This window comes from Eptatretus burgeri, chromosome 5 (assembly GCF_056783735.1).
Source record: "Eptatretus burgeri isolate ZD-2024b chromosome 5, Ebu_testis_v1, whole genome shotgun sequence".
Classification (NCBI taxonomy): Eukaryota; Metazoa; Chordata; class Myxini; order Myxiniformes; family Myxinidae; genus Eptatretus; species Eptatretus burgeri.
Window position 1 is genome coordinate 35,448,230 of NC_140965.1, and position 62,500 is coordinate 35,510,729.

Genomic DNA, 62,500 nt, shown 5'->3' on the forward strand with positions numbered 1-62,500 from the left:
AGGGACTGTCTTGGTTATTGTTTTTTTATTGTTTGTACACGATTTCATCCAGGAATAAAACGTCAAAACACCGGAAAAGAAATGATGCCATGATAAGAACACCCCTTTTCCCCTCCAATCACCACCCTCCCCTCGCAACAAACCAGTCAGATCAATGATCTTAGCATTTTCCTCTTCACGATTCCAAAAATAAATATAAAAATAAATACAACAACCCTTTTCCATGTTATGAACCATGCGTGCATTTGTACGAGTTCCACCCATTGGTTGGACAGTTCGCCTGACTCCACCAACAATTTCTATACTGCAGCCACCAATTGAGGAAACCTTTAGCAGTACCCCTTATAATGACCCTTAAGAATGCTTTTAAACTGTAGAATTAACCTGTTTTACCAATTTAGTATATACCCTTTGGAACACATTAGAAATATAAAATTTACCATTAAGAACACTATAATTTTACCCTTAGAATTCTTTCGAATTACCTTTTTCAATTTACCCTGCCGAACTTTTGAAATTACCCTTTCAAACTCCTTAGAAATTACCCTTCAGTACCCTGTATAACTTGAGAATTTACCCTTAAGAGCAATTTAGAATAACCCTTTAGAACCATTTGGAAGTTTCCAATACCCTTGAGAACCCTTTAGAATTATCATGTAGACCTTTCAAACTTAAGAAATGACTATAATCTTTTGGAATTTTAAAATTTACCGTTTAGACGCCTTCAGCATTTACACTTTAGAATCGTTTAGAACTTTAGCATTTATCCTTTAGAACCCCTAATAATTACCCTTTAGGATTTACCCTTTAGAACAACAGAGTTTACCCTTTGGAACTTTAGAATTACCCTTTAGCATTTAGCCTTTATAAATCCCCAGCATCTACACTTTAGAATCCTCTCTTTCTCAAGGAACGCTTTTATGGTCATGGATATGCAGGTCTTTGATATTTATTTCCAACTATTTTATTTTCTCTTAAAATTGTGAGTTTACCAGGTGACAGTGAGGGGGGGGGGAAAGATGGTGTCTCTGAGGCTTTTTTGAGAATTATCAGAATGTCATGTGTACGTTTACTCAGGAAAGTGTGTGTGTGTGTGTGTGTGTGTGTGTGTGTGTGTGTGTGTGTGTGTGTGTGTGTGTGTGTGTGTGTGTGTGTGTGTGTGTGTGTGTGTGTGTGTGTGTGAGTTTTGGTATGGGGTGACACAATCACCTTGTGGGTAATCTTCTGTTGCTCTTGAAACCTAAAGAGAAAGAAACGACATTGGTCGATCAACTTGGACATGGTCTTGCCATGTTAAACTGCTTACCAGCTTGTTGGGTTCATCCACTCTCCACCAAGTACACTGCATCATTGAGGCTCCAAACATAAACAATGCTTGTACTTGAACGGCACTCACTGGAGTGCATACCTCCACCAGGCTTAACAGTTTATGTTTGTATCCCACTAAGAGTCTGGATCTGCATCCACATCTTAACGAAAATCAAATCGACTTGTTCTTGTCACCTTCCCAACTCATCTATGCCCCTCGTTTTGTCATAACTCGTCCACAACATTTTGAGATATCATGATATATGTAGTTTTTGGCACTTATGTTCAACTTCAGAAATTAGGTGTAGTTTGACCTTTTGGCCAATGGTGTCCTCAAAATTAATTGGTGGTTAAATTCAGTGACCTGAGATGTAAATCCTGTTAAAATTTCAAGTCAATTGGATGAAAATTAAAGAATTTAGAAATCTCTCCCAAATTGTTGGCCTTTGGCTGATGTTAACCATATGGTCTTTTTTTTTGCCAAGTATTTTTTTTGTTCTTGCTGAGTAACAAACAAACAAACTAACCCAACCAATCAACATATTTGGCAAAATTTATTTCGCAATGTAGCAAACAGTCAGACAGACAAACATGTGAAACGAGAACAGTACTCGGAAGAGAGCATACCTCTGCCAGGCTGAACTGTTTACGTTTTGTGTACCTCTGATCAGCCAGATCGGTATCTGGATCTTCAGCAAAATTTATTTGGCTTGATCTTGTCATCTACTCAACTCATCCACCAAGTTTAATACGAATCTGTCCACAACTTTTTGAAATTGCTCTGTCTCTTTTCTCTTTTCATATTTTACAGACACCCAACTTCTCCACTAATTTCCATCCAAATCCATCTATAACTTTGAAATATTGTGAAATGCACAATATCATATTTTTCTCTATCTCGAAATGGTGAAGAATAACTTTTAAAATTCCAGTATCTGGATGTAGATCTTCACCAAAATCTAATACAAATTTTAGTGTCAAACACTCAACCTGTCCACCAAATTTCATCTGAATCCATCCATAACTTTTTTAAGATATCCTGATCACAGACAGACAAACAGACACTGGTGAAAACATAATGATTGGAAACAAGGCTGAACATTTTGTGTTGTATCCCACTCATAGGCTGTATCGGGAATCCAGACCTTAACCAAAATCTATTCGCCTTGGTCACCTGCCCAAGTCATCCATCAAGTTTTGTCATAAAATGTTGGTAACTTTTTGAGATATCTTGCTATTAATTGTTTTTGGCCTGATCTCTCAATGTTGAAGAATCACTAAATAATTTTATTTTAAAAACTCTCGTATCCAGATTTGGATCTTTCCAAAAATTGAAACAATTTGTCATTGGGAAACAACAGTATGGGTTGCATGGTGTTCATGCTGCCACTGCCCGGGGGCCATGGCCACATGCGCTGTATGCCCGTGCATTAATCCGCCACTCCTGGGAGGCAACAGCATGAATAGCAACAGTGTGAGAAGGCATTTTGTATGAACATTTGGAATAACCTGTTTTTTATGTCAGAGTGTGGGTGTGACTTATGGTTGGGATCAAAATAGCTGAGATTTGAAGGAAGACCACAAACTACTCAAGTCTTTGAGAGACTGTCCAGGTACATATGTGTATATATATATATATATACATATATATATGTACATATGTATATGTGCTTCAAGATATAAATACGAGGTGAATGCACCCGGCATTGCCCAGGTTCTTTTTGAATGACTTTATTCTTCTGCACATAGGTCTGACACGAGCCCAGTATCAGTTCCCTATTGGATCATGGCAGTCACAGCCGAAGGGGGTTGGTGATGGGGAAACACCCCCACTCCCCCCTCCCCACCCAGGCCGAGAGGCTCGCCACCTTGCCTATAACCATCCCGGGGCCCGTCCCGACATTTTTTGTTTCCGGTGTTTCCTCCTATCTTTCACCATTGAGGAGATAATCGCGTGCAGCCAAACAAACAAACAAAAACTTCAAAAAAAAAAAAATATATATATATATATATATATATATATATATATATATATATATATATATATATATATATATATATATATATATATATATATATATCTTCTTCTTTCAGCTGCTCCCGTTAGGGTTCGCCACAGCGGATCATCCGTTATGATCCGCATAATGATTTGGCACAGACTTTATGCTGGATGCCCTTCCTGTCGTAACCCTGGTCACCTCTTATGACACAGGGAATATATATATATATATATATATATATATATATATATATATATATATATATATATATATTTATATTTATATATATATATATATATATATATATATATATATATATATATATATATAGATATATTTATATATATATATATTGTTATAGCTGTGGAAACTCGCATTACACCATAAAGGGCCCTCAGGTGAGATATCTCGATAGGTACATGTGTAGTTAGCCCAAACCCCTTGTATAGAGGGAATTTATGTGATCCATTCAGGCTGCGACGCTTTGAGTTAGTCGTTTTTCTTTCTCTATCTTTTATTTCAAACAAACAGCATCTCAACAACCACGCCATCCCCACCACAGTGCCAACCACACTACAGCAACGCCACACCACCACCTTCGCCTTTACCTTCACAACTTCATCGCTTCTACTGCCATTCCCGCCCCACCTGTGAACACTGAACGTCGGGCTGTCTCTGGCCCGTTCGGCGATTGGTGCCGAACGCACCGAGCCGCGAGCGCGAATGGCGGCCTTTCCGAGGGTAAAATTCGGATCAGGAATGCTTCACGCCCACTTCTCCTCCGTCCAATGGGCAAGCGCGAGGCGGCTTGGCCCCGCCTCCAGGCGCGTGGAGGTGAATTCCGTCTCGGTCCATCTCTGCAAATTTTAGGATCAGGGGAGGTTCACGCCCATTTTTGCCTGACCAATGCCTGACCAATGGGGGGGGCAGTGTGAGCCCGCCTTCAATCGCGTCCTGATCCGGGAATTTGCATATCGGCGCCTCTTGAGCACTATAAAGGTGCGAGCGGAAGGCGACTCGTGGGCTGGAGTTGAGAGACGAGGAGAGTGTGTCGTCGAGGAGTTGCTTTTGGAGACAAGGAGCATCTCGTTGATGTAGTTGAGTCGAGTGCGCGTGGTGGAGCTGCGGGCGGCTCGTCGGGGCAGGGGAGCTCGGGTCCGAGGCCAGGAGGACGGCAGTCGGCGACGACGCTGCGGTGTGGGGGATCGCTCATCTCGTTGCGGGACCCAATTCAGCCAGCCACTCCCCGCACCCAGGGCATCAACAATTTCCCCTTCCCCCGCACTGATATAGTGCAAAAGGGGGCCCCGTTCCTCCCCCACCCCAAACGTGGTGCCAACAAGCATGCCAGGGGCCCGGAGTCGGGGCACAGCGGCATGGACACTTTGCGGCTTGCCTGCCTAGGCATCACGAGGACGCAGGAAAGACCTCCCCGGTCTCATGGACCTAGCCGCTCCTCTAGGTCCCGCACACATTTGGCCTACGGGCCTGTCTGCCTCCTTGTCTGTGAGGGTGACTTCTTTCTTTTGCTTTTGTGTAAATGTGTGTTGGCGCCATCTGTGAAGTAAAACTGTGTAAGTGTTGCCATGTGTACGCATTCGTCAGTTGCATTACATTTGCTTTTTGTGTATGGCTGTATATACGTGCTTTCCGTGTGTCGCGTAAAAAAGTGCTTGCATGTTGAACTGTGCCCGTTTCGCTTCATCTCCTTCCTTTTAATTGACTCTCCATCCTGCTTTACGTATGGGGTTCGTAGTGGGTGCAACATCCCGGTAATTAATCTGAACCGTCCAGGTCGACGATGACACCGCTTGGTTATCCCGATAGTACGGAACGGGCCGCCCAAGCGGCTCGTGTCCGGAGTCGACCTGTGGCGAGGTACGATCGCCCGGTTTACCATCCGCGTGGGTACTTAGGTAGGTCGAGTTTGGCAAACAACCCTATCCTACGCGGGTGGCCGATTGGCACGATTGTGGTGAGGTCAAAAGGCCCACCCATGACTATCTCCCGGCGTTGGTCCGAGAGGGTCACGACAGAATTGTCCGTCCGGTGGGCGATGTGCCGCGATTCGAGTTACGTGGCCGATCGCACGCCGGCGGGCGTGAATTCGCAACAATATATATCTATAATATATATGTATATATATGTACATATATATGTATATATGTATATATATGTACATATATATATATATATATATATATATATATATATATATATATATATATATATATATATATGTGTGTACATGTACATATATGTATATATGTATATGTAAATATTGTTGCAGTTCTCGGAACCGCATACATACAACGGATAGGTGTCCCAAGACAGTTATTCCATTATTATACGTGTCGATAGTCCCTTTGCTTTTGTTTAGCGGGACAACAAGCGAATGCGTTGCGATGATCTCATAGCTAGGTCTGCTTAAATTATTTTCACCTTCATTTCGTCCCCACTCTTCTTTTCGTCTGATTATTCCTGAAGTAAATCAGCGCGTAAGGCACTGCAGTGAGGGATCTGCTGCACAGAGATCCTCGTTCCCAGGTGAGCCCGAAACCCGGCATGTGCGGCGAGTCATGTGTGCTTGGCAGTGCGGGGTTGTCGACTCAAGCTTCCGATGGTCTGGGGAGGATTGCCGGTTGCATTGAAAAGGCATGCGAATGGGTACCTCGTGGGAGGCTGCATGAATGGTGTTTATCAAGGCACAGGAAACACAGCCAGCACGACGCCCATACTGCAGAAAACATGTACGGAAGCTGATAAAGACGACTTCACGCCATGTTGGGTGGGATACGAGTGTGCGGAGTAGAAATGGCTTGTTTCATTTTCAACCTCAATATCCGATATATTCGTGTTCGCCCCGCGCACACGCTAGTGGTGTCGTGTGAACGCGAGCGCTGGCCACGTGCGTAATGGCAGAACCGCACGCTCTGTATGGAATGTGCTCGAAAGCAGACACGTACGCTACTCGTGATACGTGCATGGATTTATCCATGGCGATGTCCCTTCGGTCCTCGCTGGCAGCAGTGGATTTTCCACGGATGGTGAACGTCTTCTCGTCTCTATGGCCAGCGAAGCTGCGATCGAGCCGAGGAATGTACAGTGCCGGCCACGTTGGTGCGTGCTGAGTGAGCACGTTGATAGACGCTGGTCGAACACCCGATTGGGCATGCGGGACCCTCGACCGGTCGCCCGGGCACGGCCCGGGGGTTTTTGCAGGACAATTCGCATGCCAATTTCGGTGTGGGCGATTCATGTCATCTCGTGGGGTCAGAGCGAAATATGTCCGCTGTTTGAGATGGCCTTGCCGTAAACGAAGTGAGGCGGTTTCTGGCCAAAGTTGACAGGCCATGTGAGGGGTCAAGGCCAATCGGAGCGCCCGATTCAGGTGATGACATTTCGATTCGGCATGGCCCCTCCCCCAGAGCTGCAAGTGCTATAAAGGTCAGAGCCGTCCCTCCACCTTTCTCTATTGCCTCTGCTCTTGCCGCTCTGGCCTCTTTCTCTTTATCCGCCTCTCCTCACCTCGTCGACACTGCCCCGACCCACCTCCTGCTGCCCGGACTCCGCATCCTCGTCTCCGCCCACATAATGTCGACCCCACCCACCTACCTGGTCCCACCTACCACTCCACCCTCGCACTCTGAACTCCGCCCCTTCTTGACTCAAGCTCCTCCTTTCGCGAACACCATATCTACATATGCGGCTGAAGCAAGAGACAATGCGCCCACTGTCGGGTGCCGCACCATGGAGCATTCCCCCCCTCCTCTGAAACGTATTGGTGGTGCGTCCTGCTATCGGGCGCAAAGGTACCGAGATCATAGCCTCAACTCCCCTCCCTTCCTGGTTGCAAAACTCCCTCTTCATCGGGTTTTGTGTGTGTGTGTGTGTGTGTGTGTGTGTGTGTGTGTGTGTGTGTGTGTGTGTGTGTGTGTGTGTGTGTGTGTGTGTGTGTGTGTGTGCGTGCGTGCGTGCGTGCGCGCGAGAGTTTCGGTGCGGGAGTGACGCAATCACCCTGTGGGTAATGTGCTGTTAATGTTGAAACAAAAGAGAGAGAAAGGACATTGGTAGATCAACATGGGCATGGTCTTGTCATGTTCACGTGCTTACCAGCATGTTGTGTTCTTCCACTCCCCACCAAGTACACTGCATCAATGAGGTTCCAAGCATAAACCATGCTTGTACTTGAACGGCACTTGTGTGAGTGAAAACCTCCACCAGGCTTAACAGTTTATGTTTGTATCCCACTAATAGGCCGGATCTGCATCCGCATCTTAACAAAAATCTAATCGACTTGTTCCTGTCACCTACCCAACTCATCCATGCACCTAATTTTGTTCATAACTCATCCACAACCTTTTGAGACATCATGATAGATATAGCTTTTGGCACTTTCTCTTAATTTTAGAAATTAGGTGCAAGTTGATCTTTTGGCCAATGTTGACCTCGACAATAACTGGGTAGTTGAATTCAGTGACCTGAAATATATATCCACTTTAAATTTCAAGTCAATTGGATAAAAATCTAAGATTTTAGAAATCTCATCGAAGTTGTTGACCTTTTGGTCATTTTTTTTTGCCAAGTATTTTTTATTTCTTGCTAAGTAACAAACAAACAAACTAACCCAACCGATCAAAATACTTGGCAAAATTTATTTTGCGATGGAAGAAACAGACAGACAGACAGACAGACAAACATTTTAAACGAGAACAGCACTCAGTTGAACAGTAGAAGTAGTAGAACAGTAGCATACCTCTGCCAGGTGGAACTGTTTATGTTTTGTATCCCTCTGATCAGCCAGATCGGGATCTGGATCTTCACCAAAATTTATTTGGCTTGATTTTGTCATCTACCCACCTCATCCAACAAGTTTCATTTGAATCTGTCCACAAATTTTTTAAATTGCTCTGTCTCTTTTCTCTTTTCATATTTTGCAGATACCCAACCTCTCCACTAAGTTCCATCTGAACCCATCTATAACTTGTTTGAATATTGTGTGATGCACTATGTCATTTTTGGCCCTATCTCAAAATGGTGAAGAATAACTTTTAAAACGCCAGTGTCCAGATCTGGATCTTCACCAAAATCGAACCAATTTGTCCGTCAAACGCACAACCTTTCCACCAAATTTCATCTGAATCCGTCCAACCTTTTCATTATATCCAGCTCGCAGACAAACAGACAAACAGACGCTGGTGAAAACATAACAATTGGAAATGTAAGATAAATAAAAATTATATTCATGTATTCTCAATTTTGTTTACGTTTGTTTTTAACAGTATATAATAAGGTGTTACTTTTGTACTGGAATCAAATTGACTCTCAGTAAAATCTCATTTTGCAGTCTTTTGATCTCCATAGTGATGTAGATGACATACAACCAAGATAAAATGGTATCTTACTAAATCTTATGTGCTTTATCTCATTGAAATATATATCCAAATTAGTATTTCCAATGTTTAAATGAAACTGCTCTGCTCCCTAAGAGAAGGATGCTTTGCTGCTGGCACCTATTGTCTGGTGGTAATTCAATAACTCCTGAAAGGCGATTTCAAATAGACGCCTTGTTGTCCAAGGACAATTATTTGAATATCGTATATAAAATGTCCAAGGACAACATAAAACAGAATGTCGTATTTTGAGAATCTGGTTACTCAATGGTTAACAGTTGGTAAGATCAAAACGAAAGGCTTGTGTCTCCATTCACTCGGCCTCTTCATATTTTGTCTTAACTTTGTTGTCACCCTCTTCTTCTCACGGCCAGCCTCGTATTCCCAAACTGCAATCATGATCTGAGCGTGTGTATCACCCCTTCCCTCCCAAAGTGGCCATGTCTGCAGTTCCCCTTCTCATGCTTGCCGGCTTCCCTTCCCAATTTACCCTTGCCAGGTGTTTTGCTCCCCCATCTCTTTTGCTGTCCAGAATAGTATAAAAACAATTGCTCTGTGCATTTTGAGCAAAAAGAGGATCGTGTTTGTTTTTGCTTGTCTTGTTATCCTTTTTTCCAGGCGCATGTTGGTTGTTATTTGTATTTGATGTGTGCACGTTTGGGCCCGCATGATGCGGGACCCGTAGCGCCAGAATGCCACGGGGGCAGTGTACTGGGCACGGGCGACCCTCGGAAAGGGACCCGGGGCACCAACACGCCACGTGGGCATCGAGGGGGAGTAGCCGAGGAGGTCACTTCCCAGTTTTTAGGGAGCTGGTAGGCTCGGAAGCAGTTGCAGGGCCCAGGGGTGCCATCTTTGGAGAATCTTTGGAGCTTTGTATTCGAATATTGTTTAGCCTGTTGGGGAAGTAACCATCAGTCCCCCACAGGGCTATTTTTTTAATTGGTGCAGCAGTTTCACTGTGCAGCTTCCTCCTGACATGGGTGGAATTTTGTTTTTTTTCTCGTGATGGAACAAAATAACATATAATAAAAAAAGGAGGCGGCTTCAAAAGAGGAAGCATGCGGGGATGATGAACTGGTATGTTGTTTTATTTGGCCTTAATTACGTACTGTTGGAATGTACCTATTGACCATTAAGACTGCTGAGACGCCTTTGACCTTGAGATCCCTTCGACCTAGAAGACTTTTTATGACCAGCAATACCCTTAAAACCAATAAAGACCCAAAACACCAGGAGAATCAAGGGTGAAGGAGCTCCTTGTGAGCCAACGGCCATCCATATCAGGTGTCCAACTGTGTCTGCAAACTTTTTCCTGCAGTTGGGTTACCCTTTTTTGTTGCTGGCATGTTTTACACTGCGGCCACCATCAAACACTTCATTCCGCAAAACACATCAACAACACAAAGAATATTGAAAACCCCCTCTATGGGATACTCAAAGGAGTATCTCCTGTGCATGTGCCCTTCGTAGGGCAGCTCACCGGATGACGAGAATTGGACAAAACCTTCGGGACCCCCATTCTATGATGATAGGAGGAAAAGTGCATGATAACTTTCCTGGGTCGGATTTCGGTGGTGTTTGTCATGGTGGTGCTGAGGTGTTGTCCACCAAACTGCGGTCTCCTTGAGTTAATCGGAGGTGGTCCCTTCAGGTGGGTGCCTGGAATGTCCCATCCCGAAGAGAGGATGATCACCTGTCTCTGACATCATCTGAGCTTAAGCGTTTGGACATTGGTATTGCAGCACTCTTTGAGGTTCAGAGACCAGACAGTGGTGAGATTATGGCAGTCGGTTACACCTATGATTGTCTGGTCGCTCTGATGGTTACCATGCCAAAGGAGTTGCTGTAGCTGTGTCCAATAAGCTGACTCCAATGATAATTGAGGTAACACCAGTCAACGACTACATTATGAGATGAAGGATTTGTCACTCTTCGGGTGTCGTTTCCCTGGTCTCTGTATATGCTGATCTCACCAGGACTTACTGAAGTGACTGACCTCACTATGAAGGATGCATTCTATGCAATGCTTGAGTCTGTGGTTGATCAGTGCCCCAGGTGACATACTCTTCTCGTCTTGGGGGATTTCATTGCATCGACTGGAAATGCTTGGGATGGTAATGAGACATGTGTTGGTCCTCATGGGTTAGGAACTGTGAACCAGAATAACACTAAGTTCCTTGACTTTGCAAGAAGCCATGGACTTACGGTGGCTGGTTCATGGTTTCAGCACCCACAGGCTCATCGCTGGACTTGGTATTCAAATGCTCATGGTGTGGCAAAAGAGATTGACCATGTGCTCGTTGATGGTCACTGGAGGATGATCCAAAAGTGCAGGGTCCACTGGAGTGTTCCATTCCTCAATACCAACCACAGGCTTGTTGTAGCAACTCTGAAGTTGCATCTTCAATCCTGGAGTATGGTACCATCCCAGCCAAGGCTGGATGTTGGAAAGCTCAAGGATGAGAGGGTATCTCAGGAGTTTGTGAACAGGCTGAGTGGAGATTTGGGGGGTCTGGCTGCTTTGGGCGATCATGAAGAGTTGTGTAGTGCCTTCAAGACAAACATCCTTGATGTTGCCGGTGGATGTCTTGGAACTCACCGCAGGGCGTAGAAGAATTTTGTCTCTCATGAGACACTGGATGCCATTAACTAGAGTCACATGGCCAGGTTGAAGGGCAGAGCTGACCTGTTCAGGGAGCTGAGGCGTAAAACTGTATGTGCACTAAGGGTGGACAAGGAGGCCTATGTGCGAGCAATCTGTGAGGGGGTAGAGCATCACCTATGGAGAAGTGATTCTCGCCCTGCTTACAGTGGAATTTTCACACTGCATTCCTCCAAGCCCGTCCCTTGATGTACTGTAGTTAGAGCAGAGAGTGGTGTGCTCTTGACAGAGGAGTCCGAAGTGATTGCCCGCTGAGCCGGTTACTTTGAGCGGCTGTACCTGGCTGATCCACCAGCTGTCAAGTTGGGTGTCATGGATGTTACTATCCCTTTTGCTGACCCTCTAATCAACTGTGATCCACCTTCCTTTGTGGAAACACAGGCTGCGGTGAACGTGTTGAAATGGGGTCGAGCTCCGGGGATCTGTGGCATCCATGCTGAACTTCTCAAGGCTCGTGGAACTGCTGTACTCATGTCATTACATGCAGTTCTGTGCTCTGCCTGGAATATTGGCATCATCCCAACTGATTGGAAGAGGGACCTTGTTGTCCCTCTCTGGAAAGGGAAGGGTGATCACCAGGACTGCAAAGGCTACTGAGGGTTGATGCTGCTCTCCATGCCAGGCATAGTCTTTGATCAGATAATTATTGATAGGGTTTGCCCCCATCTGCTTGAGCACCAGCGTCCAGAGCAGTCAGGCTTTACACCAAAGAGGTCAACGATTGACCGTATCCTTGCTCTTCGGGTCCTCACCGAACGCAGGTGAGAGTTTTGGCAGGTGCTGCTTGTGGCCTATGTTGATCTCCGCAAAGCATTTGATTCAGTGAATTGGGATGCCCTCTGGAGGATTCTTGGTCTTTGTGGGGTGCCACCAAATCTGATCAATCTGATGTCTGAACTATACTCTGGTACTGAGAGTGCTGTGAGATGTGGTGAAACCACCTTTGACTTATTTCCAGTTGTTACTGGAGTTCACCAGGAGTGTGTACTGGCTCCCACACTTTTCAGCACTTGTATCGACTTGATTCTGGGGAGGGTGTCGGAGAGATCAAGTTGCGGTGCATCGTTTGTGAATGTCAAGGTCTCTGGCCTTGATTTCACCAATGATGCAGTCATCTTTGCAGAGACTCTGGATATCCTTTTGGGGGCCCTTGAGGTGCTGAATGAGGAGTTGAAGCCATTGGGATTATGGGTTTCCTAGGTCAAAACTCACATCCAGACCTTCAATGACATATTGGATGCTGCCATCTTGTCTATCTGTTTGAGGCGAGGATGTTGAGGTCACGGAGAGATTCACTTACCTTGATATTCATGTGTCTGTTCGTTGTGAGCCAGAGGTCAATAGACGTCTGGGTCGGGCCTGGGGAGTCATGGATTCACTGTATCATGGGGTGTGGTGCTGCCTGTACCTTTTCAAGAGGACGAAAGTCCGAGTCTTCCGGTCCTTGGTGGTTCCCATCTTGCTCTATGGATGTGAAACTTGGACTCTGACCAGGGATCTGAGACGGAGACTTAATTAATCTGTTACCAGGTCTCTTTGGAGAACCCTTGGCTATTGCTGATCGGACTTTATGTCCAATGAGTGGTTGCTGAGAGAGACTCAAATGAGATTTGTTACTTGCATAGTCCATGAGTACCAGTTGCAGCTGTATGGACATGTGGCTCTTTTTCCTGATGCTGGTCCTGCTCACCAGATTCTCTCAGCACGGGAGCCTCATGCTTGGAGGAAGCAATACGCCGGCCACGTTCCTCGTGGTTGTAGCAGGTTGATCAGCATCTCAAGGAGATGGGGATGGGCCTGGCATCTGCCTGGAGGATGACTAGACGACGGCCCCTGGAGTCCCGGTGGAAAGTGGACACAGCAACGCGCTTCTCCAGCAAATGCTACCATACCTGACCTGATCTGAGTTCCAGATCGGCATTTAATGGAAGGTTATTGTACATAATTTCGTTTTTTGGGGCCGTTTTTCATGCTGAATTGTGTAAAAAATAAAGAAGAACACACTACACACACTACACATGGTGAGGATGTTGAGGTCGTGGAGAGATTCACTTACCTTGGCAGTGATATTCATGTCTCTGCTGGCTGCGAGTCAGAGGTCAATAGACATCTGGGTCGGGCCTGGGGAGTCATGGATTCACTGGATCATGGGGTGTGGCGCTGCCGATACCTGTGCGGGAGGACGAAAGTCCGAGTCTTCAGGTCCTTGGTACTTCCAGTCTTGCTCTATGGGTGTGAGACTTGGACTCTGACCAAGGATCTGAGACGGAGACTTAATTCCTTTGGTACCAGGTCTCTTCGGAGAATCCTTGGCTATCGCTGGTCGGATTTTGTGTCCAACGAGCGGTTGCTGAGAGAGACTCGGATGAGATTTGTTACCTGCATAGTCCGTGAGCGTCAGTTGCGGCTGTATGGACATGTGTCTCGTTTTCCTGACTCTGATCCTGCTCACCAGATTCTCTCAGCGAGGGAGTCTCATGAGTGGAGGAGGCCTATGGGTCGACCACGTGCCTCATGGTTGCAACAGGTTGACCATCATCTCAAGGAGATGGGGATGGGCCTGGCATCTGCCTGGGGGATGGCCAGACGGAGGCCCCTGGAGTACCGGCGGAAAGTGGACGCAGCGACGTGCTGTTCTGGCACATGCTCCCATACCTGACCTGACCCGTCATGCTGACAGACATTTCTGCTGGTATACACAGAGTTGATTTTGCGGGTTTCACCCTTTTTCTTCCTTTAAACCCACGGACCCGTTCATGTGTTGCTAAAACCCGTATCGGATGGAAAGTACGAACAATTTCAAAAATGCAATATTTAGCTTCCATTGCACCACTCGCATGGATTTCCACACAGAGTGACACATCAATCGGTAGGCCTATTTGCTTTCCAATTCGCTCTTCGACTTCACACTGTGATATTTATCAGTAATTTCGAGTGTATTGAATTGTAGGATTCAATTCAGATCATTTTCATCCATATACAATGTGTCCACAAATTACCGTTTCAAATTCAAACCGTGATTTTTTTTAAAAAAATGAATGAAATTGGATACAATGATGCGATTTGATGCTTGTGAATGAACAAACGTTTCTCCTAGTTTTATTGTCAAGATTTCTCAAGTTCATCATGTAGCATTCATTGCCATTTGTTCGCCATAAATCAGGCAACGCTGCTCTTTATTGTGGGGACGCTATTTGCAGTAAATGTCATGTCACGTGTCACAGGTGACAACGGGAAATGAAAAAAGTAAATAAAACTTAGAAAAATTGTTCTGTTCTTTCTTCAGTGTTATATTATTTCCAAATATGTTGTTGTTGAATTTCCTGATGTTGACAGATTGTGAGGAAGATGATGATGCAAGAGAGAGGGGCATGTGGAACATGAGGGAGTCTGTTACCAGGAGTCAGAGATCTTAACTCCATCTTAACGGAGTCAGAAATCTGTGAACGTTACATGCTGCAGAATAAATGGACTTGTGCCCTGCAATCACTCGCATTGTTTAGCGTCTGTTGAGCGACATAACAGAAATATTCTTTGCTTGAGAAATGTTCTGTATGTATGTTTGTATGTCTGACTTGGAACCTCTTTATCATTACTGATTAATCAACATATCAAACAGCGCTTTCACCACGTTTGGTTTTAACCCTTTGCATGCTCCATTGTTTATGGCTGCATGGTTCTATGTTGCTGAACTTATATTTTTCATTGGGCTCTGAATTTCAAGTGGTATTTGCAAAAAAAAACACACAACTTAGGTGTCAAGTTAGACGAATAACCAAAATTAAAACAATTAAAAATAGTTTCAATTTTTTTTTTTATCTTGTCACAAATCTGCGACTGCAGCATGCAAAGGGTTAAAAAAAAAAACCGCTTTCGATTCCTACCAACCCCGTTTTTTGTCGCCTTCAACTTGCCATGTATGCTAGTCATGTCAAATTGTATTTAGCAAGCAGCATATTTTGCGCTCTTTTAAAACAAATTGAACCTTCCCCACCTGATGTTGCACCTCCATTTCACAGTTGACAGTAGAAGTAGATCAGAGCTTTGACTCCATATGCGTGAAATTAAGAATGAAACACAATTAACCTGTTAAAAGTCCATCACTGCAGGGGATGGGAACTCTTCATGATCATCGATAAAACATGGAGGGAGGAAAAGAAAACGAGATTTGAAACTTTATTTGGAATCATCATTTCAAAGTGAACATTTTCATAATTTGCTGATCAAAGTATTTACTTTTAAGAAACTTATAACAGCCCAGCTCAGAGTTGAGCTTACATAAAGACAAGGAAGAAGAACACAAATAAGATTAAATATGCAGTTGACAGTGGTGGCTGGAAAACACAAAAGTCAAACTCGACCACTGATGACGTGGAAAATGATTTGCAAAATATTCAAGCAAAAGTAAACATCAAAATAAATAAGAATATAAACAGGAAGGCAAAGCGTGAGAAAATGGAAAGAAGAACAAAACGTTCAGGGAAAACAGGGCATCACATGTCGATAAACTCATTATCTGGATGCCCAGGTGGCATGTCCAATTCGATGGTTTTAATTTTTTTTTTTTTTCAAAATTCACCAGTCCAAGAATTGTAACCCATTGACATTAGCATAAGCCAGCAATCTGAACGAATTCCTAGCTGGTGAGGAAAGAGTTTCCACATTGATTCTGCAGCAAGTGGTGTGATGCCACATAGCAGGTACATTCCACACAGGTGTCAGAATGCACACTACAAGGTGAACTTGTGGAAAAGCACACAGGCCGCTCTCACCGAATCTTCCACGGGTGTAGATTGTGGTTGGCAAAGCATTATCTGGAGGCGTTTGGTACTTTCAAAAGTAAGTCGCCATGTTGTGCAGTGAAAAGACATCCATAAACGGTAAAACAGTGTTGTCGCATTGCTGAAGCATCAAATGACTGTTCTGAATCAGGTTACTACATGGCAGAGGTGTTCGTAATGAGGTGATGTGAGAGCAAACGATCAATGGGCCATGTTTCGATGAGGTGCACAAAAGCCTGAAAATGTTTACAATGCTAGGCTTGCAGTTAAACTACTGTTTGATGTATTTGATGATCCGTTACTAGATAATGATGTAAATACGGAGTAAGGAGGGGAGAGGGGATGTCAAAGTTTTTCCCTTTTCAAAAAATTTCCTGAGCAATAAACACAGGTGATATGCAGTGGAATGACTTGTACGGACCATTCTTTCAAGGTTGTGCAAAAACCTTTTTTGACCCTTTGTGTAAACGTTCTGTGTGAGCATGACCTAAAAGAAACGTAAACGCCAGACATGGATGCCGAAATCAAAACAAAAAAGCATTATCATGGAATGAAGTGCAACCCAGACGTGACAATTATTCATAAAATGTATTGCAGTGGAGAAGTCGATTGTAAAAAATGAGGGCAAAATATTCTCAACAACAAGAATGTAATTATGAAGCAACTACAATGGGAAAGGAGAGGAATAGGAAAACAAAGTAGTAAACAATGCACAGCCTGACCAGGGTATTTGTCTCAGTAACCATGTCCACACCTATGTCATGTATTATAGTTGATTTGCATGTGGACACACACACACACCTTGTGATGTTCAGTTGCTGCCATTACATGGTCATGCTACTTCCATTAGGGAGAACAAATATTGAGAAGAATTCTCCAAAGTCTCTGTATGGTCACTGTTAGGATGGTCCAAACCTACAAACTGCAAGTGCACCACGATTAGCAAACCGTTTCTGGCATTCTGGACATAGATCACTAATAGGCCTTTGTCTTTCTGAGATATACTTGAGCCTACTTATGTCATTTTTCATCCTTAAGGTCCATCCACATTGACCTGCACTCTGCTTGGTTTGGTGGCTCATCAGTTAAATCACTTTGCTGAAGTTCTCTCACAGAGATGTGGCAAATTGTGCATCACGTCACTTTGGAAGTGGTTGCGATGTCATGCCTCTTGTATTCTTGCACTCCAACATCCTTTAATTCCTGGCGGATCACATCTCTGCTCTGTTTGCTTGGCTTGCCTACTGAGTGAGGCTGAGGCAACGAGCTAAAGACATTATATTTGGGGTGGTATGATTGAGAATGCAGACAAGGTGGCCTGGCCACGCCAGGCATTGTTCAGTTATTGTTTCTAGGAATCCCCAACATTCCCTCCGTTATGCACTCTGACCATTGGGTTCTGTTTGAGATGCCAACAATTGTGTGTACACACATTCAAAGTGCCAAGTATTGAAAAACGTTCAATGTCGACAGATGTTCTCAGACCAATTTCCAACATTCAGAACCATAGAAGAGCAATGACAGCGTGCAGACCTGGTACACATCACATTTGGTCTTTACAAACAGGCTTTTGACTGCAAAGCTTGCATTGGGCAAGGCTCCGAAAGCTGTGGAGGTCTCTTCAAGCAACCCATTGACATCAGGATACACTCAAACAAACACCCACACAGTTTGAATATTGAGAAAGGAAGCCTGCAATAAAGAGCAAAAATGAGAGATGTGTGCTGAAAATATATTGGGAACCAAAATCGTGAAAGCATGCACAAGAGTGGATGGAAAAATGGAAAATATTGTAAGATGAAAGAAGAAAGCAAAAACACGACAAAAAGCTGATGGAATTGGTGGAATAAACACGCCGAGCAATGGCGTCAACGTGAGAAAGGGAAAGTTAAAGGGCAGAGAAAGGCAAATACGTAGATGCAGATGGACAGGAAAGAGAAACAGTTTTGCAAGTATGGGTAGATGTGGGGCAAGAAAGGCTATTCACAGCGGTTATATGCTTCATTGTAAATGAGGGTTCCAGGACAAACCATGCAGTATGTCATATCCTTGCAACAAGACAAAAACGTTTTGGGATTTGTGGGATTTGCATACTGTCCATCAGATTTGTCTTGGCAGAATGAGGTGTCAAAATTTCCACACTGACTAGTTGTTATTGGTGAGGAAGTCGAGGAAGTGCTTGTTGTGTAAGGCCATTCACAGCGGTTAGTTGCTTCATTGTAGATGAGGTTTGCAGGACAAACCATGCAGTAGGTGGTGCCTTTGAAACAAGAGAAAAACGTTGCGGGATTTGCAGGATTTGCATACTGTCCATCTTCTTTGTCTTGGCAGAATGTGGTGTCAAAAATGCCACACGGACTGGTTGTTGTGAGTGAGGATGTGGTGGATGTGGTCGAAGTGGTCGGTCTGTAAGGCCATTCACAGCGGTGAGTTGCTTCATTGTAGATGAGGTTTGCAGGACAAACCATGCAGTAAGTGATGTTATTGGAACAAGAGAAAAACGTTGTGGGATTTTCAGGATTTGCATACTGTCCATCAGCTTTGTCTTGGCAGAATGTGGTGTCAAAAATGCCACACGGACTGGTTGTTGTGGGTGAGGATGTGGTGGATGTGGTCGAAGTGGTTGGTGTGTAAGGCCATTCACAGCGGTGAGTTGCTTCATTGTAGATGAGGTTTGCAGGACAAACCATGCAGTAAGTGATGTTATTGGAACAAGAGAAAAACGTTGTGGGGTTTGCGGGATTTGCATACTGTCCATCAGCTTTGTCTTGGCAGAATGTGGTGTCAAAAATTCCACACGGATTAGTGGTTGAGGGTGAGGATGTGGTGGATGTGGTGGAAGTGGTTGGTGTGTAAGGCCATTCACAGCGGTTAGTTGCTGCATTGTAGATGAGGTTTGCAGGACAAACCATGCAGTAAGTGATGTTATTGGAACAAGAGAAAAACGTTGTGGGATTTTCAGGATTTGCATACTGTCCATCAGCTTTGTCTTGGCAGAATGTGGTGTCAAAAATGCCACACGGACTGGTTGTTGTGGGTGAGGATGTGGTGGATGTGGTCGAAGTGCTTGGTATGTAAGGCCATTCACAGCGATTAGTTGCTTCATTGTAGATGAGGTTTGCAGGACAAACCATGCAGTAAGTGATGTTATTGGAACAAGAGAAAAACGTTGTGGGGTTTGCGGGATTTGCATACTGTCCATCAGCTTTGTCTTGGCAGAATGTGGTGTCAAAAATTCCACACGGACTGGTTGTTGTGGGTGAGGATGTGGTGGATGTTCTGGAAGTGGTTGGTGTGTACGGCCATTCACAGCGATTAGTTGCTTCATTGTAGATGAGGTTTGCAGGACAAACCATGCAGTAAGTGATGTTATTGGAACAAGAGAAAAACGTTGTGGGGTTTGCGGGATTTGCATACTGTCCATCAGCTTTGTTTTGGCAGAATGTGGTGTCAAAAATGCCACACTGACTGATTGTTGTGGGTGAGGACGTGGTGGAAGTGCTTGGTGTGTAAGGCCATTCACAGCGATTAGTTGCTTCATTGTAGATGAGGTTTGCAGGACAAACCATGCAGTAAGTGATGTTATTGGAACAAGAGAAAAACGTTGTGGGATTTTCAGGATTTGCATACTGTCCATCAGCTTTGTCTTGGCAGAATGTGGTGTCAAAAATTCCACACGGATTAGTGGTTGAGGGTGAGGATGTGGTGGATGTGGTGGAAGTGGTTGGTGTGTAAGGCCATTCACAGCGGTTAGTTGCTGCATTGTAGATGAGGTTTGCAGGACAAACCATGCAGTAAGTGATGTTATTGGAACAAGAGAAAAACGTTGTGGGGTTTGCGGGATTTGCATACTGTCCATCAGCTTTGTTTTGGCAGAATGTGGTGTCAAAAATGCCACACTGACTGATTGTTGTGGGTGAGGACGTGGTGGAAGTGCTTGGTGTGTAAGGCCATTCACAGCGATTAGTTGCTTCATTGTAGATGAGGTTTGCAGGACAAACCATGCAGTAAGTGATGTTATTGGAACAAGAGAAAAACGTTGTGGGATTTTCAGGATTTGCATACTGCCCATCAGCTTTGTCTTGGCAGAATGTGGTGTCAAAAATGCCACACGGACTGGTTGTGGGTGAGGATGTGGTGGATGTGGTCGAAGTGGTTGGTGTGTAAGGCCATTGACAGCGGTGAGTTGCTTCATTGTAGATGAGGTTTTCAGGACAAACCATGCAGTAAGTGATGTTATTGGAACAAGAGAAAAACGTTGTGGGGTTTGCAGGATTTGCATACTGTCCATCAGCTTTGTCTTGGCAGAATGTGGTGTCAAAAATTCCACACGGACTGGTTGTTGTGGGTGAGGATGTGGTGGAAGTCGTTGGTATGTAAGGCCATTCACAGCGATTAGTTGCTTCATTATAGACGAGGTTTGCAGGACAAACCATGCAGTAAGTGATGTTATTGGAACAAGAGAAAAACGTTGTGGGGTTGGCGGGATTTGCATACTGTCCATCAGCTTTGTTTTGGCAGAATGTGGTGTCAAAAATGCCACACTGACTGATTGTTGTGGGTGAGGACGTGGTGGAAGTGGTTGGTGTGTAAGGCCATTCACAGCGATTAGTTGCTTCATTATAGACGAGGTTTGCAGGACAAACCATGCAGTAAGTGATGTTATTGGAACAAGAGAAAAACGTTGTGGGATTTTCAGGATTTGCATACTGTCCATCAGCTTTGTCTTGGCAGAATGTGGTGTCAAAAATTCCACACGGATTAGTGGTTGAGGGTGAGGATGTGGTGGATGCGGTGGAAGTGGTTGGTGTGTAAGGCCATTCACAGCGGTTCGTTGCTGCATTGTAGATGAGGTTTGCAGGACAAACCATGCAGTAAGTGATGTTATTGGAACAAGAGAAAAACGTTGTGGGATTTTCAGGATTTGCATACTGTCCATCAGCTTTGTCTTGGCAGAATGTGGTGTCAAAAATGCCACACGGACTGGTTGTTGTGGGTGAGGATGTGGTGGATGTGGTCGAAGTGGTTGGTGTGTAAGGCCATTCACAGCGGTGAGTTGCTTCATTGTAGATGAGGTTTGCAGGACAAACCATGCAGTAAGTGATGTTATTGGAACAAGAGAAAAACGTTGTGGGGTTTGCGGGATTTGCATACTGTCCATCAGCTTTGTTTTGGCAGAATGTGGTGTCAAAAATTCCACACGGATTAGTGGTTGAGGGTGAGGATGTGGTGGATGTGGTGGAAGTGGTTGGTGTGTAAGGCCATTCACAGCGATTAGTTGCTTCATTATAGACGAGGTTTGCAGGACAAACCATGCAGTAAGTGATGTTATTGGAACAAGAGAAAAACGTTGTGGGGTTTGCGGGATTTGCATACTGTCCATCAGCTTTGTCTTGGCAGAATGTGGTGTCAAAAATTCCACACGGATTAGTGGTTGAGGGTGAAGATGTGGTGGATGTGGTGGAAGTGGTTGGTGTGTAAGGCCATTCACAGCGGTGAGTTGCTGCATTGTAGATGAGGTTTGCAGGACAAACCATGCAGTAAGTGATGTTATTGGAACAAGAGAAAAACGTTGTGGGGTTTGCGGGATTTGCATACTGTCCATCAGCTTTGTCTTGGCAGAATGTGGTGTCAAAAATTCCACACGGACTGGTTGTTGTGGGTGAGGATGTGGTGGATGTTCTGGAAGTGGTTGGTGTGTAAGGCCATTCACAGCGATTAGTTGCTTCATTATAGATGAGGTTTGCAGGACAAACCATGCAGTAAGTGATGTTATTGGAACAAGAGAAAAACGTTGTGGGGTTTGCGGGATTTGCATACTGTCCATCAGCTTTGTCTTGGCAGAATGTGGTGTCAAAAATTCCACACGGACTGGTTGTTGTGGGTGAGGATGTGGTGGAAGTGGTTGGTGTGTAAGGCCATTCACAGCGATTAGTTGCTGCATTGTAGATGAGGTTTGCAGGACAAACCATGCAGTAAGTGATGTTATTGGAACAAGAGAAAAACGTTGTGGGGTTTGCGGGATTTGCATACTGTCCATCAGCTTTGTTTTGGCAGAATGTGGTGTCAAAAATTCCACACGGACTGGTTGTTGTGGGTGAGGACGTGGTGGAAGTGGTTGGTGTGTAAGGCCATTCACAGCGATTAGTTGCTTCATTATAGATGAGGTTTGCAGGACAAACCATGCAGTAAGTGATGTTATTGGAACAAGAGAAAAACGTTGTGGGGTTTGCAGGATTTGCATACTGTCCATCAGCTTTGTCTTGGCAGAATGTGGTGTCAAAAATTCCACACGGATTAGTGGTTGAGGGTGAGGATGTGGTGGATGTGGTGGAAGTGGTTGGTGTGTAAGGCCATTCACAGCGGTTAGTTGCTTCATTATAGACGAGGTTTGCAGGACAAACCATGCAGTAAGTGATGTTATTGGAACAAGAGAAAAACGTTGTGGGGTTTGCGGGATTTGCATACTGTCCATCAGCTTTGTCTTGGCAGAATGTGGTGTCAAAAATTCCACACGGACTGGTTGTTGTGGGTGAGGATGTGGTGGATGTTCTGGAAGTGGTTGGTGTGTAAGGCCATTCACATCGGTTAGTTGCTTCATTATAGACGAGGTTTGCAGGACAAACCATGCAGTAAGTGATGTTATTGGAACAAGAGAAAAACGTTGTGGGGTTTGCGGGATTTGCATACTGTCCATCAGCTTTGTCTTGGCAGAATGTGGTGTCAAAAATTCCACACGGACTGGTTGTTGTGGGTGAGGATGTGGTGGATGTTCTGGAAGTGGTTGGTGTGTAAGGCCATTCACATCGGTTAGTTGCTTCATTATAGACGAGGTTTGCAGGACAAACCATGCAGTAAGTGATGTTATTGGAACAAGAGAAAAACGTTGTGGGGTTTGCGGGATTTGCATACTGTCCATCAGCTTTGTCTTGGCAGAATGTGGTGTCAAAAATTCCACACGGACTGGTTGTTGTGGGTGAGGATGTGGTGGATGTTCTGGAAGTGGTTGGTGTGTAAGGCCATTCACATCGGTTAGTTGCTTCATTATAGACGAGGTTTGCAGGACAAACCATGCAGTAAGTGATGTTATTGGAACAAGAGAAAAACGTTGTGGGGTTTGCGGGATTTGCATACTGTCCATCAGCTTTGTTTTGGCAGAATGTGGTGTCAAAAATTCCACACGGACTGGTTGTTGTGGGTGAGGATGTGGTGGATGTTCTGGAAGTGGTTGGTGTGTAAGGCCATTCACAGCGGTGAGTTGCTTCATTGTAGATGAGGTTTGCAGGACAAACCATGCAGTAAGTGATGTTATTGGAACAAGAGAAAAACGTTGTGGGGTTTGCGGGATTTGCATACTGTCCATCAGCTTTGTTTTGGCAGAATGTGGTGTCAAAAATGCCACACTGACTGATTGTTGTGGGTGAGGACGTGGTGGAAGTGCTTGGTGTGTAAGGCCATTCACAGCGGTTAGTTGATGCATTGTAGATGAGGTTTGCAGGACAAACCATGCAGTAAGTGATGTTATTGGAACAAGAGAAAAACGTTGTGGGGTTTGCGGGATTTGCATACTGTCCATCAGCTTTGTTTTGGCAGAATGTGGTGTCAAAAATGCCACACTGACTGATTGTTGTGGGTGAGGACGTGGTGGAAGTGCTTGGTGTGTAAGGCCATTCACAGCAGTTAGTTGCTGCATTGTAGATGAGGTTTGCAGGACAAACCATGCAGTAAGTGATGTTATTGGAACAAGAGAAAAACGTTGTGGGGTTTGCGGGATTTGCATACTGTCCATCAGCTTTGTCTTGGCAGAATGTGGTGTCAAAAATTCCACACGGATTAGTGGTTGAGGGTGAGGATGTGGTGGATGTGGTGGAAGTGGTTGGTGTGTAAGGCCATTCACAGCGATTAGTTGCTTCATTATAGACGAGGTTTGCAGGACAAACCATGCAGTAAGTGATGTTATTGGAACAAGAGAAAAACGTTGTGGGGTTTGCGGGATTTGCATACTGTCCATCAGCTTTGTCTTGGCAGAATGTGGTGTCAAAAATTCCACACGGACTGGTTGTTGTGGGTGAGGATGTGCTGGATGTTCTGGAAGTGGTTGGTGTGTACGGCCATTCGCAGCGATTAGTTGCTTCATTGTAGATGAGGTTTGCAGGACAAACCATGCAGTAAGTGATGTTGTTGGAACAAGAGAAAAACGTTGTGGGATTTTCAGGATTTGCATACTGTCCATCAGCTTTGTCTTGGCAGAATGTGGTGTCAAAAATTCCACACGGATTAGTGGTTGAGGGTGAAGATGTGGTGGATGTGGTGGAAGTGGTTGGTGTGTAAGGCCATTCACAGCGGTTAGTTGCTGCATTGTAGATGAGGTTTGCAGGACAAACCATGCAGTAAGTGATGTTATTGGAACAAGAGAAAAACGTTGTGGGGTTTGCGGGATTTGCATACTGTCCATCAGCTTTGTCTTGGCAGAATGTGGTGTCAAAAATTCCACACGGACTGGTTGTTGTGGGTGAGGATGTGGTGGATGTTCTGGAAGTGGTTGGTGTGTAAGGCCATTCACATCGGTTAGTTGCTTCATTATAGACGAGGTTTGCAGGACAAACCATGCAGTAAGTGATGTTATTGGAACAAGAGAAAAACGTTGTTGGGTTTGCAGGATTTGCATACTGTCCATCAGCTTTGTTTTGGCAGAATGTGGTGTCAAAAATTCCACACGGATTAGTGGTTGAGGGTGAGGATGTGGTGGATGTGGTGGAAGTGGTTGGGGTGTACGGCCATTCACAGCGATTAGTTGCTTCATTATAGACGAGGTTTGCAGGACAAACCATGCAGTAAGTGATGTTATTGGAACAAGAGAAAAACGTTGTGGGGTTTGCGGGATTTGCATACTGTCCATCAGCTTTGTCTTGGCAGAATGTGGTGTCAAAAATTCCACACGGATTAGTGGTTGAGGGTGAAGATGTGGTGGATGTGGTGGAAGTGGTTGGTGTGTAAGGCCATTCACAGCGGTGAGTTGCTGCATTGTAGATGAGGTTTGCAGGACAAACCATGCAGTAAGTGATGTTATTGGAACAAGAGAAAAACGTTGTGGGGTTTGCGGGATTTGCATACTGTCCATCAGCTTTGTCTTGGCAGAATGTGGTGTCAAAAATTCCACACGGACTGGTTGTTGTGGGTGAGGATGTGGTGGATGTTCTGGAAGTGGTTGGTGTGTAAGGCCATTCACAGCGGTTAGTTGCTTCATTATAGACGAGGTTTGCAGGACAAACCATGCAGTAAGTGATGTTATTGGAACAAGAGAAAAACGTTGTGGGGTTTGCGGGATTTGCATACTGTCCATCAGCTTTGTTTTGGCAGAATGTGGTGTCAAAAATGCCACACTGACTGATTGTTGTGGGTGAGGACGTGGTGGAAGTGGTTGGTGTGTACGGCCATTCGCAGCGATTAGTTGCTTCATTGTAGATGAGGTTTGCAGGACAAACCATGCAGTAAGTGATGTTGTTGGAACAAGAGAAAAACGTTGTGGGATTTTCAGGATTTGCATACTGTCCATCAGCTTTGTCTTGGCAGAATGTGGTGTCAAAAATTCCACACGGATTAGTGGTTGAGGGTGAAGATGTGGTGGATGTGGTGGAAGTGGTTGGTGTGTAAGGCCATTCACAGCGGTTAGTTGCTGCATTGTAGATGAGGTTTGCAGGACAAACCATGCAGTAAGTGATGTTATTGGAACAAGAGAAAAACGTTGTGGGGTTTGCGGGATTTGCATACTGTCCATCAGCTTTGTCTTGGCAGAATGTGGTGTCAAAAATTCCACACGGACTGGTTGTTGTGGGTGAGGATGTGGTGGAAGTGGTTGGTGTGTAAGGCCATTCACAGCGATTAGTTGCTTCATTATAGACGAGGTTTGCAGGACAAACCATGCAGTAAGTGATGTTATTGGAACAAGAGAAAAACGTTGTGGGGTTTGCGGGATTTGCATACTGTCCATCAGCTTTGTTTTGGCAGAATGTGGTGTCAAAAATGCCACACTGACTGATTGTTGTGGGTGAGGACGTTGTGGAAGTGGTTGGTGTGTACGGCCATTCGCAGCGATTAGTTGCTTCATTGTAGATGAGGTTTGCAGGACAAACCATGCAGTAAGTGATGTTATTGGAACAAGAGAAAAACGTTGTGGGGTTTGCGGGATTTGCATACTGTCCATCAGCTTTGTTTTGGCAGAATGTGGTGTCAAAAATGCCACACTGACTGATTGTTGTGGGTGAGGACGTGGTGGAAGTGCTTGGTGTGTAAGGCCATTCACAGCGGTTAGTTGCTGCATTGTAGATGAGGTTTGCAGGACAAACCATGCAGTAAGTGATGTTATTGGAACAAGAGAAAAACGTTGTGGGGTTTGCGGGATTTGCATACTGTCCATCAGCTTTGTCTTGGCAGAATGTGGTGTCAAAAATTCCACACGGATTAGTGGTTGAGGGTGAGGATGTGGTGGATGTGGTGGAAGTGGTTGGTGTGTAAGGCCATTCACAGCGATTAGTTGCTTCATTATAGACGAGGTTTGCAGGACAAACCATGCAGTAAGTGATGTTATTGGAACAAGAGAAAAACGTTGTGGGGTTTGCGGGATTTGCATACTGTCCATCAGCTTTGTCTTGGCAGAATGTGGTGTCAAAAATTCCACACGGACTGGTTGTTGTGGGTGAGGATGTGGTGGATGTTCTGGAAGTGGTTGGTGTGTAAGGCCATTCACATCGGTTAGTTGCTTCATTATAGACGAGGTTTGCAGGACAAACCATGCAGTAAGTGATGTTATTGGAACAAGAGAAAAACGTTGTGGGGTTTGCGGGATTTGCATACTGTCCATCAGCTTTGTCTTGGCAGAATGTGGTGTCAAAAATTCCACACGGACTGGTTGTTGTGGGTGAGGATGTGGTGGATGTTCTGGAAGTGGTTGGTGTGTAAGGCCATTCACATCGGTTAGTTGCTTCATTATAGACGAGGTTTGCAGGACAAACCATGCAGTAAGTGATGTTATTGGAACAAGAGAAAAACGTTGTGGGGTTTGCGGGATTTGCATACTGTCCATCAGCTTTGTCTTGGCAGAATGTGGTGTCAAAAATTCCACACGGACTGGTTGTTGTGGGTGAGGATGTGGTGGATGTTCTGGAAGTGGTTGGTGTGTAAGGCCATTCACAGCGGTGAGTTGCTTCATTGTAGATGAGGTTTGCAGGACAAACCATGCAGTAAGTGATGTTATTGGAACAAGAGAAAAACGTTGTGGGGTTTGCGGGATTTGCATACTGTCCATCAGCTTTGTTTTGGCAGAATGTGGTGTCAAAAATGCCACACTGACTGATTGTTGTGGGTGAGGACGTGGTGGAAGTGGTTGGTGTGTACGGCCATTCGCAGCGATTAGTTGCTTCATTGTAGATGAGGTTTGCAGGACAAACCATGCAGTAAGTGATGTTGTTGGAACAAGAGAAAAACGTTGTGGGATTTTCAGGATTTGCATACTGTCCATCAGCTTTGTCTTGGCAGAATGTGGTGTCAAAAATTCCACACGGACTGGTTGTTGTGGATGAGGATGTGGTGGATGTTCTGGAAGTGGTTGGTGTGTAAGGCCATTCACATCGGTTAGTTGCTTCATTATAGACGAGGTTTGCAGGACAAACCATGCAGTAAGTGATGTTATTGGAACAAGAGAAAAACGTTGTGGGGTTTGCGGGATTTGCATACTGTCCATCAGCTTTGTTTTGGCAGAATGTGGTGTCAAAAATTCCACACGGACTGGTTGTTGTGGGTGAGGATGTGGTGGATGTTCTGGAAGTGGTTGGTGTGTAAGGCCATTCACAGCGATTAGTTGCTTCATTGTAGATGAGGTTTGCAGGACAAACCATGCAGTAAGTGATGTTATTGGAACAAGAGAAAAACGTTGTGGGGTTTGCGGGATTTGCATACTGTCCATCAGCTTTGTTTTGGCAGAATGTGGTGTCAAAAATGCCACACTGACTGATTGTTGTGGGTGAGGACGTGGTGGAAGTGCTTGGTGTGTAAGGCCATTCACAGCGATTAGTTGCTTCATTATAGACGAGGTTTGCAGGACAAACCATGCAGTAAGTGATGTTATTGGAACAAGAGAAAAACGTTGTGGGGTTTGCGGGATTTGCATACTGTCCATCAGCTTTGTCTTGGCAGAATGTGGTGTCAAAAATTCCACACGGATTAGTGGTTGAGGGTGAGGATGTGGTGGACGTGGTGGAAGTGGTTGGTGTGTAAGGCCATTCACAGCGGTTAGTTGCTTCATTATAGACGAGGTTTGCAGGACAAACCATGCAGTAAGTGATGTTATTGGAACAAGAGAAAAACGTTGTGGGATTTTCAGGATTTGCATACTGTCCATCAGCTTTGTCTTGGCAGAATGTGGTGTCAAAAATTCCACACGGATTAGTGGTTGAGGGTGAGGATGTGGTGGATGTGGTGGAAGTGGTTGGTGTGTAAGGCCATTCACAGCGGTTAGTTGCTGCATTGTAGATGAGATTTGCAGGACAAACCATGCAGTAAGTGATGTTATTGGAACAAGAGAAAAACGTTGTGGGGTTTGCGGGATTTGCATACTGTCCATCAGCTTTGTTTTGGCAGAATGTGGTGTCAAAAATGCCACACTGACTGATTGTTGTGGGTGAGGACGTGGTGGAAGTGGTTGGTGTGTACGGCCATTCGCAGCGATTAGTTGCTGCATTGTAGATGAGGTTTGCAGGACAAACCATGCAGTAAGTGATGTTATTGGAACAAGAGAAAAACGTTGTGGGGTTTGTGGGATTTGCATACTGTCCATCAGCTTTGTCTTGGCAGAATGTGGTGTCAAAAATTCCACACGGATTAGTGGTTGAGGGTGAGGATGTGGTGGATGTGGTGGAAGTGGTTGGTGTGTACGGCCATTCACAGCGGTTAGTTGCTGCATTGTATATGAGGTTTGCAGGACAAACCATGCAGTAAGTGATGTTATTGGAACAAGAGAAAAACGTTGTGGGATTTTCAGGATTTGCATACTGTCCATCAGCTTTGTCTTGGCAGAATGTGGTGTCAAAAATTCCACACGGATTAGTGGTTGAGGGTGAGGATGTGGTGGATGTGGTGGAAGTGGTTGGTGTGTAAGGCTGTTCACAGCGGTTAGTTGCTGCATTGTAGATGAGGTTTGCAGGACAAACCATGCAGTAAGTGATGTTATTGGAACAAGAGAAAAACGTTGTGGGGTTTGCGGGATTTGCATACTGTCCATCAGCTTTGTTTTTGCAGAATGTGGTGTCAAAAATGCCACACTGACTGATTGTTGTGGGTGAGGACGTGCTGGAAGTGGTTGGTGTGTAAGGCCATTCGCAGCGATTAGTTGCTTCATTGTAGATGAGGTTTGCAGGACAAACCATGCAGTAAGTGATGTTATTGGAACAAGAGAAAAACGTTGTGGGATTTTCAGGATTTGCATACTGTCCATCAGCTTTGTCTTGGCAGAATGTGGTGTCAAAAATGCCACACTGACTGATTGTTGTGGGTGAGGACGTGGTGGAAGTGGTTGGTGTGTAAGGCCATTCGCAGCGATTAGTTGCTTCATTGTAGATGAGGTTTGCAGGACAAACCATGCAGTAAGTGATGTTATTGGAACAAGAGAAAAACGTTGTGGGATTTTCAGGATTTGCATACTGTCCATCAGCTTTGTCTTGGCAGAATGTGGTGTCAAAAATTCCACACGGACTGGTTGTTGTGGGTGAGGATGTGGTGGATGTGGTGGAAGTGGTTGGTGTGTAAGGCCATTCACAGCGGTTAGTTGCTTCATTATAGACGAGGTTTGCAGGACAAACCATGCAGTAAGTGATGTTATTGGAACAAGAGAAAAACGTTGTGGGGTTTGCGGGATTTGCATACTGTCCATCAGCTTTGTTTTGGCAGAATGTGGTGTCAAAAATTCCACACGGACTGGTTGTTGTGGGTGAGGATGTGGTGGATGTGGTGGAAGTGGTTGGTGTGTAAGGCCATTCACAGCGGTTAGTTGCTTCATTATAGATGAGGTTTGCAGGACAAACCATGCAGTAAGTGGTGCCGTTGAAACAAGAGAAAAATGTTGTGGGGTTTGCAGGATTTGCATACTGTCCGTTGTCTTTGTCTTGACAGAAGGTGGTGTCAAATCCATCAAATTGTTCACTTGCTTCATTCGTTTCTGTTGGTGATGTGGCAGCTGTTGACATCGTTTGTTGTGTTGCTGCAAAATACAACAATTTATTTGCACAAATCTTTGATCTCGAACATCAAGTTTCCCAATCCGCTCGACAATTTAGTCAAATGCAATTTTTATTTCTCAATCCTCCCTTTTGTCATTCATGTTTGAACTTTATTCACTCATGTCAAAATGCTATGCTTTGGGAAATTCATTACATTTACGAGAAGCACCTACTCTTTCCAGATGTCGGGGTTGGGGGGTTGGGGGGGCAGGGTCATGTTATATTTCTGACTTGCAAATATCACCGTCGCTTCGCTGACGGGAATACTGAGAGAGGGGGGGTTGAGAGAGAACAGGGGTGATAAGGAGGTCAAGGGGGAAAGAGAAAGGAGGGAGGGTGAGAGAGGAGGGAGGGTGAGAGAGGAGGGAGGGTGAGAGAGGAGGGAGGGTAAAGGGAAGGCAGTGAGTGACGAGAGGAAGGGAAATCAGACGTGTGGTGGAGCGTCAATTTTGATTCATACTGTCTCGTCAAAACAATGATGCATAAAATTCCAGTGAAGATGGAAACAATAAAATGTGGAAAATTAATTTTCTACTGGTCAAACTATGAATACCGCCCATACGTGTTCAGAGAATAAAGCTCCCATCCAGACATCAAAATTGCCTTGACACGTTCAGAGACAAACACTGCTCAGACGCATCTGGATCTAAGCTGCCCAGAGACAAACTCTCATCCGGATAGAAACACCACCGAGACACTTCTGTGCACAAACATCGGCCGAGACATATCCAGAGACAAATGACGCCCAGAGTCAAACACCGCCTGGACGTGTACGTCCAAAGTCAAACACCACCTCAATGCTTCTGGAGACAAACACCATTCAGACATGGCTGGAGACAAACTCCCATACAGAGAGACAGAGAGACAGAGAGACAGAGAGACAGAGAGACAGAGAGACAGAGAGACAGAGAGACAGGTGTGGGAGGAGGATGTTGCACTGTATTGGGAGGGGGCAAGACTGGGACAAAGACATAGGGTGGGGGTGGGGGTCGGGGCGTTCACAGAGAGAATAGATTATGCTTTATGAACAAAACACACACAAACACACAAACACACAAACACACAAACACATACCAACCTAGTGCTTGGCCGATATTGGCAATTTGTCGGGAATCGGCAGGCAATTTGTCGGGAATCGGCAGGCAATTTGTCGGGCAATTACTGACTGACAGTATGTCCTGCATACAACCCAAAAACCATGAGTAGCTTTCATCAAAAAACAACGTTGCATTTATATAAATATTTCAGATATAGTTCACAAACTTCTTCTTATTATTCTTATTCTTCTTTCGGCTGCTCCCGTTAGGGGTCGCCACAGCGGATCATCTGTATGATCCGCATACGAATTTGGCACAGGTTTTACGCCGGATGCCCTTCCTGACGCAACCCTGGTCGCCTCTTACGACACAGGGATAAGGATTGGGTTTCGCCATGATTCCGGGCTGCCCTACACCCTCTCATAGTGCCGCCCAGCGCAGGGCAGAGCACCAGTCCTCAAGCGATCCTCCAACCCAAGCCTCCGAGTAGCCGGATTACAGGTGCACGCCACTACGCACGGTCATATATGCTCACCAACTTTAATCTTAAAAACAGCTGCGTGTGATGGGTGGAAAAAAAAATTTGCTCAGAAATTTAGAAAACGAGGCAACGGCTTGGAAATCAGGTGTTATTGCACACCAACTCACACAGAATGACAGAGCACAAACAACTCCCTCAATATGACAAAGCACAAACAACTCCCTCAGGATGACAGAGCACAAACAACTCCATCAGGATGACGAAGCACGAACTGCTCGCTCAAGATGATGGAGCACAAACAGCTCGCTCAGGATAATGGAGCACGAACAGCTCTCTCAGGATGATGGAGCATGAACAGCTTGCTCAGAATGATGGAGCACGAACAGCTCACTCAGGATGACAGAGCACGAACAGCTCTCTCAGGATGATGGAGCACAAACAACTCGCTCAGGATGATGGAGCATGAACAGCTCTCACAGGATGATGGAGCACGAACAGCTCACTCAGATTGAGGGAGCCTGAACAGATCGCTCAGTATCACAGAGCACGAACAGCTCGCCCAGGATGACAGAACACGAACAGCTCGCTCAGGATAATTGAGCACAAACAGCTTGTTCAGGATGACGGAGCACGAACAGCTCGCTCAAGATGACGGAGCACGAACAGCTCACTCAGATTGAGGGAGCCTGAACAGATCGCTCAAGATGACGGAGCATGAACAACTCACCCAGGATGACGAGCATGAACAGCTCACTCAGATTGAGGGAGCCTGAACAGATCGCTCAGTATCACAGAGCACGAACAGCTCGCCCAGGATGACAGAACACGAACAGCTCGCTCAGGATAATTGAGCACAAACAGCTTGTTCAGGATGACGGAGCACGAACAGCTCGCTCAAGATGACGGAGCACGAACAGCTCACTCAGATTGAGGGAGCCTGAACAGATCGCTCAAGATGACGGAGCATGAACAACTCACCCAGGATGACGGAGCATGAACAGCTCACTCAGATTGAGGGAGCGTTAACAGATCGCTCAGGATGATGGAGCATGAACAGCTCACTCAGGATGACGCAGCACAAATAGCTCTCTCAGGATGACGCAGCACGAACAGCTCGCTCAGGATGATGGAGCACAAACAACTCGCTCAGGATGATGGAGCATGAACAGCTCTCACAGGATGATGGAGCACGAACAGCTCGCTCAGATTGAGGGAGCCTGAACAGATCGCTCAGGATCACAGAGCACGAACAGCTCGCCCAGGATGACAGAACACGAACAGCTCACTCAGGATAATTGAGCACAAACAGCTTGTTCAGGATGACGGAGCACGAACAGCTCACTCAAGATGACGGAGCACGAACAGCTCACTCAGATTGAGGGAGCCTGAACAGATCGCTCAAGATGACGGAGCACGAACAGCTCTCTCAAGATGAAAGAGCACAAACAGCTCACTCAAGATGACGGAGCACGAATAACTCACTCAGGATGGCAGAGCACGAACAGCTCGTTCAGGATGGCGGAGCACGAACAGCTCGCTCAAGATGATGGAGCACGAACAGCTCGCTCAGGATGATGGAGCACGAACAGCTCGCTCAGGATGATGGAGCACGAACAACTCGCTCAGGATGACGGAGCACGAACAGCTCTCTCAGATTGAGGGAGCCTGAACATATCGCTCAGGATGATGGAGCAAGAACAGCTCACTCAAGATGACAGAGTACGAACAGCTCGCTCAGGATGACGGAGCACGAACAACTCCCTCAAGATGATGGAGCACGAACAGCTCGCTCAAGATGATGGAGCATGAACAGCTCGCTCAGGATGATGGTGCATGAACAGCTCACTCAGGATGATGGTGCATGAACAGCTCGCTCAAGATGACGGAGCACGAACAGCTCACTCAGGATGACGGAGCACGAACAGCTCACTCAGGATGACGCAGCACGAACAGCTCTCTCAGATTGAGGGAGCCTGAACATATCGCTCAGGATGATGGAGCAAGAACAGCTCGCTCAAGATGACGGAGTACGAACAGCTCGCTCAGGATGACGGAGCACGAACAACTCGCTCAAGATGATGGAGCACGAACAGCTCGCTCAAGATGATGGAGCATGAATAACTCGCTCAAGATGATGGAGCACGAACAGCTCGCTCAAGATGATGGAGCATGAACAGCTCGCTCAGGATGATGGTGCATGAACAGCTCGCTCAAGATGATGGAGCATGAACAGCTCGCTCAGGATGATGGTGCATGAACAGCTCGCTCAAGATGACGGAGCACGAACAGCTCACTCAGGATGATGGAGCACGAACAGCTCACTCAGGATGATGCAGCACGAACAGCTCTCTCAGGATGATGGAGCACGAACAACTCGCTCAGGATGATGGAGCATGAACAGCTCTCACAGGATGATGGAGCAAGAACAGCTCGCACAGATTGAGGGAGCCTGAACAGATCGCTCAGGATCAGGGAGCACGAACAGCTCGCCGAGGATGACAGAACATGAACAGCTCGTTCAGCATGACAGAGCACGAACAGCTGGCTCAGGATAATTGAGCATAAACAGCTTGTTCAGGATGACGGAGCACGAACAGCTCGCTCAAGATGACGGAGCACGAACAGCTCACTCAGATTGAGGGAGCCTGAACAGATCGCTCATGATGACGGAGCACGAACAGCTCGCTCAAGATGAAAGAGCACGAACAGCTCTCAGGATGACTGAGCATGAACAACTCGCTCAGAATGATGGAGCATGAACAGCTCGCTCAAGATGATGGAGCACGAACAACTCGCTCAGGATGACAGAGCACAACAGCTCTCTCAGATTGAGGGAGCCTGAACATATCGCTCAGGATGATGGACCAAGAACAGCTTGCTCAAGATGATGGAGCACAAACAGCTCACTTAGGATGACGGAGCAAGCACAGCTCGCTCAAGATGACAGAGCACAAACAGCTCGCTCAGGATGATGGAGCATGAACAGCTTGCTCAGGATGATGGAGCATGAACAGCTTGCTCAAGATGATGGAGCATGAACAGCTCGCTCAGGATGATGGAGCATGAACAGCTTGCTTAAGATGACGGAGCACGAACAGCTCGCTCAGGATGACGGAGCACAAACAGCTCGCTCAAGATGACGGAGCACGAACAGCTTGCTCAAGATGACGTAGCACAAAAAGCTCGCTCAAGATGATGGAGCACGAACAACTCACTCAAGATGACAGAGCACGAACAGCTCACTCAGGATGACGGAGCACGAACAACTCACTCAGGATGATGGAGCATGAACAGCTCGCTCAAGATGACGGAGCACAAAAAGCTCGCTCAAGATGATGGAGCACGAACAACTCACTCAAGATGACAGAGCACGAACAGCTCACTCAGGATGACGGAGCACGAACAACTCGCTCAAGATGACGGAGCACGAACAGCTCGCTCAAATGACGGAGCACGAACAGCTCGCTCAGGATGATGGAGCACGAACAGCTCGCTCAGGATGATGGAGCATGAACAGCTCTCTCAGATTGAGGGAGCCTGAACAGCTCTCTCAGGATGACGGAGCATGAACCCTTCCACAGATATCCTCATGGCTCTGTTCCCACCTGTTTTGTCCTGCCCTCTCCTGCCCCTCTTGTCTCCTGCTCTCCTTGTTGTATGTTCTGTGTTAGCTCTCATCCGAGCCTTGATATTTACCAAAGCAAAAAAAAAAAAAATGAAGCAGAGAATGTTGAAAGAGTGGAGGAATTTTGGTGAAAAAAACCTGAAAGTAAAATCTAGAAAATATAATAACACGATGGTGCACACCAAGGTAAGGGTCGGCCTCAAAGAAACCCGATATGAAAAGACCGCCACATACTCAACACATAGAACACGTTTTAAAACAAAACCGAACAAACACACAATAAACACGGAGACAACAGTCACAGAAAAAAGTGACAAAAAACGACCGGGAAACTTATCTTGAGAACCTTGGCAGAAATCCTGAGAGAACACCACTGTCGCTCAAGAACCGGAACCGGAAGTGAATCTGAAGCACTCAAGCAAGCACTCCAATTAAATGGTTGAAAATGATTGGCTGCCAGGCTGTGGATGCATACCATTTTAGATTCCTTTAACTTTAAAGCCGGTCTGCCCCACACCCATAGCAGTTAAAGATATAAAATGAATTCGTTGAAAAAAAAACATGGCGGCTTCAGACCCCAGAGACCGTAACCCAGGAGACACCATAACACCCCAGAGAATGAGGTGGCCCAGGATGGAACCTTATGAAGGATATAATTAAATAAGGCCGTTAATTATCTTCAAAAGGGGTGTTTTGATTAACCCAAACACCGAATTTTCAGTCATACATTTCCTTGGAGTTTTCTTAGTAAGCATTCAAAGTTTCTGGCTGTTAGATTTCATGGTTGAGTTGTGGAGGAGACGCACTGACACACTGATGCACACGCACGGGCACACACATGCACACGCAAGCACACGCACGCACACACACACTGACACGCACGCGCACGCGCATTGCCTTTCATTAGTATAGATTATTAATCCATAGCAGAGTATCCACCCTTCGGCTTCTGACACATCCCTTCATTTGTGCAGGGTATGGGAAACAGACTGCTGCCTCAATCGCTAAGGGCCCTGTCACACCTTGACGTTTTAGCCAGCGTATGGCAAGGTATCAAAATGTATGTAAAACGCTGGTGTACGCTGTACTATTGATGTTTTTTTTAAGGTTTTGGGTGTATAATAACGTGTTGGATGTATGCATAACGTATTAGTAATGTACACAGAACGTTTCAATCACATATAGATAACTTATACCAACAAATGCTGAGCATGTTGTCGGCGTTCACAACCTATGCCCAACGATAGTCTAACTTATGCACAGCGCGCGGCAGCGTATCACCGACGATCACGTGGTGTAGGCTATTAATAGGCTGCGGCTCGGCGATTCAAATCATAACCGCACTAGACATTGAAGTGTCAAGCCGCTATCACACCTTGACGTTTTAGCCAGCGTATGCCGACGTATGAAAAATTGATTATGTATGCGTATGCCGACGTATGCTGATGGCACGTGCATCTCTCAATTACGTACTCCTGGGATGTACATTTTAAACTTATCAACCTGTTTGAAGGCCCTGCCAGACCTTGACTTTTAGCCAGCATATGAAAAATTTGCCGAATACGCTGGCACACTTCGAATACGTTATGGGTAAGTTTTGTATACGTTAAGAGCACGCTGAAGCACGCTGGCATTTGTCGTAGTACGCCGAGTACGTCGACAAATTTTCAGCATGTTAAAAATTTTTCGACGTACTCGGCATATGACACATGCTCCGCATATGCTGGCCATAAGTTGTAGGCACGTTACGCTATCGTTGACACACGTTACTTGTAAGTTACTCATAAGTCGAAACACGTCGAGGTGATGGTTAGCGTCAGTGTTCCAGACTCCGTGGTTTTTTTTTCTTCTTCATTATGACGGTGATGTTGACACTTCGATTTCTCGTGTGGTTATGATTTTAATCGTTGAGCGGCAGCGTATTCATTATATTATATTATATTATAACCGCACTAGAAATCAAAGTGTCAACATTGTTTGTTTGTCTGTTTTGTTTTTGTTTGTGGAAGATATCTCAAAAAGTTGTGGACTGATTCAGACGAAACTTGGTGGACACAGTGTGTGTGTGTGTGTGTGTGTGTGTGTGTGTGTGTGTGTGTGTGTGTGTGTGTGTGTGTGTGTGTGTGTGTGTGTGTGTGTGTGTGTGTGTGTGTGTGTGTGTGTGTGTGTGTGTGTGTGTGTGTGTGTGTGTGTGTGTGTGTGTGTGTGTGTGTGTGTGTGTGTGTGTGTGTGTGTGAAGAAAGAAGTGTTTCAATTTTGGTGGAGATCGGAATCCGGATCTGGATGCGAAAATTATTTACTCTTTAAAGTGATTCTTCACCGCTGAGAGATAGGGCCAAAAATGATATATAGCATGATATTTCAAAAATGTATTGCACCCAATATGTTCTCATGAATCAGGCATTACGTGGTGGAGGTATGCGCTCCACAGAGTACCCTTCCATTTCAATGTTGTTATTATGGAAATGGCCTAGCGATAATTGGGAATAGTTTGGAATATTTCTTAGTACATGTAGTTAAAAGTCTTTTATTATCCCTTAATTGTCATGACACACCAAGAGGAGGTCTACAGAATGATGTCTCATCACCCCACCCCCTCATGCCTGTGTCCAAGCCTGACTTTCCCCTTTTCATATGCAGTATTCTTGAAACTGCCCCCAATGTAAATCTGTCTGTATGTGCTCTTCTCATTCCTTCCACTATGCAATGGGTGTTTGCCCTGCTCAGCTGCTAGCCAATGACCATATACCGTGTGGCGGCCATGATGAGCCAATTGGAGCAGGGCAGCAGCCATGAAGAGGAGGACAAATACAAACAACAACATAGGCAAGATCTCTCGATCTCTATCTCTATCTCTATCTCTACCTCTCTACCTCTCCCCACCTCTCCCCACCTCTCTCCAGTCCTTGAGGGGTGAGTTTCATCCTGTCTGCTCTCATACACCCTTCTGGATCACCAGAGAGCGGTGAGGAGCTACCTCTCCCCTATACCATCTACCCCAACAGACTTGGCGTTCATGGAGCGGCTTGGTGGGATTCCCTGGCGCTACTCCGAGAGGATATGCACATACAAGAGCATGTGAGGAGCTGGGAGTTGTGGGCCGAGTGCCCCTGACCACGTGCATGGGCAACAGGCCTGTGTGGGAAGGTTCTCCTTTCTTGTCTCGTGTTCTTTCTCTGTGTCTCGTTCCCCCATATTAAAAAGTACAAAGCCTAGTTAAAGGTTTGTCATTGGTATCGTGTGTGTGAAAATGAGAATAATTGTTTATTATTGCTTGTTTCTGTGTGTCGTGTTCTTCTCTCCCCCCCCCCACCCCCTTCCCCAACCACCGCCTCCATTATTGGAATAAACATCATTATTGTTGAACGCCCCATCCAGCCATTAAGAAATTGGATTTAAAGCATTTTGCCTTATAACCTGCTTGTCGGGAAAATTTGGTCCATGATTACACCAAGATCACTGTATTAAACATGGTGCACAAACCGATTCCCTTTACTACAGACTTAACAACTTACTTCCAACCATCAGCAAGGTCATGGAATTAATCATCATAGTAAACATGAAATCTTTCCTTTTCTCCAATGGCATGATTTCAGACCATCAGTTTGAATTCAGATCTGATCACTCTTCCCTGGAGATGCTGCTTCTGCTCTTCCAACAATGAATGGAGGAACTCAATGTCAGAGATGAGATCAGGGCTGTATCTCAAGACATCTCTCCAGAATTGTATATAGTCTGGCACCCTGCCGTGCTGTCCAAATACTCTGCCTATTGCATCCAAGGCCACCTCCACATTTGGCTAATTGACTTCCTCAACTCTCATCAGCAATGCATGGGTCTCAACAGAATCCTCTCATCTCCTCTCCCTGTCAAGGCTGGAGTGCTTCAAGTGTTTTGGTCCCAGTCCTGTTCTTAATCTTCATCAATGATATTTTCACTGTCTCAAAAATCCTCTTCATCTTGTTGCTGATGACTCCATCCTCTAATGTAACATCCCCCATTCTTCAGATAGGCAGGCAGCAACCTCTTCCTTCTCTGCAGATCTTGATTGAATCACGAGCTGATCTAACAATTGGATATTTTTCAGTCCTGACAAGTATCACACTCTCATTCTGTCTCTCCAAAAGGAATGTCTGGTGAACACTTCCATCTACTTCCTCAACAATCCTCTTGAAGAAGTTCACTCACTCAAACTTTTTGGTCTCACTATCAGTCATGATCTTTTTTGGACAAACCACATATCTAAGTTGGCCTCCAACACCAGTCGCTAACTGGTCATCCTCCATCATGCAAAGTCTTTCTTTGCCACACCTAAACCTTTGTCTACCGATAAGGTCTTCATCACAGTTTGATGGAATACAGCTCTCTCCTCTTTGCCGGCTGGCACCTCTGCCTTACATGTTGCTCAACTTGACACCATGAAAACCAAGGTCTTAAACATTATTGGAAGCTCCCATGATGAAGCTGACTCTCTGGGGTTACCACTTTCCCATTGCAGATAGGTCAGTGGTGTCTCTGTCTTCTACTTCCTCTTTTTTGGTCTCCAACCTCTACCCTTTCCATGCTCTGTCATTGTCCCATCACACAACTTCACACTCCCTCCCCCTCCCCTTGTTTCTGCAGGGCAAACACATTTGGTGAAACACGGAAAATCCAGACTCACAGCTCGCCTCCACTCATTTGTTCCTCCCCCCCCCACATGTGGAACCACCCTCCTCAGTCTTTTCAATTTCATTCTTCCCTCCAAGGCTTCAAAACAGCTGTATACCATCATCTCAGCTCAACCCCATGAATCCTCCATAAGCCCATCTCGTTCCGAATCTCCAGCACTTTTGTGATTAAGAGATTGTGGCTGTATCCATGTTATTCACCCCATGTCCTCCCCTCGCCCTCATTCTTCTCCACATCTCTTATTTCTCCAAGCCTCCCACTATTTTATCCCTCATCCATGATTTTTATGTGCCCCCCTCCCCATTCCCATCTCTTTTCCACTGTTATTTTCTTTCTGTTGCGTATTGTTCTGCCCTGTTTAGCTCCTCGACGAGACTCAGCACAATGCAATAAAATTAAAAATAAAGTTCTCGCACAAGCAACTGTTTTGCTCAAAATAATGTGAGGTGTAAGTTCCATATTTGATGAGCTATTCATGAGCCCACATCGTGATCATCAGTTAAAAAGAGCTTTCTGCATTCATTGTTGACGCAAACTGAAACTAATTGAGCACATTCTGCGGACGGGTTGTTTAGTTGTGGACAAACATTTGCACTACCCTTCCAAAGAGAAGGATGCTTACAAATTTGAAGCAAATAACGTTCACTAAGAATGTGAAAGAGCATGTTGTTGCATAATTTTCCTGTTTTATTTTCTCTGAATGGAAATTGAATGTTGTATTTATTCTGAAATGATTTGAAATTCATTTAGAGAAATAGCACATGTTACAAAGTATCATTTATTTTTGAACGGATGGTGCAGAGGTTATCCCACTTCCCTTTGATCAGTTTTCTCCTTTGGGTTTGATTACAGTCCCGACAATAAACTGTCGGATGCTTCACGTGCAGGGCGTTGGACCACAAAGGGCGCCGCACCTCGGAGGGATGTTACACTGGGGGTCCTGTCTGCTGGCATTAGCTAGTGGATGTTGAAGATTCCACAGACTTTCAGGAAAGTAGGCGAGTTATCGCCAGCACTCTGAACAAATGCTAAATTCTTGCACATATCAGCAACAGTCAAACATCAAGCCTGCTCAGCCAGTTTGTGAAAGCCCTGGCTCAATTTTTCCACTTAGCCAACCCCATAAGAAGGTGAGATGAACTGTAACCACAAAAGTAGTCTTCCATAAAGAATTGTTTGTGTCTCACCCACTCTAAACGGTTCCATAACAAAAAATGAACACAATTTATAGATACAGGTAACGCTAAAGCTCTGCAACCATTCAACCGCCATGCCAGTTTCACCACTTGATAACAGATTGCCATTGATGGTGACATATAAACCAAAACAACGGTGAAGTTACAAGCACCACATGCAATGTCAAAATGAAGATGGCTCTGAAAAACTTGAACTCTTAAAAACCCAATTGCATTCTCACATGCAATTGGCAGAAGCACCAGTCATCTCTCAAATAAGCAACTACCCCAATGCTGCGACTTGGATTTTATAATTGAAAGAAACTTGCCCAATTAGTTTTGGAGCTGGGTTCTTGCAAACTGGTCACAATGTCTTTGCTGGAGAACAATTCTGGTTTGGTGGGAATTTGTAATCTGCTTGCTTGTCTATTGTATCCAACTCTTTTTAACTCGTTGGACAATTCTCTCTTTTTCAATCTCCACAATGTCGCAGCTTGAGGAAAATGTTTGGGTTAAAAATCCCAAATGGGTTAAAATCCCGACCAAGCTATAAACTGTCACCCTGTGTTTCACAGGCAGGGGGATTCATCAAAATGTGTATGCCGTCCCTTAGATGGAGGTTAAACCCGCATCCCCTCTGCCAGCATAATTGTTGGATGGTATAGATTCCCATAGTGTGCTAAGTGAAGAGTAGGTGAGCCATAGCCAGCACCATGGCCAAATTCCAAATTCCTACCATATGTACACATCACTGATACTGAATTTTTACACATCACCGATAAAATATTCTGCTATGGAACCGAAAATTGGACACAAACAGCTACAATTGATTCCTGTATTAGTGGTGTTGATTTGAGAGCCACTTGGTGTATCCTGCAAATCTCACAACAGGAGCAGGTAACAAATGAATCACAGCTCTGTTTATATACTATATCCAGCTCTGTTAGTATATCTGAACCCAACCATCTTACTTGCTGATTTCATCGTTTCCTTACCTTCTCTGTCTCTTTCTTCCTTTCCTGTTTGTTTATCCCTTTGCCAGTTGTGCTAAATTGTTATCCCGCTACATCATTGCCACTTTAACCTTGCTCGTTCATGAGAGTCGCTCTTGTAGAAAAGGAAGAAGTTTGACAAATCTCTCAAATGAGCGACTTGCTTTCCACTATCGACTGTGCCAAACTGCTATGGTTTGGCCATCTATGCTGTTGCCAAGGTTGTGAAGCATCGATCACACTCTTTGCAGACCCTTCTACCGACTGGAAGCATCCAATAGGTAGACCATCCACCAGATGGAAAGACACCCTGACTCCACTTATGCAGCGCATTTTTTTGACTTGGGATGAGGCAATACAAGTGGCACAACACAGGCTAGCCTGAAGATCTCTCATTATTGCGTCGATGTTGTTGCTAAGACATGCCAGTTAATGAGCATTTAAAAATGAATCAAAGTTGGAATGCATTGATAAACTAGAGAGTTCATCGAACACAATACCCCGCGCAGTGTTTAAGTATACACTTCAATTCAAAAATAATGATTTTAAAAATCGTTTAAAAAATTCCAGAAGTTTAGCACGATTGACGTAGTCTCATACGCCACCCGGTTCAACATGTCCAAATACTGCAAAACTGGAGGTGCTTGGAAGTGCAAAGAAGGTGATTTGTGTTCTTCAGTGTTAAAGTATAGAACTAAGTTTAAATAAAATTAATTTGCAAAAGTTGTATAAATTAATTAACTCATGCATTTACCGCTGTTAACGCAGTGTCTATGACACCACCCTATCTAACACATTTGATGAGTTATTTGTGCCTGTTTTTTGTGTCCTTTGTGACATCCTTAAAAATAGTAAGTTTCCTGTTTGGAATTATTTTCAATTTTGTTTGACTGCCAGACAGGCAGAGAGAAAAAAAAATATCTTACTCCTCTCTGCGCTTATGCAAATGGCAGAAATTCAGAGACAAAGTACTGTAAAACGGCAGATTTTTTTTCCAATTCACGTTCTGATTCTTGTGCAAAGTATAACATTTAATTAAAATAATTTGTTGATCCTCGATCATAAACTGAGATTTGTATACAGACAGATGGACGGACATTAACCAGTTGCTTGACCCCACTTTTTGTTTCGCGTGTGCTGGTTAAATACCTGTGTATCACGTCTTGTAATGACCAGTCTGTGTGGCTAAATTGGAAATCTCTGGCTTTATCTGCCCAGATGCTGACCAGCAGGCTTACGCCTTTGAAGCTCCAGAGTGAAGCACTGCAGAAATGCATGGCAAACTGACATGGACTAAAAATAAAGGACATTTGTACCAGAATCGGTGGTGTAATGGTTATAATGTTCACTCTGAGTCTGGGAGATCAGCGGTTTGAAGTCTCATCAAGTCGTACCAAAGACATAACATTGTACATGCTGCTTCCTTGCTTGATGCTCAGCATTTACAAAGGATAGAGCACGGACAAACAATCATAGGTTGGGCCACCATTGTGCAAGCTTTGTTGGGCTTAATGGCCTCCTGTATTGAAGTTCCGTGTACAGAGAATCATACGTAAACATAGCTGTGAATCATACTTAAAACAAATTTACATTGAAGTTACATATTTTCACAATTTGTGAGGTTTAGTTGAAAATCGTCTTATGATGCTAAATTTTCTACCAAAGCCTATTATTAATATAATACCCTTGAAATATAACAAGCTTTTAATAACAACAAGAGCGAGATTTGCTTTGTAATACATGTTCCCGATCAATATGATATTTTCTCAGTCCAAAAAGGGCATAACTCTGAAAAATTGATGGAACGCTTTGAAACTGGAACTTGTTCTGTACCTTTATCATAAGAAACCATGTACCAAGTTTCAGTTCAAAATGTTAAAGGGTATGGGAAAAAGTCTGGAAAACCACAGGTTGGATGGATGGACAGAGAGATGGAGAGAATACCTGTAGTCCCTTTCAATGATACTGGAAGGGGACTAATAATAACTATATGTACAAGTACTGTATGTTCGTCGATTAAAGACAACAAGTGGCAACTTACCACATAATAGCTGCAGCGTGCAGAGTGTAAGTAGGACACCTGCAACATACAATGAGGAGATAAATCAGAAAAAAAAAATGTAGGGTTTAAAATCACTTCTGAGCAGGAAAACTGAGAACGATTTCTTAACTTCACTGAATGTTTTGATGATGCTTCGATCTCGAGATGTTACTTCTCGTATTTTGTGTAATTTTACAGGTGATGTCTGGATGTTAGAATTAACGGAAAATGTGAAAGGAGGTTTGGAGATACAAGTATATGTAATTAGAGAATGAGGGGGAAAGTATGGTCAGAATTCCACCATTCTTCGGTACATATAATGAATGTCTGGCACTTATTAATGTTATTTCACGAGTGATGGACATTGAAACTTGGTGACGGAGAATGATGGCCTTACCCTGCCATGAGGGAAATGCCATGATGGAGGTGATGCTCCTCAATGTGGGAGGACAAAATGTTTTGGTTGTTGCCTGAATGTGAGAAATAAGATCAATTCAAGAATGGTGAACAAATGAATGTTCATTAAACGTATAACAGGTACTGTATTGCATGCTTATCATCACTTATTTATTCAGAAATGTACACCAAATTCGTACTTTGCTGCACAATTTTATTCTTATTATTTTGTCATAGTTTCAGTTCTCGTATTTCAGAAGCTCCTGGTGGAGAGAAACATTCATGTGGGTTTTGTTGTTGTTAACCTCCGCCATCTTCGAAGATGGATGGAGGTTACTGTTTTCACCCCTTTCTGTTTGTTTGTTTGTTTGTGAACAGTATTACAGAAAAACTCCTCGACGGATTTCGCCGAAACTTGGTGGGGGGGGGGTTAGGTATGGTCCAAGGATCATGCCATTAAATTTTGGACTTGGTCCCCCCCCCAAAAAAAAATTGTTAGAGAAAAGGAATTTTTTTTTTGCATTTCTACATGTTTTAAGTGATTTCCAACCCCCCCAAAAATAATTGTTACCCCCCCACCCCAAAAAATTGAGAATTTTTTTTTTTGCATTTATATGTTTTAAGTGATTTTCAACCCCCCCCCCCAAAATTGTTACCCCCCCCCAAAAAAAAAGGATTTTTTTTTTGCATTTCTACATGTTTGAAGTGATTTCCAACCCCCCACCCCAAAAAAAATTGTTTGAGAAAAATTTTTTTTTGCATTTTTACGTTTTAAGTGATTTCCAACCCCCCAAAAAAATTTAGAGAAAAAAAATTTTGCAACTTTTTTTTTCAACAAAATTTCGATTTTTTTTTTTGCATTTTTACATGTTTTCAGTGATTTCCAACCCCCTCCCCCCCAAAATAATTGTTACCCCCACCCCAAAAAATTGAGAATTTTTTTTTGCATTTTTACGTTTTAAGTGATTTCCAACCCCCCCCAAATTGTTACCCCCCCCCCAAAAAAAAGGAATTTTTTTTTTTTGCATTTCTACATGTTTGAAGTGATTTCCAACCCCCACCCCAAAAAAAATTGTTTGAGAAAAATTTTTTTTTTGCATTTTTACGTTTTAAGTGATTTCCAACCCCCCAAAAAAATTTAGAGAAAAAAAATTTTGCAACTTTTTTTTTTCAACAAAATTTCGATTTTTTTTTTTGCATTTTTACATGTTTTCAGTGATTTCCAACCACCCCCCTGCTCAAAAATGTTGGAGAAAAGAACTATAACTGTCAGCACTGTTGACATCATATTTAATGAATAAGATATAAGGTTCACTTGAGTGACCCAGCAGTATTGGCGGCGCAGGTTTTGCACTCTCCCGAGTGCTCCCCCTCTAGTTTTCCATGTGTATAGGTGACTGACCAGTTTATCAGCTTCTTTCAATCAGCAGACAGTAATATAGCTGAAGTCTATCTGCCTCAAGTGTAAGGAACTTTGACACAGGATGGAGTTATCTAAAAAGCTGTACCGAGGATGTCTCAAAAAGAAATACAAGTCATTTATGTAAACCAATGATTTATCCCAAGATATTGCCTTAATGTATAACTGGAAAAGTATCCCCTCTAGCACAAAACACTTATTGTACAAATCTAGGAAATCTGCCAGCAAGTCAAAGACAATGCCATTAGTAGAAATCCCAGCAATCCAGGTTGTATGTCAGACCATCTCATAATTATGCACAAACCTCACATGCACAATCAAATTAGCAAACTTGAGCAATATCCAGTGCATCTGCCCTTAATCTTTGCTTGAGTTCGAGTTAGTAAAAGAAGGATGTCTAAAGTGGAATGCCCAGGCTGGAAACCAAACCAATGGTCAGATAATCGAGTTGGAGAAGAGAGAAAAAACATGAACTTCAGCCACAAGTATCAATTTCTGAGGCCTGATTTTGGCTTCACAGTTAGGGTGGCTGGATGAAGATCTTCGGGACTCGAGTTCAAGCCCCCGTCTGTCCGTTTAATTAACACCAGGTAGGGCTGACTCAGGCTGTCATCCTTCCGAGGTTGGAAAAATGAGGACCAGTTTTCTGGTAAAAGGGGCATTTCATCAGTGGCACAGTTGCACCCCAAAAAATGACGCAACCAACCAGCCATAGGCTGCATTGGAATAAATAATTAATCCCCTTACCTTGTTAATTATGTGAAAAGGGCTGACTGATCTGCAATTAAGCGGAGCAGATGTGGTGCCTTTGCTGCAAATCGTGGTATTTGTGAGCCCCTTTTCACAAGGAACGCACTTTTCTGAACAAATCTGCAAAAGAGCAAAGAAAGAGGAATATCAAAGACAAATACACAAAGTTTGAAGAAGAGAAGTCGGAAACAATTGGAACCAGTTACCAATGAGGTGTCACTTTGGCTAAGCAGTTCTACACTTTTATAAATGAGAAGCTCAGTTATTCAGACAGAGAAGAGGGTGACACTTCATTCGTAAGAATACATGAGAACGCTTTTTTTCTCCCAGCAAAACAGTGTTCAGATAATGTCGTGAGCTGTATCCATCACGTCTCCCTCCTTCAAAGAAAAGGAACAGACGAATAACACATTCATTCTATTTTCTTTTTTACTATTTCACCAAATATCACCAGATATTCTTCACCAAACACCACCAGGAATTTGAACCATGCAGGTTTGGATTTCAAGGTCAAATAGTTGGATTACTTGTTGCCTTTTTGTTTCTTCAGTCCTTACCTCCAGTTGAGTAGAGGTGTATGAGCGTGACTTCTCCTCCTTTATCTGTCCTCATATGGTGAAGCTTCCGAGGTGAGCCGCACTTTTGAGGTAGTACCACTTGTATAAATAATGAACCAACACTGTGAAGAATTTGAAGAGGATTGGATGTGCAAGAACCAGAAACTGCCCGATGCAAATGTATTGCCTCCAGCATGCACACTCACATCATTGGGAAATAAGGAATTTTACAGATGCTCTTTAAGTCATTATCCAAATCATTATCCATGATCTAAATTTCTTCAAAAGACTAATTTGCTCCACTTCTCCCAACCCCCGTCCCACCCCCCTGCCCCCCATCCTGGATCGATGCTCAGGGAAGGGTGAGGTGATAATTAAAGGTTAAAAATGTGATAAACTGACAGTGATGAAGTGGTAACACAGTTGGACAGTGCACGAACAGGAAAAGAGGGGTGGGGGGGAGAGAGAAAGGGAGAAAGGGAGAAAGGGAGAAAGGGAGAAAGGGAGAAAGGGAGAAAGGGAGAAAGGGAGAAAGGGAGAAAGGGAGAAAGGGAGAGAGAGAGAGAGAGAGAGAGAGAGAGAGAGAGAGAGAGAGAGAGAGAGAGAGAGAGAGAGAGAGAGAGAGAGAGAGAGAGAGAGAGAGAGAGAGAGAGATAAAGGAGAAGAAGAAGAAGTAGATATAGAAAGTAAGAGCTGAGGAGATGAAACAGTATAATTTGAGATGGTTGAGTTATGTTAGGTGGGATTAATGGGCTGGAGTAGAGTGTGAGTAAAGATTGGGGATGACAGAAGATAGTAATTCACCAATTGCTTGAAACCCTGGAAATAAGAGTGGGATTGAAGTCACAAAAGGGAGGAAGAGGACAGAGTGGAGGTGTGCAGTAAGGTCTGGATTTGGGGATTTTAACCAGCAGGTGGTTTCAAGAAGAATATGTGCATCCGAGACTTGCTGAGGAGAGTCGGAGGTCTGAGCAAGCAGAGGGAGCGAGACCGGACATAAGAAAAACAAAAAATAAAAAAACAAAAAAATGAGCAATCAGAGATTGCAGACCCTCACCTGGATTTCTTTTGAGTGGAGAATTTTTATAGGTTTGAGGGTGTATCCAATATGGCTGCCAAACCATGTGACCTATGACATCATAAGTATGAACCTTTTGTTCCTCATGAACAGGCGGTCATACATGTAAAGTTTCACCTCGATCTGTCCAGCCACTTCAGAGAAGAAGATTTTGAAGGTTTAAAATATATATATATATATATATATATATATATATATATATATATATATATATATATATATATATATATATATATATATATCTTCTTCTTCTCCTTTCGGCTGCTCCCGTTAGGGGTCGCCACAGCGGATCATCCGATCCGCATAGTGATTTGGCACATGTTTTACGCCGGATGCCCTTCCTGACGCAACCCTGGTCGCCTCTTACGACACAGGGATATGGTACACCTATTTTAACCGGGGTATACACCGGCCCAGTATACTGGTACTCATTTCGCCGACCTCGGAAGGATGACAGGCTGAGTCAACCCCCTGGTGTATTAATTCAGTGGCCCAACGGGGCTTGAACTCAGGACCTTTTGGATCCCAAGCCGCTGCCCTAACCACTGCGCCAACACACCAGGATATATATATATATATATATATATATATATATATATATATATATATATATATATATATATATATATATATATATATATATATATGGCTGCCGAATTACGTGACTGATGACGTCATCAAAAAATTTTCTGTGTACCATTTTATCCCGAGATGACCCTCAAAAATTTTCATACTGATCGGATGTAGCGTTCTACATATGCAATTATGACATCATAATGAAGGCACCTATGTCATACAAAATCACACTCATTCCCCATGAAGAGTACTTGCTATGTGCCAAGTTTCAATTTTTTTCCTTCGTGCGGTTTCAGAGATAGAGGTCCAAATTTTTTACGTTTTTCTTACATGGCTGCCACACCACGTGACCTATGTCGTCATAATTATCATTAAACATTCTACATGAGTAAGCACACCAATGGTGAAAATTTCTTCTTAGGCTGACACGCGGTTGTGGAGAAAAACACGAAAGTTCTGTGCGGGCAAACAGACAAATGAAATTGCTTGTTGAGCAAGGAATTTCCAGAATAACTTTGTCATATCTCCATGATCTCTGAAAAAACAAAAACCTGGAAATCAACTTGGTTCTTATAAGTCGATAGTGCTACTGTTTAATAAGTTATAGCACTTAGTTTGGTCATGATCATAACTTAGAAGTCAATCGGACTTGAAATGGTGTTTTTTATCGCAATTTGAAAGTTTTGACCCGACCCCCCTGACATTCGACCCCCGACCGCTAAGAAGGGTGTTGGTGTAACACCACAATGAGACATATGGTTGGATGCAGTATTGGAAGATGCACATTTTGGATTTGGTTTGAAGTCGATACGACCATTTTAGCGGACGTTATTGCGAAAATAAGAATTTCGGTTTTTCAGTGACCTTGACCTTTGACCTAGATTCACCAAAAACGACAATGTCTAAGTTGGACCATGGCCGGCGTCTGTACCCAGTTTGGTCATGATCGCTGAAACGGTGTGGCTGCTACAGGGTAAACAAACACACAAACAAACAGAATGACACATACAACCGACCAACATAAATGCCGAAATCCGAAGGAAATCCGAAGGATTCCGGCGATTAATGAAAAATCACTCATAGAGTGACACGTGATGAAACGGAACATTATTCGGAGAAGTGCATACCTCTGCCAGGCTAAACAGTTTACATTTTTCATCCCACTTAGAGATTGGATCTGAATCCAGATCTTAACCAAAATCGAATCATCTTGTCACCTAAATAATTCATCTCCCTAGTTTTGTCACAACTCATCCACAACATTTTGATATATCATGCTTTTCATAGTTTTTGACCCAATCTCTCAATGGTGAAGGATCACCTGAAAAATTATCGAACCTGATCCAGATTTCGATCATCAAATCATCATTTGGATCATCCTAACATGTCCACGAAGTTTCATCCGAATCCATCCACAACTTTTTGAGATTTCATGCAATATCGTTTTTAGCCCCATCTCTCAATAGTGAAGAATGAGTTAAAAATTAAATAATTCTCGTACCCAGATCTACCTTCGGATCGTCACCAAAATCGAATCAATTAGTCCTTGTCATACACCCAATGCGTGCACCTAGTTTCATGTGAATCCATCCATAACCTTTTGAGATATTGTGCTATATATCGTTTTTGGTCCTATCTAATGGTGAAAAATCACTTAAAGAATTCTCATATCTGGATCCGGAATCGGATCTTTACCAAAATTAAGCATTGCTGTCTTTGGCCCATCACCTGTACACACAAGAAATTTCAGAACGATTGCTTGAAAACTGTGGCCAAAAATGGTGTGTCAGACAGTGCACAGACAAACGCTACAGACCAACATACTTGGAAACAAAAAAATTCGTCAAGTAACAAAGACACTTCTCAAATTATAGATGGTATTGATGATTTAAATCTCAGCTATCTTTTGTCAACTTAACTTTGGGAAACAAGGTCATCTTTTCTCTTTCAGTATGCACAGATTATTTCAGTATTATCTGAAGCACAAGGCTTACAAAAGACAGTAATGAATAATTAGAAATTCATGTCTTTCACATTTAGTTTAAGTAACATTATTTGATGTTATCTAAACGATTACATTGAAACCATATTGAAATAGCTCAATTAGCAACCTTTTACCACCTTGACTTTTCCCCGACTGGAATAAAGCCCCTCCCCAATCCCTTCCCCCGATGAGATAACAATCCCACCCATCCCCCCCCCCTTTTGCCACGCCACCATCCTTTCTAGCTAATTCCTCTCCAGCATCTCCCTCACGACACCGACTTCTCTTTCCCTTCTTCGCATGTACCCACATCATACATACATACAGTGTGTGTATATATATATATATATATATATATATATATATATATATATATATATATATATATATATATATATATATATATATATATATATATATATATATATATATATATATACACATACATACATTATATAGTTTTTGACCCTATCTCTCAAAGGCAGACTCTCGAAAAGAAAATAAAACTCGTATTCAGATCTGGATGCAGATCTTCACTAAAATCTATTCAGTTCGTCCTTGTCACACACCCAACCTGTCCACAAAATATCATCAATCCGTCCACAACCTTTTGAGATATTCTGCACACAGACAAACAAACAAACAAACAAGCCGGTAGGTGGCAATGGGTTGCCGAACATGGAAACTATAAGATATAGAGCAAAATGGATGTCATATAGCGCATAGGGAATCACCTTAAGATTATGCATATCAAATCTCATCCAGTTCCATCTACTGATAACTACTCGGTATCCATTTGAATGAAAAGTACCGAAAATGCGTTTTGAAATCGGAAATCCCCAAAGTTCGAGGGGGTGCTGTGGGTGAACAAAGATCTAAATCGAAAATCTGGCTCGATTGTTTGTGCACAATGTATTCCAGACGATTAGTGTGAATTTTCATGACCATCCGACCATAACCCTAGGAGGAGTAGCATTTGTTGCGAAGGCACCTCCAGCTCTTGCATATTATCGATTTTTTTCACAAATTGACCTTTGACCCCTGACCTAAGCGAAATCCGTCAATATGTCCTGAGGCAAAGTTGTAGTACTCATTGAGTACCATGAACCTGCAAAGTTTCATTCGTATCGATGCACTCACCTGGTCGCCAGGGGGCCTTCAATTTTCGCGCATACCCGAATTGTAGCGGGCGCTGCGGGTAAAGTATTCAATATATCACAAAAACCGGAATATATTTGATAGAGCATCACTTGTGGATCATTCGTGCCAAATTTCATAACCCTACATGGGATAATGGCTTTCGGAATTGATTTCGCGTGAACGGTACAGATTTCGAAGGTTTTTCGGTTGTTGCTAGGGAACCAAAGCGTCCCTAGCAACCATCACAATTTCCAAAGCACGAGGTCATAAGATGTACCTACCACCCGAGTTTGGTCAAAATCGGCCCACGTTTACTACCAATTATGCTGATGACAAACGAACAAACATCCAAACAAACACAGAATTACTGACAACAATAAGGGTCACCTATTTCGGCGAGCCAACAGAAGGGTGAAAACATAACCTCCACCGTCCACCTTCGGTGCCGGAGGTAATAAATAGATGCACAAAATACGTGTAATTGAGCACAATATCTTTTACCAGATGAATAGTCATGTTCTCAAATTATTTGCAAAAAGTTATACAAATACAGAACGATCTTGATACAGTTCTAATGGACTTGTTCTTGTCACAGCAGAAACATCTCCCATCATATCATTTACATGTTCAGCACGTTCATTTCAACAAGTAACCCAATGACAAATCCCCGTGAAGGTAAACATACCTTCACCGATGCATGGCATCAAATTAAAAAAGGAGATTGGGTTCAGAGCTTTTTGTCCGCACATTTGATGGCCTTCCTTGTTAATATATAGACAAACAGTCATATCAAAATGGTGATAAAAATATCAATATTTCATGCGAATGGTGCAAAGCATATCAAGGCAATAAAGTGAGTGTAATAAATTCTGATGAATCATTACACACTTCTTACAAATACAGGACTTCAGTTCCCACAACTGGTTCACGTCATGAAATATAACTTTAAGAGACCATTTCAGATGTTTCCAGGTTATAGATGAAATATTTATGTAAAATTGGGTTAACAAGCTTACAAAGCCTTGGAAAAACTTGGTAATTTTAGTTTACTTTTGTTGGACACAAAACCAAAACTCATTGAAGAGTGACTGTGTGTGTGTGTGTGTGTGTGTGTGTGTGTGTGTGTGTGTGTGTGTGTGTGTGTGTGTGTGTGTGTGTGTGTGTGTGTGTGTGTGTGTGTGTGTGTGTGTGTGTGTGTGTGTGTGTGTGTGTGTGTGTATTCTCAGTGAAACCACGTCATTGCAGACAGCTGTCAGCTTTTCAAAGGTGTGTAAAGTAAAGGTCAACTAGCAGTAAAAGCTCATGGTTTGAGATACAGTACATGACACACTTGAGGAAAGCCGATGCTTATTGATAAAAGAGGAAAATGCATTGGTAAAGGAGAAAACGGGTGAGGAGTTGGAGGGGAAGGGGAAGAGGGCATGCCTGGTGTTGGATTCATGGTTAGGGTGGTGGGCTTGGGATCTTTGCATCCTGAGTTCAAATCACTTGGCTGGTGAATTAATACCAGGTGGAGTTGACTCTGCCTGTCATCCTTACGAGGTCGGTAAAATGAGTACCAGCTTGCTGGTATCCTGTGTCGGAGTAGCGACCCATCCAGGATTGTGCCCAATAGCCAAGGAGACTGCTTAGGCAGCACCAACGCTCTGCACAGAGGATGATCCCGATGGATGGATGGATGGATGGATGGAAGGGGGCTTGGTTCATGCAAAATTGTGACATCATCATCCTTTATCGTCTCTTTCAAATCCTAGTCAGTAAACCCACACTTGGACAATGATGCGCAGTTAGTGTCATCGTTGCATTTTTTTATGTGTCATGTACTTACATATTTATATGTGCTGGCAGGATAGCTTAGAGGTGTACACACACGCCTCTGAGCTGTCTAACCTGGCTTTGGATCTCAACCCAGCTACTCGTACAAACTGTCATCTTGATGTTTTGCATGCACGGCGATCCATCATTATGTGCGCCACCCATGAGAAGGATGTTAAACTGAAGGGTTGGTAGTGGTTTGCCACACTGATTGTGGAGGTGGAGGTGAGCTATCGCTGTTGCCCTGGCCAAATTTTAAATTCCTGTTACCATCAGTTGAACGTCAGGCCTTGCCAGCTGGCTCATGAAACTTGGCCCCAAAACGTTCCCTGGCTGATCCCACAAGTTGATGGGAATAACTGGTGAAATTTGGCCCCAAAACGTTCCCTGGCTGATCCCACAAGTTGATGGGAATAACTGGTGAAATTTGGCCCCAAAACGTTCCCTGGCTGATCCCACAAGTTGATGGGAATAATTGGTGAAATTTGGCCCCAAAACGGTCCCTGGCTGATCCCACAAGTTGATGGGAATAATTGGTGAAATTTGGCCCCAAAACGGTCCCTGGCTGATCCCACAAGTTGATGGGAATAATTGGTGCCGTTAAAGTAGGAGTGAGTATTTCAGAAGTATGACGTTTGAATAGCCCATGTATTTTTTTAGTGTTTGTTGTTTCCATTCCTCATTTAATGTCTTTCAAAGTAGGAGTAGGTGTGGAGGGAGTTTTCTAAGGACGTAAGAAATATAACTAAGAAAAATATTTATTTTGTAAGCAGCCAGCAGCAAAATATACTATCTGCCATTTAAAAAACAAAAAAAAAAACATCGAATTGATCAAGTAATTTTGAAGGGCTCTTCAAGTGTTTATATTAAGGGCGTTTTTGAAATGAGGAATGTACAAATATCTAACTACAAGTGTCGACATAACGTAGTTTCCAAATGCAATAATTCGTTCAGCACGTGTACCTAGTACACCCTCAAGGTTTTAGAGGTTACACGAGACATTCTGAACAACTGCAAAACAGTCTGTGAAACACGAGCAGGTGGATTATCCAAAAAAACACACTCATCACGTTACTCAGAAAAGGAGAGGGATCAAATTATATTGGACACCTTCAAGCAGAGTCTTCCATTGTCCATTTTGCAAGATTCGAACATGAATAGAGGAACTGTTTATGTCCTCAGAATAAGTTATTAAGCCACTACATAAACAAGAGATATGCCAATAAGTGGTCGTCCCAGGATAACGACTCCCGTTCAGGACCGACACATTGACATGACCCATCTATGCAGTCGGTCTCAAACTGTTCAGAGTACTGCAAATAAACCCCCTGGACCTCGACGTAGTGATTGTTGCCGGAGAGGTGGATATACCTGGCCGGTATTGGTGTTTGGGTTTCATCACTAATAGTTTACTCTCTCTGGTGTTTGGTTTTCAAATGTTTTAGCATATTGGACAAATTACAGTGATGAGCAAAGTCGATTGAACAAAGTGAACGTGCAACTTTCGGACTGTCTTCTTTAATCTTCCCGAAATAGTTCCAAACTACACTTCTGGACCTTTTGAACAACAAGTTGTGAAAACTTTATCAGTCGATGTGTTGCCTACTCGTCCATCAGCAAAGCAATCGGCACGCTTTACTGGCCAATTCTATATGCCTTGCTACTCATTTAAAAGGAGCATGCCCTTGGGCATGTTTAATTCCAAGTAACTTGCTTTTGCTGCTATATTGCAAATGGGATGCTCCAGGGGCATGTTCCTTTTCAATTAATACATTACCAAGCCATGTGCACCCACAAAATGCCCAACAGTGTTGAAAATAATTTTCCCCGAAAAAGAAATGCTTCTTTCTATGAAGTAGGAATGACTCAGAATCGATGTCGATTCTGGTTCACCACTCGATTCCTTTCAATTCCATGGATAGAATCGAGTACAGTACCTGGGAATCGATTCCACCCACCACTATTAAGCACTCAAGTAAATACTCTAACGTACCGGTTGATATGGAATGGCTGGCTTGGCCATATTAAACACCGTCTGGAGACGTCCGGACACAACCATGGACATCCGGAGTATCAAACAATGTGCGAATTGGACAAATGAACACTTTTTTATTAGCAGCTGGAACCGTTGTTAAGTTCAATTCCATCGTTTAACTTTTGAAATTTGCTTCAGGTTAAGAGATTCTAGAGCTTATCGCATTTCAGCAATTTGCACATTAACACTTCAGTCATTTCCACACTGTGTTTAATATGACCGCATTGGCTTGGCAAGTGATCTGAAACGTGTGCGGAAAATAAACAAAGCCCCAAACACTCGGAGACGCCGGAGTGTCAAACAATGTCTGAATTGTACAAATGAACACTTTTTTTTAAGTAGTCTGAACTGATGCTAAGGTCAATTCTGCAGTTAAAATTTTGAAATTTGGCTCAAGTGAAGATATTCTAGACTTTAGAGCTTATTGCACGTGTGGAAATGAAATAAAGCCATGAACACTGGCATTCCCAGGTGTTTATAAGCATTGTGATGTATGCAGTAGTTGTAGGTATGATGAGGCACTCGATGATATGAGTGAAGAAAGTGAAAAAATTTTTGAGCGCTTTATCTGTATATTACTAAAACTCTCATGTTGTATGTATGTATGTATGTATGTATGTATGTATGTATGTATATGTATGTTCCCAAAATACAGCCAAAACAGTACACTATAGCACAAAAAACTTCGGCCCACCTGACTCACCATTCTCCTGCGATGTGCAGTATCAAGTTTCGTTCAAATCGGGCAACAAAACAAATTATTAAAAAATCAATTCCCGATTCAGTCAAGTACTCTTGGGGAAAATTTGATCAATGCAAACAACCTCAGCAGTTTTGTTCGCTGGAGCTATCTTGTTTTTTTTTTCTTGAAACGATTTTTTTTCCATCAACCGCTGTCACAACGGGAACTCAACGGGTCCACGGGTCGTCTCGTTGTTGATAAAATGTTGCGGCCTGTTCCAAGTCTAGGAATTGTTTGAGCAAGCTGAACAAAATGGCGAATTAATACCCCCAGCAAGTCGACAGAGGGATGACGCTTTGATAAACGATAATTAAATAAGGCCATTTATTATATCTTCAAAAAGGGTGTTTAAATTAACCCAAACACCCACTTTTCATTCATGCACTACAATGAAGTTCCCTTAATATGCATGCAAAGTTTGGGCCACTAGGTTTCATGGTTTTAGAGTAATAAAGGAGAAACACACACACACACACACACACACACACACACACACACACACACACACACACACACACACACACACACACACACACACACACACACACACACATTGATTTAAACCTCAAAGTGTTGGTAAGCTTCATGGAACATTATTTATTCAAGTAATCTAGACATGGAAGCCGTTCCAGGATAGTAAAAACTTGACTCCATGCTCCTCTCATTGCCGGGAGGAACAAGAGCAGCCATGTCGAGCTGTCTTTGTATGTGGTCTGTCGCTGTCTCCCAGGCTTCGTCTACGTCTTCCAGGTCTTCGCTCTTGTTGATATCCAAAGTAGAAGCAGCCAAGGCCTCTGTCAGAGCTGCCATGGGATGTAATTCGGACGAAGATCAATTGTTACTCAAAGAGCAACAGATGCAGCAACGATTGATGACTGCACAGCTGCAGAGTGATCTCGAGCAGCAAGATGCAGCAACAGAGTTATTTCAAGCAGCAACAGACACAGCAAAAGCAGTAACAGACATAGCAACAATTGAAAGCTTCACAGCAACATATATATCTCGAACATCTGAAGCGGGAGGAAGAAGTGGCTGTAGCTAGTTCAGGCCTGCTTTGAGGTGATTACCAGTGTGACCACTCCTCATTTTCATAAATGCCAAGGTGAGCCAATGAAAAAAGCCAAGAATTCACAAGGTTTCGGAAAAGCGATGATAATTGAAAACCAAGACACCAAGGTGAACAACGAATGGCCAAGATCTTGTGAAAAAAGCCAAGGAGTGGTCACACTGGTGATTACTGATGCTCTGGGTTGGGACAAATTCGCCAATATTTTGGCAGCTGGATTCCCTACACCTGCGGAGAAGGTGGAAATGCTGTTGTCCAGGAATGCCACATCTTTGCCACCATTCATTCTATCTGAAGATGATATTGAAGGTATTCCACGGAATACCTGAGTGTGTGCTGACACAACCATGTCGCTCGAACCACTGTCATTTCAGAAAGACCCCCTTTCACCGGCCGTCAACGCTGCGTCACCAGAAATCGATTGATAACTAAACATCAAACCTGGACAACAGGCCAGTTCTGTCTGTTCAGTAAAACACGATGCCAGATCCTGGTCTATTGTACGCAACTCACCAGATACCAACTAATGCCTTATGAACAACCTTTGTATCATCACCCTTCTACAATGCTGTGTCATGGCTGCGCATCGATCCCTACTGTATTAACCTGCCCCGTTATGAGCTCGTGGGTAATAAACCCGGCTCCGGTTATGACCGCTCGGTATCCCAACATGTATACTGACCTTACGTCACTACCCAGTGGGATTACAACCAACAACCAATCGGGTTATTTCTCATCAAATTCAATGTACACCCGTGCTGTACCCTCATATGCTACGAGTACGTACAACACACATCCGGCAAAAACATTACCAGTGTCAAGAAGTCAAGCCACCAATCATGCCAACAGTGATGCCTGCCATGCAGGACTGTGTAACTATCTGTCTCGTCGAGATTTAGTTTCAAACAGAATTTCTGTTTGACGATAAACCTGAGAAATTCAGGGCATGGCATGCAGCCTTCCAGAACATGATCAGAGGGGTACCACTGGTCCCCAATGAACAGCTTAACCTCATGATTCAACAAATGACTGATGGTTCACAATCCAAAGCACTCATAGATCATCTTAAATGAGTAAATTTATCACCCTGATGTCGGTTTAGAGGTCAGGTCAGGTATGGGAGCATGTGCCAGAACAGCACGTCGCTGCGTCCACTTTCTGCCGGTACTCCAGGGGCCTCCATCTGGCCATCCCCCAGGTAGATGCCAGGCCCATCCCCATCTCCTTGAGATGATGGTCAACCTGTTGCAACCATGAGGCACGTGGTCGACCTACTGGCCTCCTCCACTCATGAGACTCCCTCGCTGAGAGAATCTGGTGAGCAGGATCAGAGTCAGGAAAATGAGCCACATGTCCATACAGCCGCAACTGATGCTCATGGACTATGCAGGTAACAAATCTCATCCGAGTCTCTCTCTCAGCAACCGCTCGTTGGACACAAAATCCGACTAGCGATAGCCAAGGATTCTCCGAAGAGACCTGGTACCAAAGGAATTAAGTCTCCGTCTCAGATCCTTGGTCAGAGTCCAAGTCTCGCACCCATAGAGCAAGACTGGAAGTACCAAGGACCTGAAGACTCGGACTTTCGTCCTCCCGCACAGGTACCGGCGGCGCCACACCCCATGATCCAGTGAATCCATGACTCCCCAGGCCCGACCCAGACGTCTATTGACCTCTGACTCGCAGCCAGCAGAAACATGAATATCACTGCCAAGGTAAGTGAATCTCTCCACGACCTCAACATCCTCACCACAAACAGACACAGACAGGACAGCAGCATCCAAGATGTCACCGAAAGCCTGGATCTTAGTTTTGACCCAAGAAACCCGTAATCCCAACGGCTCCGACTCCTCGTTCAGCACCTCGAGGGCCCCCAAGAGGATGTCTAAAGTCTCCGCAAAGATGACTGCATCATCTGCAAAGTCAAGGTCCGAGATCTTGACATTCCCAAATGACGCACCGCAACTTGATCTCTCCGACATCCTCCCTAGAATCCAGTCCATACAAGTGCTGAAAAGTATGGGGGCAAGTACACATCCCTGACGAACTCCAGTAACAACTAGAAATAAGTCAGAGATGGTACCACCACACTCCACAGCACTCTCAGTACCAGAGTAGAGTTCAGACATCAGATCGATCAGTTTTGGTGGCACCCCACGAAGACCAAGAATCCTCCAGAGGACATCCCGATTCACTGAATCGAATGCTTTACAGAGATCAACATAGGCTGCAAGCAGCCCCTGCCGAAACTCTCGTCTGCGTTCGGTGAGGACACGAAGTGCAAGGATACGGTCAATCGTTGACCTCTTTGGTGTAAAGCCTGACTGCTCTGGACGCTGGTGCTCAAGCAGATGGTGGCGAACCCTATCGAGAATTATCCGAGCAAAGACCTTGCCCGGCACTGAGAGCAGCATCACCCCTCGGTAGTTGTTGCAGCCTTGGCGATCACCCTTCCCTTTCCAGAGAGGGACAACAAGGCCCCTCTTCCAGTCAGTTGGGATGATGCCTGTGTTCCAGGCAGAGCACAAAACTGCATGCAACGACACGAGTGCAGCATTTCCACCAGCCTTGAGAAGTTCGGCATGGATGCCACAGATCCTTGGAGCTTTGCCCCGTTTCAACTGGTTCACCGCAGCCCGTGTTTCCACAAGCGTAGGTGGACCACAGTTGATTCGAGGGTCAGCAACAGGGATTGTAACACCCTTGACGTCCAACTCGACAGTTGGTGGATCAGCCTGGTACAACCGCTCAAAGTAACCGGCCCAGTGGGCCTTCACTTCAGACTCCTCTGTCAAGAGCCTACCACTCTCTGCTCGAACTGTAGTGCTCCGAGGGATGGGCTTGGATGAACATAATGCGCAAATTCCCCTGTAAGCGGGACGACAATCACCTGTCCACAGGTGATGCTCTACCCCCTCACAGATTCCTCGCACATAGGCCTCCTTGTCCACCCTCAGTGCACGTACAGTTTTACGCCTCAGCTCGCTGAACAGCTCAGCTCTGCCATTCAGCCTGGCCCTGCGACTCTGGTCAATGGTATACAGTGTCCCTTGAGAGACAAAATTCTTCTTTGCCCTGCGGTGAGCTCCAAGGCATCCACCGGCAACATCAAGGACGGTGGTCTTGAAGGCGCTCCACAACTCTTCAGGACCCCCCAAAGCACCCAGACCCCCCAAGTGTCCACTCAGCCTGTTCGCAAACTCCTCAGCTACTCTCTCATCCCTGAGCTTGGCAACATCCAGCCTCGGCTGGGATGGTACCATTCTCCAGGATTTAAGGTGCAGCTTTAGGGTTGCTACAACAAGCCTGTGGTCAGTATTGAGGAACTGAGCACTCCGGTAGACCCTGCAGTTCTGGATCATCCTCCAACGACCGTCAATGAGGACATGGTCAATCTCCTTTGCCACACCGCCAGCGTTGGAATACCAAGTCCAGCGATAAGCTTGTGGGCGCTGAAACCATGAACCAGCCACTCTAAGTCCATGACTTCTTGCAAAGTCAAGGAACTTAGTGCTATTCTGGTTCATAGTTCCTGACCCAAGGGGACCAACACACACCTCATAACTGTCCCTATCAGTTCCAGTCGATGCATTGAAATCCCCCAAGACTAGAAGTGTATCTCGTCTGGGGCACTGATCAACCACAGACTCGAGTGTAGCGTAGAATGCATCCTTCACGGTGAGATCACTCGCCTCAGTCGGAGCATAAACAGAGACCAGGGAAATGACACCTAAGGAGTGACGAATCCTTAATCTCATAATACGCTCGTTGACCGGTGTTACCTCAATTATCATTGGGGTCAGCTTATTGGACACAGCTACAGCAACTCCTTGGGTATGGTAACCATCAGAGCGACCAGACCAATAGTAGGTGTAACCACCCACCATTATCTCGCCGCAATCCGGTCTCCGAACCTCAGAGAGAGCTGCAATCCCGATGTCCAAATGCTTGAGCTCAGATGATAAGAGACAGGTGATCATCCTCTCTTAGGGATAGGACATTCCAGGCACCCACCCGAAGGGACCGCCTCAGGTTAACCCAAGGAGACCGCCGTCTGGTGGACGACACCTCAGCACCACTCCGACACACTCTCCTGCAATCTGACCCAGGGATGTTACCCCGTGGTTTCCCTCCTATCAAAGATTGGGGGTCCCGAAGGCTTTGCCCCAATCCCGTCATCTGGTGAGATGCCCTGCGAAGGGAAGCTGCACAGGAGGTACTCCCACGGAGTGGGTTTTCAGATGATTTTCAGTGGGTGCTCGGTTTAGAGCAGGTCTGGAATCGCCTTCAAGAAAGATTTGGCAGCGATGAAGCAGTTACACAATCATTGTGAAACAAGCTGGAACTTTTGCCCCAAGTCCCTCCTCATGACCATAAAACTTTGCAGAAGTTTAGCGACACCATCAAGGAAATAGAGGCCGCCAAAAACGATGGTTCCCTTCTCGGACATGCAACTTTGGATATTCCTCTGTTCCTCAAATCACCTGATTTCGTGGATCATT

The 62,500-nt window shown here is 44.3% G+C and overlaps 1 protein-coding gene across 1 annotated transcript; it reads right to left on the bottom strand.

Moving 5' to 3' along the window:
* Positions 1–18,126: 18,126 nt before the first annotated feature.
* LOC147026220 (uncharacterized) lies at positions 18,127–47,824 on the bottom strand. The gene is made up of 5 exons (XM_085883571.1): positions 47,563–47,824; positions 47,003–47,125; positions 44,837–44,909; positions 44,440–44,478; positions 18,127–30,398 (listed from the first exon to the last, which is right to left on the bottom strand). Exons 3-5 carry the CDS (start codon positions 44,856–44,858, stop codon positions 18,127–18,129), a joined length of 12,333 nt encoding a protein of 4,110 aa, XP_085739697.1. The 5' UTR covers positions 44,859–44,909; positions 47,003–47,125; positions 47,563–47,824.
* Positions 47,825–62,500: the final 14,676 nt, after the last annotated feature.

Excerpts from the sequence above, each read along its gene's own strand:
- LOC147026220 (XM_085883571.1), bottom strand. The coding sequence starts at position 44,858 with ATGGCATTTCCCTCATGGCAGG. Across the intron at positions 44,479-44,836 it reads GGCATTTCCCTCATGGCAGG|GTGTCCTACTTACACTCTGC; the intron begins GTAAGGCCATCA and ends TGTATGTTGCAG. Across the intron at positions 30,399-44,439 it reads CACGCTGCAGCTATTATGTG|CAACACAACAAACGATGTCA; the intron begins GTAAGTTGCCAC and ends TGTATTTTGCAG.